Source organism: Abrus precatorius, unplaced genomic scaffold (genome assembly GCF_003935025.1).
Source record: "Abrus precatorius isolate BTA unplaced genomic scaffold, Abrus_2018 Scaffold9, whole genome shotgun sequence".
NCBI classification, from domain to species: Eukaryota; Viridiplantae; Streptophyta; class Magnoliopsida; order Fabales; family Fabaceae; genus Abrus; species Abrus precatorius.
The window spans coordinates 11,697,342-11,769,430 of record NW_020874439.1 but is presented as its reverse complement, the minus strand read 5'-3'; the positions used below and the strand labels follow the sequence as shown (position 1 = coordinate 11,769,430).

At 28.1% G+C, this 72,089-nt stretch overlaps 2 protein-coding genes and 3 pseudogenes across 2 annotated transcripts; 3 read left to right on the top strand and 2 right to left on the bottom strand.

Annotated features, from left to right (window-relative positions):
• Nucleotides 1-20,025: 20,025 nt before the first annotated feature.
• LOC113850813 lies at nucleotides 20,026-21,590 on the top strand (annotated as a pseudogene).
• Nucleotides 21,591-34,183: 12,593 nt separating this feature from the next.
• Nucleotides 34,184-37,571, bottom strand: LOC113850811 (patatin-like protein 2). The gene is made up of 7 exons (XM_027481342.1): nucleotides 37,482-37,571; nucleotides 37,079-37,263; nucleotides 36,291-36,452; nucleotides 35,944-36,088; nucleotides 34,949-35,197; nucleotides 34,423-34,580; nucleotides 34,184-34,304 (listed from the first exon to the last, which is right to left on the bottom strand). The coding sequence occupies exons 1-7, from the start codon at nucleotides 37,569-37,571 to the stop codon at nucleotides 34,184-34,186; spliced, it is 1,110 nt and encodes a 369-aa protein (XP_027337143.1).
• A 21,763-nt stretch (nucleotides 37,572-59,334) lies between these two features.
• Nucleotides 59,335-61,853, top strand: LOC113850382 (putative pentatricopeptide repeat-containing protein At1g12700, mitochondrial). The gene has a single exon (XM_027480911.1). The coding sequence runs from the start codon at nucleotides 59,367-59,369 to the stop codon at nucleotides 60,993-60,995; it is 1,629 nt and encodes a 542-aa protein (XP_027336712.1). The 5' UTR covers nucleotides 59,335-59,366; the 3' UTR covers nucleotides 60,996-61,853.
• Nucleotides 61,060-62,451, top strand: LOC113850810 (annotated as a pseudogene).
• A 659-nt stretch (nucleotides 62,452-63,110) lies between these two features.
• On the bottom strand, nucleotides 63,111-66,604 carry LOC113850809 (annotated as a pseudogene).
• Nucleotides 66,605-72,089: the final 5,485 nt, after the last annotated feature.

Below are 72,089 nucleotides of genomic sequence, written 5' to 3'. Positions count from 1 at the left end.
TTCTCTGCTCTTTATTTTCATAATATGTACTCTACTTTGTGATATTAGGAAAAACTCTGGTCTTTGAGTAGTGTCTCTTGTCAAAACATGGAGTTTTTCTCCAGAGCTCACAAAGAACTTGGTCTTAGAAACCCATTTTCAGGTAAGCGGAGTTGATCCCAAACCCTAACTCATATTTACAAGTTTCTAGCTTAGAAATTTAAATTCTCTTGCTTAGGATGGTAGATCTATAATGTTTTCTTGAAGTTTACATCGCAAACGTGGACTTATGGACATATAAAACCTATATGTATTTTATTGCTACTTGACCAAAGTTCCATAGTAAAATTTTTGGAGAAGACCAATTTTTGAGAAGTTCTACAACTTCATTAATAATTATTATGCATGAACAGTTTTGGGGCGTGAGTTATTATTGAGAATAATAAGTGTACAAGGAAAAGATCAAACCTCAAGATAGACAATTTTTATTAAGAACAAGAGAGCATCATCTCTGACAAATTATTTATGAAATGTGTGACTAGTCTGAGTATAGAGGTGATCGCGAGTGTCGCTCTCGGACAAATTAATAAAAATCGAATTGCATAAAAATTATGTAGCAAAAGGTACAATCCGATTCGTCTCCCCACGATGATAACGTTATATGATTATAAAATTTTTAGAGGGGGTTTGATTTATAGAATAACTAATTAGAATCAAAAGTAAAAAATAATTAAAAACTCTAATCCAAGAATTTAGAAGAACTACGACCACTCTATCACCGGATTCCAAGAAGATGCATCAACCAACAAATTAGTGATTAACATGAAATTCGAATGAAACCTCAATTCAAATTAAGCATTCACACGAAAACTCTCATGCATTCGATTAACACACAATTTGCTCAAAGTTTAGAAACCTCTAGAACCTAATCGATTTGTGTTAATTTAATTCACCAATGTCATTAATCTTAGATCTCAAACCTGAAAATCTAATTCACACTCCTTCAAGAATTAATTACATACATCAAACGAATAATATGTAATCAAACAACTACACAATTATCAATCCAAACGAAGAACTTCAATTAGAAATCATAATTAGCAAAAGCAGAAAGAAGGAAGAGATGAAACCGAACTTGTTGTTAAATAAATTGCGAAATCGATCCTCAAGAGTGTCTCAACCCTTTTTCAATCCTTGGACTAGATAAAAGTCTAAGCCTCCATTAATGGAGGAAAACGAAAGGTAAAAATAGAAGAGAAAAAGAAGAAGAAAACAAAAACCCTAAAACATAAAACCTAATCTCCTAACGTCTCAACCAACCCTTTTACAGCCTGCTGCCCTAAATTTAAATACAGGCTCTTAAGGATCAAAACGTAAAAAATAATTAATATTTATTCAATTACATTAATCCTCTACTCAATAGTTGTCTCTGGAATCCTTATTTGTTCAAGTTTGAATTTTGGAGGGAAAGTTATGCTTGTAATTGCTGCCCAGCATCCATGCTAAATCCATGAAGATATTGTGTTTTTTTTTTGGCCATGAAGATCTATTTGATTTGATTTTCGATATGAAGAGAAATTGTAGCCCTGGATGTTATCTTCAAAACGCAACTAGAATGGGCTTAAACGGACATCTGTGGACTGAAATATGGCCAAAATACTGCACCAAGGTCAGAAACTGCGAGTGCAGCATTTTGACTTTTTTTAGTCCCAATTTCAGCTTCTTATCATCAGAATTGGGTTCTAACCTCTCATAAGAATTGTGCGGCTTTCTCTTAGCTTTCCTATAAATCAAGAATCACAATGAAATGAGTTCTACAACTCAAGATATGGTCCAGAAACCAAAACAGTATCAGAATTTGCCAAATACTGAAAAAAATTAAATAAAGCCCAAATAAAATTCAAACATCATAAAATGATCCAATTCAAACGAATTAGGCACAAAAGTGGATTAATGAGCTAGGAATGAAGGGAAATAAGGTTATAAAAATCCAATTGAACAAGAGGTGTTCAATCTTCAGCGCATTGTATTGGGTTTGTGTTGATATGTTTCATGTTTTATAATTGTTATGTTGGATTGAGAAGTTTGATTGTCGTTGCGACTAATATAAATAGTTTGACTATCTTAAATAATAAAAGATATTATATTACATATGTGTGAATTGGGTTAAGTCTAAATGCGTGTACTTTTAAGGCATGTTTCATTTAATTGTATAATGATGCATGATTTATTGATCTGACATAATTGAAGAAAGTTGTTTAGCTATTTGAATGATGAAACGTTTTATCATGAATATGTGAATTAGACTAAGTCTAGGTGTATGAAGTATTACACATGTTTCATTTAATAGAATGATGAGAAAGAGACGAAGAAAAGAATGTTATAAGTTAAATGTAAATGAAAATGAAGGAAAATATGTTATTAGTGGAAAATGATGGATAAAGGAATGTTGATAAAAGGTGTGTTATTTGAAAAATGCTGAGAAAGTGTACGAACAAGAAAAAGGGAGTAACTAATATATGTGTCACAAAAACATCGATCAGTGCAATTATAATGTGTATTATAATACATCGACGAGTGAGATTATAACACATATGTTATAGTACATTGATTAGTGTGATTGTAACACATATATTAGAATAATATTGTACATATAATATATAATTTCTGTTACGTATTTAATCAATTGTCAATTATAAAATGTTAATGTATTTGATATTAAAATTTTTATTATTTGTTGTTATAAATTAAATAATTATAGTTTTAGGCAAGTAAACATTTAGATTATAACTTGGTGAATTAGAATAAATTTTAATATAATGAGTGTTAAATATATTTATAGAATTTGAACTATTGATTTGTATTGTAATAATTTTTTATTTATTTTAATAGACTTGATACATTAAGATAATCTTAGTTAAATTATACTATTTGTTAAATTTATATTGTGAGGTAGTTAATTTAAGTATAATTTTGTTGTAATGTGTTTGTATTGGATATCTTAACATATATGAAGTAAATATTGCTTATTATTTTGGTGTTTCCTTCTAGTTTTGGTGAACAATACCTAACATATATATATATATATATATATATATGTATATATATTTTAATCTTACAGGAAGTTCAAATTTTAAAATGTAGATGTTATAATATGATGGTTGCTCCAGATTCAAGAATAAAATCATTTCATAGGCAGACTGGTTTTTGGCATATTGCACAGGTGGTGCCAATATTTGATTATGATAGGGCACTCATTAGTGCACTTGTGGAGCATTGAAGGCGTGAGTCGTACACATTCCACCTTTCATACGGAGAATGTATGATAACTTTGGAGGATGTTGTATTTTAGCTAGGTTTACGTGTAGATGGGCTCTTGTGAGTGGGTGCATTGGAGCGTAAGAGAAATTTTATGATCGAAATATATGGGCATTGTGTGGAGATTTAATTGGAGCAATTCCAGATAAGGCAAACATAAAAAGATTCTGCGTAAATATACATTGGTTCACAGATACATTTTTAGCATTACCCCACAATGTTGATGAGCAGACTATTATCTATTATCCTATAATGCAATTTTTGAAATTCCACATAGTCATATCATCACTCTGTTAAATGTACCTTGAATTCCTACTAACCACGACTTCCTATTTTCTCTCTTTCAAACACCAAGTATTCTAAAGCATCGCGGGTCACTCGAGTACTACTCATGTTACCAAAGTGTTGCCTATGCTCCTTAATTGCATTTAACAGGGTCTGTGAAATTTTTTGCCACTTGCAAGTTGCGTCTTTGCTTATGTGCCCTTTTGTACAAACAACTCAATAAGACGATAATATGTTAACTTAACTATGGTTGTAGTGGAAAAATTGTGAGTGCCTTTCATGACAACATTCATACACTTAGATAAATTAGTATTTATGTGTAACACCCTCTTTTTCATTATTTAAAAAATTATGTTTTGTTTGATATTAAATAGCATTAGGATGTGTTAGGAGTAAATTGAGAAGAGTTTTAGAAGAGTTTGATGCAGGGAATCTCGCTCAAGCGAGAGAAATCTTCCTCAAGCGAGACTGAGCACCAAGAAATATCTTGTTTCAGAGCAATCTCGCTCAAGCGAGATAGAATAGAATTAGCTTAATCGTCACCTCGCCCAAGCGAGAGTGATCTTGCTCAGGCAAGATGAAGATCTCGCCCAGGCGAGCTGTGTTGTTCAAGCGAGGACTCATAGGAGAAATATCGCCCTCTCTATTTGTATTTATGAAAATGTTTGATTTGAGTACGTGCTAAATGATAGTATGTTTTTACTATATTTGGAATATGTTTTGTTATGTTTGAAGCATGTTTTGTGGTGATGGATGATGGGTGTGATTTTTATTTTGAATATATGCATGTATATGATGGACTGAGTTCGAGGGAACTAACTCTCGGCAGTGATTGAGTAATATATGATATAATAATAAACTAAGAAAAAATATAGAAAGATGAGATAGAAACATTGAAAGGAAAAGGAAATGAGAAAGGAATATGATAAGGACGGGTATAGATAGTTCATAGGTACACTAGAGTATAGAAGATAGAGAAGACTGAGAAGTCTTGGGGACATATGGGTGGTGGATACTCTTCTTGAATTGCGTAAGACAAATGAGAGTAGGAACACCACAGGCCTCACACTTGTTTCCTGACTAATACTCTTGACCATACTTTTGCTAAAAGAGATCGGGTCAGCACACGTTGTATCTGTGTAGCTGCGGCTATCCAGTAACTATCTATGCTAAGCAAGACCTCGAGGGATCCCAAGGGCAGTGAAATGAAAAAAATGAAAGTGTTAGAGGTAATGAATCTAAATTAGATGATTAATGCTCATGTTATATGATGCTTGCATGATTTCTTTATCTGTATTATTGAATATTATGAATGTATACTTAGTAATAAAAATAGAGACTCATCCTTACGTAAACATTTCAAGGAATCAAGATGATAGCACCCACTGAGAGGATTAAATTAGTAGATAGTTCTGTAAATAATAAACTGAATTATATATTTAATGAGTATCAGAGACTTTATTTCTTTAGGATTGCTGTATATGTAAATGATGTACCTAGTGACATTATTATGATAGAAATGGAATTAGCTTATAACATTCCTTTTGATTTTCCTGTAAGTAGAATCCATCATACTCTTTGTGTATATATCTTTCCTGGCACTGTGAGGACACCAGCTGCCTTGACCTATCTGTTTACGTACCATGACCATGATTATCTCGGGAGACCATCTCATTGGACGTTTGAACAGATTACGGGTACTCAGATTACTGCAGACCCTGGTAATTTGTATCTCAGATTAGATGATGACCTCGACTCCGATAATAGAAGGATGACACAACGATGACTAGTGTCTCTTTGGTCACCTGATGGATAGGCTGCTCATTAGGACTTATTATGTTTTGTATTTTACAAATATTGGAAAAGAAGTCCTAATGTATTTTATTGTACTTTAATGAATATTTTGTAAATATTAACATCTTGTATATTGTGAGCTCAATGTATGTTCATGACATTTTAATGTTTCCTCTTAAAAATTCGTTTAATTATTATTGTTTTGATTATTCAAAGCTCTTATATATTTGAGCAAAAATCATGGAATATGTTGTGATTTTACTGTTATATTCGCCCGATAAATAAATTTTACTAGTTTTCATTGTATTCTGGAAATTATATTCTTATTATGTTAAATAAAAATTAAGGATGTTACATCATGTACCCAAGGCGGCGACCTTCATTAGTATATTGAGCCCACTTTACACACAGTATGTTATTAGCCTATGCACAAATCACAAGATCCAAATCCCCAACGCTCTAACCAGTACTAAAAATAATGTTTAGTCTTTGCATATGCTGCATTCATTAGCAATCGCTTTGCACCTTTATTCTTGAACTTCACAGCAAAATTTAACGCAATTTGTCGCAAATAGTATGCATGATGAGCTGAAGGAGGATACCACCCACTCCCTGTAACTTCTAAAGCTACTTTAATAGCATGATGCCTATCAGATATGACAATAGTGTCCTCTTATGGTGTCACATGCTGACAAACATTTCTAAAAAAATGACCATGCTTCTTTTTTCTCTCCCTTCACCACTGCAAATGCAAGTGGCAAGATATTTGAGTTGTCATTTTGGGAAATTGTCATCAACAATGTTCTAGTATAGTTGCTATATAAGTGTGTTTCATCAATCAAAATCAATTTTTTGCAATATTTGAATGCCTTTATGCATGGTGGATAGGTCCAAAAAAGACGATGAAATATAAAATAACCATAATCTACAACATTACCAACATAGTATGGTCTAGTTTACATTTGGACAATAGTACCTGCCATATAAGATTGCAAGCCACCCAACCATCTTGGAAGTTCATTATACAATTCTTCTCAATCTTCATATATCATAGCAATAGCTTTCTGTTTGGCGAGCCACACCTTTCTATATGTTATCTTGAACCTCAACTCTGACTCTATTGATGCTTGTAGATATTTGATTTTGGTCATCAGATCTACTTGCATCATGGGATATAAATGGGCACATATAATATTATAATCCATCTTAGCATGTCGATTCATAGACTCTACAAAGACATGTGTGTGGTCCCATCAATTTTTGCATGTCCCATAATTGCAATTTTTGGCAGAAAGTGACATGTATACTTCAATTATAGTTAATGTCAAACTTCACACACTTGCAATGAAATTTTATGTGGTCAGATTCATAAATTTTATACCAAACATCTTTTTGAATGCTATAATATTTAACAGCAAACGTCACTTCACCTTTGATACGAAATACTTGACTAAGTGACAAATCATTCTCTTCTTCTATGCTCGAACTTGAACCAATCTCACTCACATTACAATGCATTGCTTATAAATCAATTGTTGAGTAGTGACTAGGACACTGTCGAGATTGAGATTGAGATTGGGATTGAGACTGCGACATCAAATGTTCATCCATATTCTGCACATTCAATAATTGTTCATCTTCATCATCATCAAGGTCCTTCTCTTCATCATTTTCATGATCTTGTAGTGCCACAATAAAATCAAATCTCCAACCACGCTATCTTGTCTCATTTCCTATGGATTTAGTGATGATGGCTTTTTGTAACATCCTCATTTTTGCTAAACGATTAATTTATTAATATAGTTCTAAGTTGATGTATAGTACTTGATTTTTTAGAAAAAAAATTGAGATAGAATTAGCATAAGATGCTTTAGACAAAATTGTTAGGTATATTTTTAAGAAATTTTTGGTATTTTTTAATTTTAAAATTTTTAAGTTTCAAAAAGTGTCAATTTGTGTTGGTTAAAATTATTGTATAAAGTTAAAAAAAATATTTTATTTAAAAAATAATAATAATAATAGTAAAAATTATAAAAATTTATATTTTATTTATAAATATTATTTGGAATATAAAAATAATTTTTTTTGTAATTAATGAGCATTTTTGGATTTTCTGGTTAATTTTAAGTAAATTAGTTATATGCTCAAGCAGAAATTGCGTGTAAAAATTTTGGACACCAACTAAAGGATCAATAGTGTCAAAAATTATTTTATAGTTATGTTTAATATATTTTATGATTATTTTTAGATTTTGAGATTTTTATCTAATTATTTCAATTAATTAAAAAAATTAGTGAAAATTCTAATATTATATTATTATTTTCCCTATTTAAGATAAGGATTAGTCTCTAAAGCTTCCCACTTCTTTCTTTCACTTCCGTAAGCCCCATTTTCTTTCTTCCAAGAAGCTTTGATCATCTTTGGTCTTAATCTCTTAAATTTCCAAGTAAGTTCATTAAATTTTTTTAATATTCCACCTATTTTCATCATTTTGAACACTTTGAACCGATTAATTTTTTTATTTTCTCCCTCTTTTTGGGTGCTGGAACAGTGGCATAAGGGTGAGATTTTGTCCAAAAATTTTATTTCTAAATTATGTTTTTATTTGCTTAATCCTTCTATGTTTTATAATAAATAATTTTGGTGCTTTTTGTTTTGTTAAAAATGCATTTGAGGGTTCAAAATCCTTGGTCTAGAGGTGCTGTCCCAAGAGTGTTATGAGGATAAATAATTGTTTTTAATCATCTTTAGGCTTATAGTATTCCATTTACATCATAGAAAACAATTGTAAGACCCGTAAGCCATTTTTGCGAAGATTAGAAAATGATAGTTTCAACTCACTAGTAGAGGGTTGGGTGATTAATGCCTCTTAACATTGATCATGATTATATGTGATTATTTAGTTAGGATGGTGATTTGAGAAGTGGTGGAAAGAGGACGTTGGTGAGAAAAATCGGTATATACTTCAAGGTAAGGGGGGACATATCTATTTTCACGGGTATAATAGAAAAACGTTGGGAGATGGGTGTTTTATTCTTTGCTATGTATATATGAATTATTTGAAGAAATTTATAATTATTTCCATACTTAGTGTACAATTGTTTGATATTCCTTTTTGAAATTGATTTTATGTGTGATGATGTTTTTATGATAATTGTTTGTTGAATTCAGTATAAATAATTGATTACCTAAAATACTTGAGGAATGAACTATCATTCATGTGGAGTGAGCATATAAAAGGTCTGTTAAAAGTTGAAAAGAATTAGAGAATTGCGAAATAAAAATATTTTAAAAAAAAACTCTTCTTTAATTTCAAGTGGTTTGATCAAAATTTATTTAATAGTTTTTATATATTTAAAATATACCTATATACATATTTAAATAATTTAAAGGATTTTAATTCATTTTAAAGTATTATTTTAAATGGGTATTTTGAAATGTGGTGATAATTGAAAAAAAGGTATTTGAGAGCCATTGAAATGAAAGGAAAGTTGTGAAATGTGGTGGTAGTGAGACTCTATTTAAAATTAGAAGTGTATTAAAATTTTCTGACTGTTTTGTAGAGAAGACAATTTAGAATTATCTAAATTATAGAGGAAACTCTACTGGATTATCGGTGAAATTTTGAAACATATGTTGTTATTTATTGAAAAGAAATGTTTAATATCTAATTAAAAGACTGAAATTAGGTTCATGCATCATAAGCATGTAATGATGATGGCGTTGGATGGGAAGTATATGAAATCTAGGGGAGACTCCAGGTTAGTCTTGGGGATAGTCGGGTGTGATTAAGCTGGGCAAAGGCCAGGGCTCGCAACCCTGTGCTATCGGTTCTCACTGCAAAATTGGACTATCCTAACAGAACCTGATGGATTCTCAGAATCAGTTGATCTATACATTTGAAACTATCTAATGAGATGGTTATGACCAAGAATGGTTAGTGACAGTGAACTCCTAATCCTTCCCAGAAAGAAAGAAAGAGAAAAAGAAAAAGAAAATGGTTTGGGCCCACATGCATGTGTCAGTATAGCAATTAACTAGGTGATGCACAGAATCATACATGGCATGTACATTGTGTGTTGAGTTGTTGCTATTTGCTATAATGATTGTAAATATCTTGACGTGTTTTCTATTGTACTTTGGTTGAAATGGGTTTGTCTCACCATTTTAGTTGCTATGTGTGTTGTATGTGAATATGTTTAGTAGGTGAGGATACAAATGGCCCGACCACCGTACCAATTCAGCATCACGGTCAGATATGATCCTGAAGGAAGATAGGCACACGATTGGGAGCAACAACAGTTCACCCATACTAGCACTATTACCTTTTTGTTAGATAGAAATGGGTCAGGCCCACAGGCATACCCCATCCCCATCAGGGTACCCATAAGACTCACTTTTCCATTTCCTCCTGGAGTACAGTTTAGGAGACCCTATGTCCCACCTCCTGTCCCTGTATTATCGCCCCCAATATTACCCCCGAATTTCCTTAGATCTTTAGGGCCTTATGTACCACCTGTTGTACGACCCAATATAGCAAACATACCTCTACCCAGACACATATCTATCTCATTTCTTCTGACTCTCCGGATTTCTCTCACTGTTCAAACACCCCTACTACTACTGGAAAGAAGAGAACTTCTTCTCAAGCCGGACTTCCTCCTGGTTTTGACTCCTCTGAGCAGGAACCTAGTAGGAAAGGAGAATAGGCTAGGGCCGAGTAAAGTATAACTTGTACATATATGTAGGTATAATTACTAGTGGCTGAGGGAATGTATAAATAGAAATCCTTAACCGTTGTTAACTTTTGGAGATAATGGTATTTTTGATAATCATGGGTCTAGGGGGGAAGCTTGTGAGGTCATTTTTGTTGTTGTTGTCTCTGATATCGTAATCCCACTTTATTTTGTATGTAAATTAGCTATGTGTATATGTTTATATGACTGGATGACTGTATATTTTGACAGATCATATGTATATATGTATTTGGATAACTGATATAGATGGTGTATTTAGTTTCTATTAATGTGAACAGATGTAAACTCATACATGTGGCTTTCTTACTGCTTGGATTATTTTAATATTATATTTATATTAATGGCATAATAAGTAGTAAGGGTGTCACACTTTTCAATATGTCTACCAAAGTGTTTGAAATTTGGAGAACCTATCTCATCATGTGAATTATACACATCATGACAGAACATATTAACTAATTGGTTTGGATTTGGTGGTGAACGAGATGGATTTGGGGCTGAACCTCCAGAGCTAAAATGCTCACCTTGTAGTTCGACAAAAAACTCTATTGTACAAACTTCAGTGAATGAGTTAAAATAACTAAACATGTGATTAACGTGCTCATCTTTCTAAATTCGTCATCTTTTATATTAAATACCATTTGACCCAATATTAATTGACATCATGTAGAATATTTTTGAAACTTATATATTGTTTCCATTATACTCCTCTAATATTCGACTCTCCAACTGTAGCAAAGCAATTGGTGGATGAACAACCAACCAGGCCTGATTGTCACTACAAAATGTTTCTCCTTCTACTGTGTTTACAATCTCACTATTATAATACATAAACACATGTGTCTTTGTCATTTCACAAGGATTTTCACACTCAACCTCACAAATTTGTGAAACAAAATAATGCAAATGAGAATGTTGTATATCTCTATTTATCGCAGACAAGCAAAAAAATTCTAGAAATCTACTTTAATCGACTTCTATGTTAAACTAAAATCTATTTAAATTATCTTCAATTTTAAACATAAATATATTGAATTGACTTCAGTGCTACAAATCATATATATGAAAATCGATTTAAATCGACTTCAATGTAAAGAAAATAAAAAAACTTCTACAGAAATTGACTATAATTGGCTTCAATGTAAAAAAAAAAAAAATTAGTGTAAGAAAATTGATTTACATGGACTTATAAGTAAACAAAAAATATTCAACAAGGAAAAGTCGATTCAAAGCTACTTATGTTTTATTTACATGCAAATTTGTAACTAAAGTTGATTTAAGTCAACTTTCATTATCAGAATTCTGAACACAATGATAAAGTTGTTCAAAATAGGAGATTTAGGCAATAAATAATTTAATTTAATTTAATTTATTTATGTGAAAAAAATCAGTTTAATCTATTCTTATTTGATACTATTAATTTTACCATAAAATTTATCATCACAAACATAAAAATTTAATTTTAATAAATTAAAAAAACTCATATAAAGTCAAACTATTTTTATAAATTTTTTTATATTTTTTCTAAATATATTCTTAATCTATAATTATAATCTAATAGTATTGAATAATTTTTGTTGCTTTATATTTTAAAATAATAAATAATTTTTAACCATTTTTGTAATTTTATTTTTATAATGTAAAACAAAACATGACGTCTTTATTATTCCTTTAACCTTTGTTTTAAAGTTGAGATATTTAGTTATAATTATAATAATAAAGATTAGTTATTTAAAAAATTTAAATAGATATAAATATCTAACATGAGGAAACAAATTTAATATAAACAAAATACATGAAAATAATTTACTTGTCCAGAGATTATATATATCATCTTTCTTTTTTAACTTGGAAGTTTCAAAAATCAAATTTGATAACTTTAGCTATTTAAATATGAAGATCGAACACTTTGAATTATATTGTAAAGATAAATTGAATTTTATTTTATGACGAAATGTTTAAATTAAATTATTTTATAAAAAAAATATAGTTTTATTTCATTGGACTAATATGTGGTACAATTTAGTGTATTTTAGGATATTTTTATATTTACCACCCAAAGTAGTAAATTATAAAATTATATTTTATAAAATCAATAAAAATTTTATTTAAAAAATAATTTTCAAAAAATATTTAATAAAAATTGTTCATATAATATATGTTTTATATAAAAAGTATTGAAATTCTATATCTTTAAATAATTAATTTTTATAAAATATTAGTAAGAATGTAATAGGAAAAAATGTTATTTTATCTGGATGTTTCTTAACTCATCGCCCTTTTAGGATAAGAATTTGAATTATATAAATATGATAGGACAACTCAACAAGATAAATTATCTACCTATTGCTAAACAAATATTGAAAATAAAATAAGTTATTAAGATAAATTTGAAATATGAAATAATTTTAAAGTTTCATAATGTTCTTAACAAAATTAACAAATAAACAAGTTAGAAAGTGAAAAACTAACTAAAAGTTAAAATTTTAAAAGTTATCTAATTATATTAAAAGTATTTGGTAAAAATAGTTGTTAGGCTAGCTTATAAATGTAAAATAATAAAGAATGATATCATAAATAAATAAATAAGTAGACCAGATATTTTTATTATATTTTTTTACTACTTTATTTTTTATCTTCTATTCAAAAATGTTAAGACACTACAATCATAAACAATTTTCCTCATTTTAAAATGCTAAAAAAAATTTAAAATTTATTGGTCAGTTTAACGCATGACACAAAAAGATGATAAATATTTTACAAAAACTACTTAATTGACCTGTCAATTTGTGAATATTTTTGTAAAATATTTTTTAGTAAAAAGGATTATATTATTTGCAAAAAAAATTATAAAAATAATGATAAGATTATATTTTCTTCAAATATTTAAGTTAAGCTAATTAATCACAGAAAGAAGAGTAAGATGAAATTAAAAGAAATAAAATAAAATTATCTCTAGTTAAATCTTTTAAAATACAAGTAAACTCACAATTGTGTCTGTGAGATAGTAAGTATCAAGCATATTAGTCTTCGACATTTTAAAATTGTATTGTTAGTCTCTAATATGGTTGTTTATTAGACAATTAAGTCTCTAACATTAGGTGACATGTGTCGTAATCACGCCCTTGTTATAGAGCTGCCACAATGGCTAGCATGGCAAATCTACTACTCAAATTTGCATCCCCTTACTCCTTACATCATTGTCCTTATCGTTGCAAACCCAAGTTTGAACTACTTAATCTCTTCCTTCCCATTGATACATCTCTCTCTCTCTCTCTCTCTCTCTCTCTCTGAATTCTCATTGCAACCTCAATTCACTACTTAGATTAGAATCTTGCAAACCAAACTTGTATTTTTCTTTTTTACAACAATTAAGACTTGTTCTTGAATCATAGTCTTGTTGCATCCATTTTGGTCAATATCATATCTTTGTTGTCCTTAGACAGAAAAAAAAGTATGACAAATTAGTTCTATTTCCATGTTCTTTTGAAAGCGACATTATTTTGGTGTCGTGTTGGCATTATACACGTGACATGTAAACAAAAATTAATGTTTCTCATATATCACTTAATGTCAGGGACCAAACTGCTAGATGAACTATCCTTCTAGAGACTAACAGGTTGACCGGAAAAGAAAGGAACAAGTACTTTTTAACATTACTATTTCATAGACTAATTTATAAGAGCTCATTTTGTTGAAAGTTTGATGATGTGTCGTGACCTCGTAAAAAGCTTTAATTGTACTTTTCTTTATACCTTCCATTACTATTAATTAAATACATTTTTTACTTTTTTCAATGCCAATAAATTTGAATTGCTTCAAATTTCTTATGATTATTTATTATTACTAAAACTATTAATTACATTAAAATCTAATAAAATATTTTAGCAATACGCCATCAACTATAATATTTATTATACAATTAATATAAACAATATAGTTTGTAGTAAGTGCATAATAGCAATATGACACAATAACATAAATATATTAAACATATAACAAACATGAAAAATAAGAAGAAAAAAAGAAGACATAAATTAAAAATAGGAAACAAATGTAAAAAAAAGAGAAAGAAAGAATAAGACTTAAAAGAAAAATAAGAAGAATAAGAGAAAGATGAATAGAGAAAAAGTCTATTTTTATTAATAATCAATGTAAGACGAGAAAGAAGAGAATAGAGAAAAATAAGATAATATAGAAAAAAAAAGTAGTATTAATAATCAACGTTAAAGTGAAGTTAAAAGGAGAAGATAATATAAAAAATTAAAAAAATATAAGAAGAGGAAGAAAGATATATAGGAAAAAGAGAGAACAAAGAAGAGAGAAGAAGAAAATATTGAAAAGAAAGTATTTAGGAAGAACAAGAACTATGAAGATGAGAAACTATAGAGATGAGGAAGAAACCAGAAAAAGACATGATATGTGAGTGTATCTGTGAATTATGTTATTAGAAATTGAAAGTTTTAGTGTACATGTTAAGAATTGAAATGGGGCAAATTTAGTTGTCAAAGAATTCCATGAAATTAATTTATAGAATTATAATATCAATTCTAAATGGACATCCAAATATGATAATTAGAATTCTTAAGCCCAATTCTATACTCAATTTCGATGTCAAATGGACACTAAGTTATATTTGACATTTACAAATAATAATAATAATTGTAATTAAAATATAATTATTATTTAACAATTTGTATTTAATAAATATTTGTCATTTAATTAATTATATTTGTATTATTTTAAATGAATGTAAAAGTTTATCTATAAGTACTACAACAAGGTTTAAACAAAATGAAAACTATTTGTCATTAAATTTGAAATGGTTTAGATTTTTATATGATTATTTATTGTTATTAAAACCATTAATGATATCAAAATCTAATAAAATATTTCAATTTGTTTTTTTTTTAATTGAAACTTCCATTTTCTCTAATAAAAGGTATTTTATTTAACAACACTAAAAAATATACCATAGATTTTATATGACTACAACATACATTTTACTTTTTTTAAATTTTCTTCTTCAAATTTTATTTGTTTTTATTCAAGCCATCTTTGCTTCTTTTTCAGAAGCACTTTTGTTGTAAGTTAGTTAAAATAATAACAAGTTTTACAATTTGCATAAGTCAAGAGAACAAAAATAAAATATAATAATATATAAATTATTTACATTATAAAGACAAACATTTATATCAAACAAATATTAAAGTATTATAATTTTTTAGATAATAATTTTTATTTATATATTTATTTATGTAATAGATATAACTACAATTCATTGAATCAACTTTTAATTTACAAAATTTAAACAACTTATGAAGTGCTTCTGATTCAATTTAAATCAATTTTAAGTTAAAAAGTCATCATTAATTATAAAATAAATTTATTACTTTATTTGAATATATTTAAAAATTGAATTAAATTAAATAAATTTTTTTGTTGCTTGAATTGGATAGATTGTTTAAATATTTTTCTCATTTTTAAGTGATACTATTTATATCTTTTGGTTAGTAAATATATAAAATTTAATTAATAAAATTATAAATTGAGCCTTTTATCAATATATAATTTTTTATTTAAGATATTATACATATGAAATAAAAAGTTAAATATTTGATAAATATAAATAATGTTAAAATTATTAAATCTTACTAACAATCCTAATTTAGACTAAATTATAATTAAAAATAAACTCAATTTCAAAAAATAAATATATTCAGTATAATATATTATAAGATAATGTTTATATAATAATAGTATATAAAAAATAATATGATTTTTTTTTCAGTTTGTTTATCTTCATAATTTAAAATTTTTATGTTAAGTATTTATAATTCTAAATTTTTATGATTAAATCGTTAATAATTAACATTATTATATATTTGTTAAATATCCATTATGTGATATAATTTAGTGACCTATCCTTTTATTCTTCATGATTGTTTTATAAGTATTTTATAAGTATTTTTTTTTAATTCTTTAGTCAGATTATTGTTAGCATATTTGAATTTTGCATGTTAATAAAGATAAGTTAAAGTAAAAATATATTACTTTTTATTAGTTCGTTGTACTAAATCAATTAAAAAAGTTTAAAAATTTGAAGTTTAAAGTGAAAGAAGTTGATTTCCAAACTTAAAATTTTATGAAAATAATTTTAAAGTTTATTTTTTGAGAATATAAAATTAAAGAAAAATAAGAAAAAAAGAGGATTAACAAAATTTTGATTATCAATAAATTTTTAAGATTTTGTTTCATTTAAATATTTTTATTTTAATAATTAAATGATAACATAAATATTAAGTAATAAAATTTTTAAAATATTTTATAAATATTATGACCAATTATCTAATTATATTCTTATTATTTATTAATAATATCTAAATTTATTGATAAGATTTGCATATAGTTTTTAACAACTAACAACTTAAGTACAATAATTAATAAAGGGTTGCAATTATGTAAAGAAAAAGAAGAATGTAAAAAATGAGTTGCGATTAGTTAAAAAAAATTGATGATAGAGAGTTGCCACCAAAATTTATTAAAGAAAACATTGAAAAAAATTTAATTAAAAAATCTTCAAAAACATATTCAGATTTAAGAGTCGTTACGTATAAGGAAGGTATAACATCTTATGACATTTGTTACATAAAATATACAAAAAATATTTTAACTATAAAAATATTTATTTTACTATAAAAGAAAAAATTTAATATTTTTTACTTTTTTAAAAAAATTATTATTTTTTAGATTTATTTCTAGTTTTTTTTACAATTTTTTTAGATATTTTAATTTTATTTTTAAAAAAAATAAAGAAACACAACAAAACAATTTATTTGAATTTAAGGAATGGATTATTTATACAAATAATTTTTTTTTTGTATTAAGAAATGTATTTTAAAAATTTATCTTGATATTTTATTTTATTTTATTTTTTAAAATAAAAACATACAATTTTTTTTACAAAAGAGAATTGTTTGAAATTACTCTTAGTTTTAAAAATTTTAAAATTATTTAGGCCTAAAAAAAAATAAAAAGTGATTTTGAACTTGACGGGTCAATTTTTCACTCTTACGTGTATCTTCCGTGTGCAATAGAGGAATCAAAGCTACAACTAGTTCTATTTTTAAAAATCAGATTTTAGATAAGTTTCAAAGATTTTCTTCTTCTTTTTTTTTTTTGAAAAATTAAGATTTTTCTGTATTATTTTGTTAAGTAAATCTACTTTTACATAGGGTTCAAGTCATCACACAAGTACTCAATAAACTCGTACGATCCAAAATATTTTTAATATTAATTTTTCTTATTTTAGAAAACTCACTTTTTTTGTTTAGTGAACAAAAAATATGTATATGTCTTTACGAAGATGAATAGAAAGAAATAATTTTAAGGTTAGGAAAGAATTTGATTTTTTTTTTTTTTAGATCTAAAAAGGTTTAATTTTTAGGTTGAGAAAAAGTTTGATGTTTAGGATTTAAGGACAAAAAAAAAAAAATAGGACTTCCATGTTAAAAAGAAAATTATGGTTTTTAAGTTTGTAAAAAAGAAAGATTTTTAGGGTTTATCATTGCAAAAAAAAAAAAAGATTTTTGGAGTAAAACAATTAGTTAATATTTTAGGAATTGTAAAAAGGAATGCTTTTTTGGTTTAGAAAGAAAAATAGGATTTTTGGGATTTGAAAAAAAGCAGGAAATTTTTTTAAAAGATTAGGGTTTTTTTTATAGGTTTAAAAAATTATAACTTTTTTAGGGTTAGAGAAAATTTAGGATATTTAGGTTTTTAAAAAATATTTTTAATTAATTAGGTTTTTTAGGGATTAAAATAAAAGGAAAAGTTTTAGTGATAGAAAAAATTAAAACTTCAAAGGGTTTAAAAAAAGAAAGATAATTTTTAGGGTTTGAAAAAAGATAACTTTTTGGGGTTGGAAAAAACATTAGAATTTTCTAGAGTTTGCAAAAAGGAAGGTTTTATTTTTTGGAAAAAATATTTGCACTTTCAAAAGCATAGTTTTAGGGTTAAGAAATGTTAGGCTTTTATAAAAAGAGATGATTTTTGTTTAGAAAAAAAATTGAGAATTTAGAATAAACAAATAAGGAACAAGGAGAAGCGAAAGCAAAATACACATAATAGATAAAGAATAAAATAAACAAAATAAAAAAATAAAGTAAAGAGATCTTACTTGATCTAGTAAATAAAAGTTTTTGTTGGCTTTATATTTTTTAACTCTCTATATTTGTTTTCTCGAGTTGACCATCGAATGTACTTAAATTTGTTCTCTCTCAGAATATTGACTCTTTCCTCTTCTTTCTCTTTATTTTTTGGGTTCTTTGTTTTTTTCATACTCTCTAAGAGAGTTAAGTTCTCTCTCTTTTTGTTTCACTATTAAAATAAAAGTCATCTTCCTCTAAAGACTTAAACTTTCTATTTATAAGTATTTTCTGAAACCCTAGATTCTAAATATTTATTTATTTTAACAAAGGCTCCAAAATTTCATGACCTTTTATTTCTCGATGACTAGTAATCAAATTTTTTTTCTCTCATTCACTCTCCTAAAAATCTACAAACTACTTTAATCATTTCTAAATTTGATTTTAAATTTAAAAATTTAAATTTTGAATTTAATTTTTAAATTAATTTTTATCTATTTTCTTAACCTCTTATAAATTTGAATCATTATATTAATTTTTTTATTTTTAAAAAGAACTCAGATAAAATTGAGTATTCACATTATTTAACTATACTCATTAAATAAAAAATTAAATATATAAATTTTTTTAATTATATTAATTTTAATTATAAAGTATAATTTATATTAATTATAAATAAAATAAAATTAATTTTAAAATATATATTCTAAAATAATATATAAAAATAAAATAAAATAATTAATATATTTATATTTGTACTTTTATTTATTTTATTTTTGAATATAAAAATTAAAAATCAAACTGAGTAATATAAAAAATATAACTAATAACTTCAAGTTAATATATCAAAATAATTTGTATCAATTATTTAATTTAACTAATAAGATGACTTTGAATCAATTATTTATAGGATAGATAATCAGTTGTATTTTAAGTGATATTATTATATTTTTTATAATTATTTATTTGTATAATTATTCTTTTATGTAAAATAAAATATTAAAAAATTTAATATAAATATTTACATTATTCAAATAAATAAATACATATATATAAGGATATAAAAAATTTTATTACAAGAAATAGATATTATTTTTTTTCTATTCAAGAAATAGATATTTATCTCACATATAAATAGTTATTTTCTAAAATTAATATAAAATATATTTATTAATAAAGTAAACCATAAAATTGTTATTTTTTTATATTTTTAGAAAAAAATTTATTTACCATTTTTTATGTCATTGAGGTAAGTTAATATAGTTTAATTATTACTTAATTCTGATGAAAATATTTATTTCACACAAAAAAATTAATATCTAAATCATAATATATATAACTTTTTAATTTTTCATTTTTAACTTTGTTTTATTTATCTGTTTTGTCATGCTTTAAATATAGTTACAGTCGTAAATATTAATTTTACAATAAAAAGAAAAAAATTAATATAAATTTTTTATCAATATAAAAGAGACATGTAATTTTAAAAATTATTTTTATTAAAAATATTTTATACTTTTATAATATTTATGCTTTATTAATTTATAAAAATATATATTTTAATTAATAAATTGTATAACTATTATAGATATAAGTTATACAAATTTAAATATCTAGCATATGCATAAATAAAAAAATACATAAAAATATAAAAATAAGTGCAATTTAATTAAAAAAATCGACAAAAGCCTATAAAAAAATATAAAACCCTAAAGAAGAGAAGGCCTCGGACTTTGATATTCCAAATGTCATTCTCAAGGTTAAGCTCTTCTCTCCGTCTGTGTGTTCCCAAGTTTCCACTTTTTCTTCTCTACTTTCCTTCTTCTTCACTCCAAACCCGATTCATTCACAATGTTGATGTGGATGATGCTGTTGCCTCGTTCAGTCTCATGCTCAATACACGTCCTTCTCCATCGATCCTTCAATTTAACAAGATTTTGGGTCCCTCGTTAAGAACAAGCATTTCCACACACCATTTCCCTTTTTCAACGACTGGGATTCAAGGGAATTGAGCCAAGCATTGTTATACCTTAGATTGGGTTATCAGCCAAATACGATAACCTTGACCACACTCATGAATGTTCTGTGTTTTGATGGCAACCTTGCATTTTCATGACAAGGTGGTTGCACGAGGATTTCAGATGGACCAAGTTAGTTACGGGACGCTGATCAATGATCAATGGATTATGTAAAATGGGAGAAACGAGAGCTGCCATTCAGTTGCTTAGAAAGATTGAGGGACAATTGATTCAGCTTGATGCGGTAATGTACAATATAATCATTGATAGCTTGTGTAAAGATCAACTTTTGACTGAGACATGTGATTTTTTATCAGAAATGGTTGTCAAGAATATTTATCCTAACGTTGTCACTTACAGTAGTCTGATTTATGGTTTTTGCCTATTGGGTCAAGCGAAGAAAGCAATTTTTTTGTTCAATGAAATGGTATTGAAAAGACTCAACCCAGATGTGTATACCTACAGCATATTGGTTGATGCACTGTGTAAACAAGGAAATGTGAGTGAAGCTAAAATTTTGTTAGCTGTTATGATGAAAGATGGTGTGAAACCTGATGTTGTTACTTACCATACTTTAATGAATGGCTATTGCTTAGTTAATGAAGTAAAGAATGCCAGATGTGTATTCAATAACATGATCCGAACTGGAGTAACCCCTAATCTACATTGCTACAGCATAATGATTAATGAATGGATTATGCAAGATTAAAATGGTGGATGAAGCCATGGTTCTCTTTGAAGACATGCATTGCCACGGTATAGCTCAAGATACAGTAATTTACAATTATCTTATTGATGGTTTTTGCAAATTAGGAAGAATTTCTTATGTTTGGGAGCTTATTGATGAGATGGAGGATAGGGGTCAATGTGCTAATATAATTACCTACAATTCCTTGATAGACGCATTATTCAAAAACCATCATTTAGACAGGGCAATTGCATTATTCAATAAAGTTATAGACAAGGGCATTCATCCAACTGCATATACATTCACAATGCTTATTGATGGACTATGCAAAGGCGGAAGACATAAGGATGCACAAGAGATTTTCCAGGCCATTTTGATTAATGGCTATCATCTTGATTTGGTAGCATATATTGCTATGATCAATGGGCTTTGCAAGGAGGGCTTGTTTGATGAAGCATTAGCCTTGTTGTCAAAAATGGAAGACAATGGTTGCAGCCCTGATGCTATAACTTTTGACATAATTATCCGTGCTCTCTTTGAAAGAGAAGAGAATGATACAGCCGAGAAACTTCTTCATGAAATGGTTGCTAGAGGCTTATTGTGAGATTAAAACTAATGCTTTCCACTTACACTTGTTATGGAACATTTTCTCAAGAATCATAGCTGGCATGTGGCTCAAAACCATGAGAAATCATAGCTATGATGATAAAACAACGCCTAATGAAACATGTGATGTGTATTGTTTTTGTGGCATTAGGCTCCACCCCTTGAACTGCCCTGATGCATTTTCTCAGAGCCAAAGTGAAGAACTTGTTGTGGATGCAAGTGTGAGAGGGTTGGAGAAGAATTGCTTCAGTAGCACCACAAATGTCAATGGTTTTCCTGGTCGGTGTTCCAAGTGCTTAAATAGCCTCTATTTGGTGAGTTTTCCTTATTAAAAAAAAAGTTTTTTTTTTCTATAGGATATCTTTTCGTGATTTTGCTTTGTTCATTGTGAGTTGGAGTTTGATGGATCTTGTTGAAAATTGAACATCAAGATGGTTTGTTTTTCATCTTCATTCATTCTTGGTATTTAGTAAAATTGTCTTTTTTCTTGTTTCTTTATTGGATGTTGGTTGCTTTCTAAGTTTTTACACAATTCTTCACGCGCTATTGGAGCTTGTATGGCCCAAGAGTGTGAAAAGAGCCAACAGTGGAGTAGTGGAACACTTTGTAAACAGTAAACATGTTGTCACGTTTAGGGAAAATAAAATACTCCACTCTAATGTCTTAAAATAAAATTCTTAAACGAAAACCTTAGCATAGCTAGAAACTACTAAGCACTTGCAACGTGATCTTGATACTTGAAAATAAGTTGTAGTTTTGGATTCTTAGTATTAAGATCAAAGTTGAGTTAGCTGTTAGCAAATGTGTCTCTTTTTCTCATAGCTTTGCTTGCAAAATAATTGGTTGGGGACATAGTTGTTAATAACGTGCTATAGTGGTGCTGTCGCACTTATTCTTTGCCTTTTTCTGCAACTTTCTTTTATGATTTAACTTATTTTTACCAAGTTACATTGTCACCACTTTTAATAAAATCAAGAAAAACTTAATAAGTTCATGGAATAATATAACAATTTCTAATAACAATGGGTTAAAATTTCACAAATAAAGTGGTAAAATGAAAGTTTCTCAATTATTTACTATTCTAATTCAAAATCTCTCAAATGTTAAAATATGATATGTATATATGTTACATTGCTTTATTCCATTTTCAAATTGTTGCTAAATATATTTTTAAACATTTTTATTATGTATTTTGAATGTTGATAATATTTAACTAATACTTATTTATCATTTCTCAAATATTATTTATAATTTAGATACAAAATATGCATTATATTTTTGTTATAACATATTTATATCATATAAAACTCTCAAGCATAAACAAGTCCCTAGGTACCAACAGGACTGGAATGCAGGTTACCAATGCATTTCTGTACATAACGGAACACTATCAAAACTCAATTGTGAACTTATCTGAAGATGGTAACATACTAGATGTTCATATCTTGCTTTGTCTTTTATCTTTTTGATTTGTTGACGCAGTATTCTATTATTGTTGCAACATTATTTGACGCTATGACTTTTAGGCATGGATGATCTAGGTAATGTGACTCTTCCTAAGGGTTTGTATAACATCACAAGGATAAACTATTACAAAGGCTATTTGACTCAACTAAATAAAGCAGTTGATGATGGAGCAAATGTAGAAGGATACTTTGCATGGTCATTGCTTGATAACTTTCAAAGGAGGTTGTGTTACACATCAAGGTTTGGCATTATTTACGTTGATTTCAAAATACTTAAGAGATACCCCTAGATGTCAGCATACTTCAAGTAGCTGTTTGCCAAAAAGATGTAAATAACTAGCAGAGAATCTATTTTCTACTTCTAGTTGATTCAAAGAGAATAATGTTTTTGGTGGTTTTGGTTAAGTTAAAGTGTCTCTGCAGTTGCAATCATATGACTTGTTTAATGCAAATCTTATAATAAATTGATATTTTATCAGATTACATTAACTTTCTTTTAGTTCAACTATTGTCTCGTATTGATAAATATTTTGCTGACTATCATAAATTTTTCAAGAAAATATGATTCAAAATATGATTTCATGTGCTGCCGCTTTTAAAAAAAGTTGTTTGATCATTGTGAAATACTGGAGCAACATATTTTGCAATAATTAAAATAAAAAATTAAAACAAATCTAAACAAAAAATATGTTCAAAATAGATTTACAAGGAATAATCACATTATATTTATATTCTTGGGTAAAGAAAATAATTGAAAATTAAATACTATAAATTAGTCAAGTTTTCTTCTTATAATATCAATAATAACTATTTGGAAAAATAAAAGATGTTTAAAACTATTCAACCTATTTTCTTATAACAATGTTATCTCTTGTAACAATGTTATCAGTACGGTGGTAATGCTTAATTCATGTAATCAATTGATGGTTGTAGCATGATCAATTGATTGATACTACCATGAGTGGTGACCACCACTCTCAATTACCACCGTAGTTTTTAAAAAGGTTTTTTAAAATATATAGAGGTATCTAATATTTTTAAAATTATATGATTCTATTAAAAAGTTGTGTGCAATTAAGTTGATTTTTTTTCTCAAGATTTTTAAACCAAATAAAGTGAAGATCGTGTTAATTAATTCAAATGTGCATATCTATTTTTGTAAGATTTTCAATATGCAATAAGATTGTATACGATGTTTACCTTTTTTTAAAAAAAATATATCGTAATTTTGATTGCTAAAAAATTTAAATAATATACAAACTTAGAAATTAAATTCTTCATTGATTAATCTAAATGCGTAGTTTCATCACAATAAGGTACAATGATTAATTACGATGTTCAACTGTGAGTTTCTAAGCATACGTGAAACTAGTTTGAACAAAATTTAAAAAATAAAAAGTATAAATAAAAATAGCATTAGTCTTACTTGGTGTAAAAAAAAAAAAAAACTCTATAGAAGTTGCAAAAAAAATATGGATGATTACACTTGAGAAAAACAAATTTAAAATAGTTTTATTTATATTTTTTTTAATTTTTCTCTTTAGCATGAGTAACTAAGTCTACAACGAAGTTTATGTAAACTATTGTTTATGAATTTATAGGATTTTAAAATTTGAATCTATATTTGATTTTTGTTTGTGATTAATTTTTATCTTATTGTGCATAATAATATAATCCTAATTGATTATATCATCAAGTTATCATATCTCGATTAGTTAATAGATTTATAAGATAAAATAAGATAAAAGATTAGGTGGACTAAACTAATCTTTTTCTTCTAATTATTATTAAATTAACAAGTTTATAGGTACTTTATTTTTTCTTGAATTAATATTTTGCATGACCATTGAAGATATTAATTTAGAAAAAAAATATTAATATTACATGAGTATTAGATATTAATAGTAATTATATGAATAATATAAGACATTGTTTTACAAGTTATAATTTATTATTTCGTTGACCGTTAGATATAAATTAAATAAAAAGTTTAGATAGAATTTAAAATTTTTTAGACTTTATACCGATACGAGAAAATTCTTTTCATATATTTATCTATAATTGATATTATGATGAAGGAAATAACTATAAATAATTGGAAGATATTAAAACACAACCAAAAAGTAACAATCTAACTAGGGATCAATTATATAATATTTAATACATATGATTCATAGTCCTCACGAAAACGGCAGCACTGAACCTTGTTATATCAAACACTACACACATTATCTTGGATTGCAGTACAAGTTAAGGAAAGTAGAGGAGAGTTCGGAGAGAAATCAAAGAAAAAAGTAACTTAGATTGAGTACAGGTTTTCTGCCTCAAAATATCTCAAATACTCTTCAAACTTATGTATTTTTGCGTGAGGCATCCATCATTTTGTCTAGGCAAAAAATAAGACAGTGATTTCCTAAGTTTTTTTTTTTTTTATATATATATATTCTTGCTTGAGCGAGGATCATTCTCGCTTGAGCAAGAAGGGTTCTAAAGCGTTAGTTTTTTTTTTTTTTTTTTTTGTAAGTTTTCGACTTAGTAAGCTCATCTTGCCTAAGTGATATTACTTCTCGTTTGGGTAAGAGAACAATTGGAATGACTCTATTTTATCTCACCTAGGCAAGACTCATTTTCACCTTATTAAGAATGCTCTAGAATCTCCTAATCTAGAATGCTTAGTCTCACTTGAGCGAAACACTCTTCAACATGTTATTATCAAAGACTTATCAAATTAAAATACCAATCACACATCATTAATAACAAACAATCAATCAAGAAAAAGAGAATAATACAATTTTTACATCTATTATTTTTGAAATTAATGTAGAAAGCACTAGGGCACGCTAATAAAATATTTTTATTTTGAATTTAATTATATATTGGTTCAAATAAGTAATATAAAAAAATTTTCAATTTTAATCGTAAACTTTAAATGTGCATAACTTTTAGTATAAGATTTTGATTTAAACACATTTTTTTTTTAAATTCTAACAGTTTTTCTATTTTTAAAATTTTTCCACTTTCTATGTCAATTTAAAAAATAACTGACGTTAAATTTTTTTTTTATTTTAAAAAATATTATCATATTTTTTATTAAAGCAAATACTTATTAATCGATATAAAAATTTATTATAAAAATTTTTATTTGTACTAGTAATTTTTTCACTTTCTCCCATTTTATGATTATTCTAACATGTATATAATAATGTACTAAATAAAAAACTATATATGATAATTTTTTATTAAAAATTACATAATACTATAATGCAATTCAATAGATTTATACTATTAAATATTATATAATACTATAAACCCTAAATTACATAATACTATAACGCATTTGAATAGTGTGTCATTCAACAACTCACAGATTTCTGATTTGTGAATACTTGCCATCGTACTTGGGACCGGGTACAAAATATCCTGTGCATATATAAAGCTCAAACAAGGTAGAAAAAAAAATTATTTAATTCAAAGCTAAAACACAATTTGCATAAAATACACACACATATTGATCAATTTAATCTTTAAACTTTTAAAATTATTTTTTTAGTCTAAAAATTATACATATCTATCAATATAATCCCTAAAATAAAAAAAAACTATAAAATTATTAAAATAAAACCAATCATTATAGTTCCTAAAATTATAAGCATAATTTAATTTAGTCCTTGAAATTATAAATACCACTAAATTTATTCAAAAATAATACTTATTTTAATTTCTAAAATTATAAAAACCTATCAATTTAGTTCTTGAAATTATAATAAAAGAATTTTATTTTGTGGTAAAATAATACAATTTTATTGATAAGAAAACAAAATTTAAAATCAATAAGAAAGGGTATATTTCTGACCTTGAGAGATTAAAAAAAGTTATTAATTGATCATAAATATTTAAGGTTTATTTTGATTACACAAAATTATTCAATGCTTAAAATTGTTGTTTTTTTATTATTTTAAAGACTAAATTAATAGGTGCCTATGTTTTCGGGGATTAAAATGATCAATTTCACAAATTTGGAGCTAAATTACAGATTTTAATAATTTTAAAAACTAAAATTACAATATATTTATAATTTCAAGACTAAAATTATTTATTTTATAATTTTAAAAACTAAAAAATTAATTGTTAATCATTTTATGAACCGTGTAAAATTAAATTGACACTTGTCTAATTTTATAAACTAAAATAACGTTTGACTCGAAACTGAACAATGGTACCTCATAAGTTGCAGGTTTAACATAAAGTAAAGGAAAATTCAACTCTTTTGAAGTATTAGAATGAACCTTTTGACCAAAAAATATAAAAAAAATATTATTTTTCTAGAATTTAATTTACTCACTAAGAACTTTATTTTATTTTTCTTTTAAAATTAGCCAAATACAAAGTTTACCGTGCAAATAAATTTTTGGAACTATACAACAAAAAGTTTACACCGACCAATTCACTTTTCAATGGACACATGTTATCATAATTATTTTTGGGTATTTACTGTGTTGCTTCTCACATTTAAAAGAAAGATATCAAATCCTTCATATGTGATGTAATATTGTTAGTCCAACCCGTATGAATACATGTATCTCCAAATTAAGTATGATATGAATTATTATATGAGTAAATGTCTATATTCATAACTCCTCTTTATTCTTTGTAACTTACGATTTTGTAATTGTTTTGTTTAAAGATATATGATTCTCCAGTTATAGTTTTAAGTCTATAAATATGTATCTTATTTGTATTGAGGATATGTGAAATGAAATTAAAATTCTCTCTTCTTCTCTATACTCTTCTCTCTATTCTTCCTTGTAATTTTACGTTCATTTTATAACACGTTATCAGCACGAGACTCTAGTACACAGTTTTCAAAAAAGGAACATTGTTGAATAAAGGTACGATATTATTTTATTTTTATTTTTCTTATAGAAATATATCAGTATTTATTTATTGTAATCTCAATTAAAATTGCGTGGAGAAAATATTTTTGATGAGAATATGTTAGAAGAAAAAACATTCTCAACTTTTCACGCACGTACTCCTGCAACAACAATATCATGAAAAATGATTCAAAAATATTCTAAATTTATTCTTGTTTCCTTGTGGTTGAATAAAAAGGTTTTGATAAAAATCATGAATCTCGTCTAATTGGCATTGTTCCATTCCCAAAAGTGAATGTAATAACTTGTGACTATTGTAACTATGCACAAACTTATTATCGTGATAATGGTTATAGACATGGTCATTGCGATAATTAGAAATATACATTTTTCACACCATAAGTGAGAAAATTGAAAAGGATAAAGGTATCCAAAGTGGTAAAAATACGAAAAACATATGCGTTGTGAAAGCAAAGGTCACTGATCATGTATTTGTCGTACACCAAAGCATTTTATTGATCTTTTTCAAGAATCACTTAAAAATAAGGGAAAAAGATAGAGATAAATTTTATTTGTGAAAATGATAATAATTTTATGATTATATGGACGTTACTCACTTAGATGCTGCTAATCATTTTACTGATCAAGATAAAAATAAAAAATAAAAAATGACCATCTCATTAGTGATCTATTATTATTTTTGTTAATGATTTTATTTATAATCATATGGCAGTGTTTAAAATAAGTTTATTATTATTTTTATTATTATTGCGTTATTATATTTTTTTTCTATATGTTAATTTATGTTTAATGTATTCTCTTTCTCTAAAAAAATAAAAATAAAAATAGTAATGATTAAATAAATTGTCATGTATTATAGTTATTTTTTTTTATTGATATAGTTGTTATTTAAATTAAATTTTAATATAGTCATTGTAAATAAATAATAATAAAATAATAAATTTTCACCAATTCTTTTAGTATTTAATTTATTTTTTTATTATTTATTTTTGCAATGAAGAATGAATGTTAATATGGACGACACCAACAATGAAGACATATGTCTTGTTAATAGTACAATAACTCACACAATTCTTAAAAATAAAAAATATTTTTCTTATTTAGTGATGCAACAAGCTAATGTGAGTACTATATTTGGTAGTACAAAAATTATTGAAGGCTCCGGTAGAGCTAATATATTATTGCCTGGTAGAACAAAATTACACATTATTAGTGCATTATACTCCACTAAGTCTCACAGAAACTTATTAAGTTTCAAAGATATTTGCAAAAATGGATACCATGTTGAAACAACAAATGAAGGAAGAGAAGAATACATGTATATCACAAAAATTATCTCAAATAAAAAATGTGTGTTAGAAAAATTACTTTCTTTTTCTTATGGCTTATATTACACACATATAAATATAATTGAAACACACATTATTGTAAACCAGAAGTTTACAAATCATGATAATTTTTTTATTTGGCATGAACGATTAGGCCATCCTGGATCAATCATGATGTGAAAAATAATTGAAAATTCATGTGGACATTCGTTGAAGAACCAACAGATTCTTCAATCAAATAATTTCTCATGTGTTGCTTGGTCTCAAGGAAAACTAATTAGTCAACCATCACCAGCTAAGATTGGAAATAAATCGATCATATTTTTAGAACGTATACAAGGTGATATTTGTGGACCAATACACCCATCATGTGGACCATTTAGATATTTTATGGTTTTGATTGATGCATCAACGAGATGGTCACATGTTTGTTTGTTGTTAACTAGCAACCAAGCGTTTGCGAGATTACTTGCACAAATAATTTGTTTAAGAGCTCATTTTCCTAATTATCCAATTAAGAAATATGCCTTGACAATGCTGGTGAATTTACATCTCGAGCTTTTAATGATTATTGTATGTCTATTGAGATTGATATTGAGCATCTTGTAGCACACGTATATACTCAAAATGGACTTGCTGAATCATTGATCAAGCGTCTAAAATTAATTGCAAGACCATTACTAATGAGATCAAAACTTCCAATTTCTACTTGAGGACATGCAATTTTGCATGTTACAACACTTATTCGCATCAGACTAACAAGTTATCATATGTTATCCCCTTTGCAATTAGTTTCTGGTCAACAACCAAATATTTCTCATCTTAGAATTTATGGATGTGTAGTGTATGTTCCTATTGCTCCACCATAACGCACTAAGATGGGTCCTCAAAGAAGGTTAGGAATATATGCTGGCTATGAATCTTTATCTATAATAAAGTATCTTGAGCCAATGACAGGAGATTTATTCACTACTCGATTTACTTATTGTCATTTTGATGAATCATTTTTTCTTACTTTAGGAGGAGAAAATAAACATTTGGAAAAAGAGATAAGTTGGAATGCATTATCTTTATCTCATCTTGATCCTCGAACAAAATAGTGTGAACTGAAAGTTCAAAAGATAATTTATTTGCAAGATTTAGCTAACCAACTACCAAATGTGTTTACGAATCCAAAAACAGTGACTAAATCATATCTTTCGGTTGCTAATGTTCCAATCAAAATCAATATTCCGATTGGATAATCTAGTGTTGCAAATCAATTTGAATCATGTATGAAGCGTGGTAGACCTTTTGGTTCCAAAGATAAAAATCCTCGAAAAAGAAAAGGAACAAAAAATCAAGGTGACCAAAATGAGGATGTAAAGACTCCAGAAGAGTCATAAGGCATAATTAATATTTTAGTTCCAGAAGAAACACAGGTACCTGAAAATGATGAAAATAAAGAAATCTCAATAAATTATGTCATGAATAGAATACAATGGAACCAAAATGAAGTCAATATTGATGATATTTTTTTCATTTAATGTAGCATTGGATGTGATAACTGATATAGAGGATTATGAACCAAAATAAGTCAACGAGTGTAGACAAAGAAGTGACTGGAAAAAATGAAAAGTTGCAATTAAGGAAGAATTAAAGTCGCTTACAAAGCGTCAAGTTTTTGGACTCTATAGTTCGTACACCTGAAGATGTAAAGCCAGTTGGATATAAATGGGTTTTTGTGCGAAAACAAAATGAAAAGGGTGAAATTGTGATATAAATTATGACTTGTTGCCCAAGGTTTTTCGCAAAGACCTGGTATTGATTTTGAACAAACATATTCACCTGTAGTGGATGCAAATACTTTTCGATACTTGGTCAGTTTAGCAACAAATGAAGGACTCAATTTGTGATTAATGGATGTTGTTACAGCCTATTTGTATGGCTCACTTGCTAATGACATTTACATGAAACTCCCTGAAGGTTTTAATTTATCAGATGCATAAATTCAAATTCTAGAGAAGGTTATTCAATCAAGTTGAATAAATCACTTTATGGATTGAAACAATCTGGACACATGTGGTATAATCGCCTTAGCGAATATTTGTTGACGGAAGGATATAAAAATGACCTTATTTGTCCATGCATTTTTATAAAAAGATCTTATAATGAATTTATAATAATTGTTGTTTATGTTGATGATTTAAATGTCATTAGAACTCCTGAAGAGATTTCAAAAACAGTAAATTGTTTAAAGAAAGAATTTGAAATGAAGGATCTTGGAAGGACAAAGTTTTGTCTTCGATTACAACTTGAATATGTAAAGAATGGAATTTTTATGCATCAAGAAACTTATACTTCAAAAGTGTTAAAACGATTTTATATGGATAAATCACATCCTTTGTGTACTCCAATGGTTGTAAGGTCACTAGATGTAAACAAAGATCCTTTTAAACCTCGAGAGCAGGATGAAGAACTACTAAGTCCTGAAGTACCTTATCTTAGTGAAATTGGAGCACTAATGTATCTTACTTGTCATACACGACCTGATATATCATTTGCTGTTAACTTATTAGCAAGGTATAGTTCTTCACCTACAAGAAGACATTGGAATAAAGTTAAACATATATTTTGTTACCTTAAAGGTACAATGGATATGGGTTTATTTTACCCAAACAAATCTAAATCTGAGTTGATTGGTTATGCAGACGCGGGTTTTTTGTTTGACCCACATAATGGTAGATCACAAACAGGTTATTTGTTTACATGTGGTGGTATAGCCATTTCATGGCGATCTATGAAACAAACCATAATAGCTATATCATCCAATCATGCAGAAATTTTAGCATTACATGAAGCAAGTCGAGAATGTGTCTGGTTAATATCTATGATTCAACATGTGCAAAAAACTTGTGGTTTATCTTCAGGAAAAATGACTCCAACAATTATATGCGAAGATAATGTTGCATGTATTAAAGGAGATAGAACAAAGCATATTTTTCCAAAATTCTTTTTTACCCATGATCTTCAAAAGAATGGTGATATAAATATTCAACAAGTTCGTTCATGTGAGAATCTAGCAGATATTTTCACAAAGTCACTTTCAAATAAAACTTTTGAACAACTAGTTCACAAGATCGGATTTTGTCGTCTTCGAAATAGTTGTCCACATGAGGGGAGAATTAATACGCTCTACACTCTTTTCCCCTTAGCTATGATTTTTTTCCATTGGGTTTTCCTGGCAAGGTTTTTAATGAGGCAGCATATAATAGCGTAAATAACAATGTATTTTTCTTAGACTTTTATCCCATTGAGTTTTTCCTAGTTAGATGTTATGAAACATATTCTCAAATAATGGACATTCAAGGGGAAGTGTTATGAATTATTATATGAGTGAATGTTCATATTCATAACTCCTTCTTATTCTTTGTAACTTACGATTTTGTAACTGTTTTGTTTAATTTTCATTCAAAGAGATACGATTCTTCAGTTATAGTTTTAGACCTATAAATGTGTGTCTCATTTGTATTGAAGATATGTGAAATGAAATTGAGATTCTCTCTTCCTTTCTATATTCTTCCTTGTAATTTTACGTTCATTTTATAACATGATATTGTTTATTTTGAGATTAAATTTTTATGTTTTTGTTTTCTGACATCAATTAAAAGTTTTTATACTAATAAAAATATTTTTTATACTTATATTTATATGCCATTAATTCTTTTCGATTAATTTAGATAAATGTGGACTTTATGCGCATATTTCAATAATTTAATTAACTTATAATTTATTTTTTATTATAATTTTTTTTTACCTTACATATCACCTAATTTCCAAAGCATGTCGATTGGCATAAACTTTTGAGCTACGTATCAGCCAAAATCTTGTAATAGAATATTAACTAAAACAACAAATGGAAATGCGACAAAAATGGAATAGGATGATGAGTTTCGAGGCATGGGACGAAATAGAATAAGCAAAGTTCACAGCAGAATCTGCATATTTCAATTCAAACAATAAAAGAACAAATGGTTAAGGATAATCATTTTAGAAATGGTGATTTTGAGTTAAGAATATTGATGTAAGAGTTGGAGGAGCACTGAACCTTGTTATATCACATTACATACACACAATGTCCAATTTTAACAAAAGTACAAATACTATTTATATTAACAATTCTTTTAGATAACTACTGACATAGGATCACTAACAATAATTAAGTCCGAGCAAATTTGGATCTTGTTCTTATTGATTCAATATTTATTAAAGTGATTCACTTCCTTTTTTATATTAATGGATTTTAATTTATTGAAACTTATATCATTAGAACAAATTATTGGATCTGTACTTCCTGATCAATTTTTTAATCGTTTATTCATATATAGATTTTGTACTAACTAAAGTTATAATATTATTAGATTTTTTTTCCTTACATTTCAATGCCTCTATTTTAATATCTACCTCGTTCTTTTATATGCATACATATTATACAATTGTAAACATTAATCAATTTAGTACTTAATTTAATTTAATTATTATTTAATCTTTAACTATACAAAAAATCTTTTATTTAATCTTTAACTATACAAAAGATATTTATCTATAATTGAAATTCCATCTAATTGATATTATGATAAAGGAAAGAACTATAAATAATTGAAAGATATTAAAACACAACCAAAAAGTAACAATCCAACTAGGGATCAATTATATAATATTTAGTACATATGATTCATAGTCCTCACGAAAAGGAGCAGCACTGAACCTTGTTATATCAAACACTACACACATTACATACACACACATCAACAAACACAGATTCTTACATATTACAACATATGAAGATCAAACACACAAACACACAAGACAAGGCCATTGGTTTGGCATTTATTCTAATACATTCTTTAGTAATTGCCTGAGTTAAGCTGCTTGAGCTTGGCCAAAAGGAACCCCCATATTTTGAATAAATGGTCGTCCCCTTTTCTCCATCGACATTGTTTTCAAACGATGCTGCCTTTCGTTGTACAAAATCTCAGCAAACCTTCACAAAATAAAAACAGACCCCTCAAAAAAATGATTGATTACAAACTTAACAAATATTTCGTTCAGAATATGATCACTTCCATCAACCATATATATATATATATATCGATACAAACCTGTCAAGAGCCTCGGCATAGGTACCATCACCAGTTTCTTCGATATCAAAAGAATCAACATTTTTTTTCAACAGGTCTTTTCCCACCTGTTCGAGATTGTCCATGTTTTCTTTTTTAGCATTAACCGTTTTATCCAGGAAATCAGGCAGGTCATATTCCTGCAATTACAATATTCATTAATTATTCTAAAATAAATAATCCATAAATATTATTAAATCGTGCTTATGATAAAACATTAAAAAAATTGTCAAAATTCGACTTAATTTCTTCACACAACACTTATTAACGTGATTAGTCTATTTTCTAAAATAATTTGTAGTAACCATATTATAAAATATGACTTGTCTCATTTTTAAAAAAGTTAAATTAAGAAAGAAAAACTATCAAACTTTATTAAAAAAATAGTGATCATATTCTTAATTAATGTTAATATCTAATGAAATAAATTAATTATAAGAGGTGTATGGAAATTTAACATTCCCTTCTCAAAACTTGAAATTAGAGTTACGACTTTGAAGAAGTATACCTCAACTCGAAGGTAGGTTTTGGTAGGTTGGGGGCTTGGGAACACTGTGGCAAGGTAATTTTCAGTCATGTCTGTAGAAGCACGAACAAGAAATTCTGGTCCTTTATATAGCCAGTCCAACTGTGACCATCTACCAACGATTTCAGCATCGTATTGTTCGATAACTGTTGTTACTCCTGTTCCTAACGATAGTACGTGAATTTCGCCGAAACTGTTGTATCGTATACCTTCACTCACGGCACTCTGCGTCTGATGAACCATATATGTAGATAATTAATTATCTCTTTCATGTTTTATCATAAGAAAATTGCACTATTTATTTATAATATTTTTGTTTGAATGAGCTGAAAAAATATGTTGTCTTTTCCTTTAATTAATTTTATATAATTGATTCAAATGCTAACTATATTATTGTATCAAATATAACTTTAAAAGCAAGATTAATAATTCAGCAATTATTAAATATGAGTTTCACACTATGTTTATATTTTTAAATGAGTTTAAAAACTTTTAATACTAGTCGTAACATGTACTTAATGTAACCCTTTTATTAAATAAAATTCACTTTGAATATCAATTAATTATATTTTTTTTTCGTTTGTAAATGTCAAGGGGCCAAAGACGAAAAATAATTAAAAAAAAGTGAAAAAATCTAGCTAACTATTGAGGTTATGGACGCCCCAAAAATCATCATGGAGAATAAAATTTACTAGAGAACATATACCGTGATGATTCTTGTTGAGATTTTTGTTAGCAAGTCAATTTCCTTTTCATATCCCAAGTTAACCACTTTAACATGATTCAATTATATTTAAAACTTCTATCTACTTTTATATATTTTAGATTAAATAAGTAAAAGCTATTCAATTTTTATTAGAAGAGATAAACATAAAATATTAATAAGAGTACCTATGATTTATATGAGATTAGCCTTATGGTTTAATAATGGGCTTCATTAATAACAATAGCATCAAACTTGTAATTAACTTATTTACCGGATTACCAGCAGCAACACCACCATCAATCAAATTGAACTCAGTACCATCATTCTCAAATTGATAGGGAGGTAGAGTTTGGGGTGCAGCTGAAGTCCCTATGCATATATCTGACATCTTCGCATTTAAGGAGGGATAATTCGTGCTGCAAGACCAAAGTTGCAAAACAATATTCAGCAATTGTATCCAATTAATAGCTAGATCAAAGTTCTATCCATTTATTTTACTTATAGGAGAACATTAGATAATTATTCAAGTATTTTTAATATTTCTCTAATTAAAGTTTGTTTTAAGAATTATATATAATGACAACTTTAAATATTGATTATAATTTTATATTTGTATACATACTAACCTTATAATTTGAGAATATAACTGGTTTCTTTGTCTTCACGTCAAAGGTTGGGATTACAACATGTGTCAATGTATCACTCAGTCGAGTGTCTTGCAATATCTCACGAGTTATATTATGTAAGAACTCCCCATCAAATGTGGCACCATGCCCAGGTCTGGATGTTTTTCCATTATGACAATCCAAAAATTAATTATATATATATATATATATAAGAGAGAGAGAGTTAGTTGTTTAATAAAATATATTAAATGAAAATATTATAATTTATACTTACGTGTAATTTGCTTAAAAAGATAAAGGTAATAGTAAGTTATAACTATTATTAGTCATAATTTTAATACTACTTCATCGATTTTTTTTCAAATGTTATAAAACGCTTCTATTTAGTAATTATCAAACTATGCTATTAACTTATTAAAACTAGTTATAAAATTTTAAATAAATTATATATTTATGTTACCAAACACAATTAATATGATATAATCATATTGAAAAACAATTTATTATGACTTATTATTATTATTGAAAAATTTATTAATTAAATTTAATAAAAAGTATATACTTTTTCTCTAAATATGATCATACTATGTTCAGCTATATTATAACATGTGGAATTCAACCATTTCAATAGAAATTCCACCAACTATAATTTAAAATTTTGAAACATACCATGACGATCTAAGTAAGTTTCAAAACAGCATTTTGTCAATCAAACTTTTGGCAGGGGTGACTCAAATTAACATATACATGTCTACTTATTCATGTTCTCAACATATATACCTAGAATAATTGAATATTTGAGGGCCATTATCCATGTAAAACTTTACGATTTCCGCTGGAGTAAACCCATGATGATTAGGGTCTTTTGGGTCTTGGCTGGCTAACAAAGCAGTTATAAGTCCACCAGTACTAGTTCCTGCTATCATATCAAAATAATATGCTAAAGCTGTATTTGGGTCTTTAGCCTGCAACTCAGCCAAATGAAAATGTTTGATTTTTTTACAAAAGAAGAAGGGGTAAGATTATACTACTTAATCTTAGCATAATTCCTAATTAAGAAACCAACAATTTCAAGAAAAAAATAGAATATATATTACACCAAAATCCACCTTATTTTCTATCCATCATTCTAATTGTCATTTTTTTAAATTGAGTAGTTATAATATATATATATATGATCAACCTTAAGTGCCTCGTCTAAGTGTTCAAGAACTGTTGCTGGAATAATCCCCTTGATACCACCACCGTCAATGCTGAAAAGTATGGTTCTCATATTCTTTTATCAGCACTATATATATGTGGAATTGAAATTAAAACTTCTTTTCCTAAGATCATTTCCTTTTTGTCATGCCTAATAATATGGTCACGGACTGGTTTTGCATCGTATTTAATTTTAAAATAAATGAACTTTATTATATAATAATATTTCTGATTTAATAGTATTTTACTTAATTAAACTACATATAAAGGAGATTGATAAGAAAACTTAAATACATGATGGGGTACAGAGAAAAAAAGATCAAAATCCTCATTACTCACGTTTGTATGCAAACGAATATGAATATTTAAAAGAAAAAGAAAAGGCATGCATGAACGTGAAAAAACCATTACTTTATATAGACATTAGTTAAATCTTACCCACTAGCCCACCTAACCAAAGGTAACCCACTTTGCTACATAGGATTGGGACTGGAAAGAACCAAAAAGAAACCTTTAATTGCATAACAACAAAAGAAAGCCTATGATTACACAGTTTAGTACATTGCTAAATTTCTCATGGGTCCCCATACTTTTCTTGTCCATATATTACAAGTTAATTTGTCATGTTACCAAGACATTTGTTATATTTATATTTAGATCTTTGGTTTTAAAATATGTATTAGAAAATATAGTATAATTTTAACTTTATATTTTATTATTTCTTTAATTTAATTATATATAATGCTAAGATTAATATATTCTGCCAATAAATTGAATTAACTTGATCTTATCCTCTATATTATTATATTTTAATCAAGTCAAATATAAGTTTAAAAATAAAATTCTTCCAAAATTTTAAATCAGATCAAGATAAAAATAAATTCATCGCTGTCCATTTCATGTATAGGGGGGCCATGTATATGCCTAGGCAACTAACGTAACGAGGTACATACGTACGGCAATTAAATATAATCATGGAATTATATATTTATTATATTTTATAATTATAAATGAAAAGAAGTTTAGATTTTTTTTTAAATTGAAAAATGTTATATATGTAGTTAATGCTTTTTTATTAGTTTTATAATTAAAATAATTAATTTATCTTTTTTTTTTAAATAAGAAATTCTTGTATCACATTTTCTTTGTTTTTAAATTATTATTATTATTTGAGACCTTTTCGGGTTCTTTTAGATGTTTTCTTTTTCAAGCATATCCTTACTTACTAATTATGAGTCTCTTGTCTCATGGCTACATTAACTTTAAATAATAGTTTTCAAATTAAGAAAGTACACATCATCATCCCCATTTGAATGTTGAAAAATTTGGTCCATCTTTACTTGAAATATCAATAATAAATTCTAAATTATTATCCCTTTTTAGTACACGTTAATAAACAATCAATATGAATTTTTAAATCATTTTAAATTCGACCCTAAATGCTTTTTAAACAATTTTTCATCAAATTTAAACGAATATAGAAATAAAATATTTTATTGAATCAATTTATTTTACATGAATTTCAAACAAAATTGATATCTTTTAACAAATTTCAGATAGAATAAAAATTATGTAATTTGCAAGATGACAATTAAACCTTGAATCAACAGTTATCTTAAAGAAATAATAATAGAGAGGTATATTATCTATTAAATATGCTGAGTCAAAATATGGATATTTATGTACACAAATTTATTAAAAAAATAACTAAAAATAAAATAAACTAATACTGTACAAATTAATAAGTTAATATTTTTCAGTTTAATTTATGATTTTAGTTTTAACAAATATTTAGACAAATATGTGTATTACCTATTCTTTTATTCAACACAAATAAAAATGTTTTTTTTTTCTTAATGAAAGGTACAGGTAGTTTATATGATAAAAATAATTGTAGATATAAATTTTAAATTAATTATCATAAAGTTGAAGATTTTAAATTATCAATTTATTTCAATTAAATTTTATTTTAAATAATATTGCACAAGTCATTGTTTAAATATATAATATTACCTAAATCACTGTATAAAAAAACTCATTTTATTTTAATTTTTTTCTTGCTATAATTTTATTTTAATATTTTAATCACTATATCGCTATTTTTAGATATAATGAGACATGCCATCACATAATTTTTTAATTTATAAACAAATTATTTCATAAAACTCAAAATTAAGTAATATATAAAATTATAAATCACGATGTAGATATAACAGAGCGAAACATATCGGAATTTTATATTAAATAGAGGTAAATACAGTAATTTATGATTTATTCATTTCTTTATGGTTTAATTGAAGTTTTATTTTATTGAATATATTTTTAATATTATATTACATATTACTATAAATTATAAATAAAAAATGTATTTAATTTAAATAAACTAAAAAATAAAAAAAAATTACACAATCAAATTATGAACTGTTATATCAGCCAAAATCGTTGAACTTTATAATAATTAATATAAAAAATATATTTATGATATATTTTAATTGATTAACCGTGACGAATTTTTTGTACTGATATTATACTACAATTAAAATTTAAAAAATATTAATATCAAATAATTTTTTTATTTTTCTCAAAATATATTTTTATAGAAAAAATAAATTAAAAGGTTAGCAACATATGATTCAAACCAAATTTTATCACTAATTTTCATCAAGTTTCAACTGATTCAATGTTCGATTCATAAACAAATACAAAAACTTATTTCATTGTAGCATGTATTATTTAAATGTAAAACTATATATTAAATTTATTTTGTACACGTATCTTAATTAATAATAATTGAACACTCAATCATTTTAATTTTAAATTGTTTGATTGGATCGAACCGACCAATTAACTGATTTTTGGATTGAATCATGAGTCTAAATTAATTAATTTTTGAATCTATCATCACTCAAAGTGAAATTAAATAGGGCATGGACGGTTAACTAAACCAATTGTACTTAATTGTGCTAATACTATGTTTTAACATCTCAAACCACATGCGATAATTTGAATTTAATTAAAACAATTATTATTATTATTATGAAATTGTAAACTATGTAATATGATTGATGAAGTTGTCATCTATGATGAAGTGCTTTAAAATAAAAAAGTTTCCACATACATGTATGTCATCATCTCATATAGAACCATTAAAACAGGTAATAGGAACAATAACAAGTCACTTAAATTAGTATTTGAGATTGTATAAGTGGTCTATTTTAAATATTTTTAATTTCTCTAACTTTTTGAAAAAATCATTCATTTTATTCTTTCTTATTTAAATAAATTTACTGTTATTTAATGTTCAAAAAATACTTTTATATATATTATATAAAATTAAAATTAAAATTTATATAATTTTAGAGATTGATTTCAATATTTATTAGAAGAAATTAAAATAAAAAATGTATATAATTTGTGCTTTTATATATATTATTGGAAGAAAATACATTTGAGTAGGCTGTCACTGCACTACCTTGTAGGAATTTTAAATATAAAATTAAAGATAACACAATTATATATAATACACATCATAACAACTCAATACAATTTCAACTATATATAATTGAATAATTGCGTTAAACGCGTACCTGATGAGAACCCACGAGTCATAAGCAATTCCGATGAGAACTATGAGTCATAAGCAATCCTTGTTTTGAGTGAGCGTGTACTACTCTCTTATCTAATTGCTATTATCCCACATTGGTAACTGTTTAATGGGGTAACAGTTATATAAGCCTAATCAGATGAGAACAGAAACCTCTCACTGGGCACATAGAATAGTCCAACCCATCACGTACTATTCACACTAAGAGCCCAATTACAAAATCTATATAATAATAATTATTATTATTATACACATTTATTTTACGTCATAATTAATAACAATATAACCATAATAATTTAATAATGTTAATCCATAAATTAATATAAATATTAATATTAATGTTAAAAAATCTAACATACCTGACATTAGATCTTTAAATTAGCACTCTACCTTCCCCCACTTGCTCCACAAGAGTTAGCACAAATTATATCAATACTATTTTTTTTATAAATGCATGTGGTGCTATATATATATATATATATATATATATATATATATATATATATATCAATTATTTTTCTAATTTTATTGGGTGAAACGATAAATGTTTTGATAAAATAAATATAAAATAATAAAATTTGACTATTAGAAATTTAAATTAAAAATAGATTACTCGTCAGGGAGGTGCTATGCGTAAAATTCAATAATTTAATTTCATGGAAGCTACACTTGAGCAAATAAAAATGCATTGCTCTAATTCATATAATAGCTACTATATTTTATTTTAAAATAATTATTTTAAAAAAAGAAATTAAACATGTTATTATTATTATTTTGATAGGCAAAACAAATCTTATTAAAAAGAGTTCAAGGGGAACTCAAAACCCATATACACAAAAAAATTACTTACTCAGAGAAATAAAAAGCAAAAATATACTTATGCAAAATTAAGACAGATGCAATTTCGTGGGTTCAAATACCAATCAGCTAACATAATAGCTTCTCTCTTACTAACAAGTGATAACCATTTCCAGGATCTCAAAATAATAGAATCTAGGATTTCCCTCTCATCCAAAACACCATTAGAAAATATAATTCTATTTCTATGCAACCACAAAGACCACAGTGTACTTACCCAAATAATTAATAAGCATATTCCTTCTCTTTTACTACAGTCAACACCAACCCAAGAAAGCAAGTGAGTCGATAAATCTGAAGGCAAAACTAGTAAGAATCCAAGCCAACGCGCAATAAAGTACCAGATTTGAGATGAAACTGAGCACGTTAAAAATAAATGAGTTGGAAGTTCCTCCAAACCATGACAGAAACAACAAGTTATATCATCAATTTGAACACCACGATCAATCAGTAAACCTTTACAAGGAAGTGCATTCAACAACAATTGCCAAGAAAAAACCAGACACTTAAGAGGGACCTTAACATGTTATTATTATTATTTTCTTATTTCTTTTATAATGAACTTTTATGAACCTATATTAATTTGTTTATAAATGTTTACTTGTTGGATCTTCACTATATTGAAAATTGGATTATTGTGTTGAGTTGCTTGATTTAATTTTTATATTCTTTGAATGTATCTTGGATAAAATTCAATCAAAATGTGTCATCAAACAACCTTATTGTCATGTAATTTAAATCAAGAAATCATCAAATGGTGTGAATTTAAGAAGGTTCGTGCACTGAAGAATCAAGTGTGAATTATTTTTATAGTTGAGATTAATAATTGTTTCAATTGCAATTTCTTGATTTATTTATTTTATTATTTATTCTAAACTAATAAAATCACATATACTTATCACCCACCAATCAAATTTTAAATAAACTGCACCGATTCAAAAGACTATAAGACAAAAAAGAAATTGCCAAAATGCAGTGTCACTATCTTATATGATATAAGACCCTATGAACGCAAAATATCATTGAGCAAAATTCACGAGAGTTTTACTAAATATTAAATGTTTTACTTCCTATTTAAAGTTTCATGTTTCATTTGTTGGTGCATAATGTTTTATTTTAATACTCCCTACGTTGTTTTAAAAGAAAAAAGAAGTTTGTCTGTTACTAAAAAAATAAAATTTTTATAATAATAATAGGAAAAAAATGTGATAGCAAGATACTAAGATTACTCATTTACATATATTAGGATGGGTTTAGGTATGCTAACCATCTCCTTCGATTAAAAACGCATTAAATTAATAAGTGAATATATATATATATATATATATATATATATATTTAAATCTAACGAGTTATAATTTATTACTTCATTAGCTGTTAGATTTTTAACATAAAATTTATGTTTCACAATACGATTAAAATATAATAAAATAATTAATATTATTAGACACAATGAAAATTAATATAATCTGTATCTAAAAAAGAACATGATATTCATTGTAAAATTATATTAATATTTTATGAATTTGATTTATTAAAAAAAATACTATTATTAGTATCATTATTTTATTTAATTTTTATAAATATAATTATATTTATTAATTTTAATTCTTTAAAAAATTAAATTTGATTAATTTGAACTTTTTAAAAATAGTTTTTTTTATCATCATTTAGTAATAGCGTAGTATATATATGATTAAGTGTGTCACATTATTAATCATCTTAAGATAATATGTAATGTGACAAATTTAAATTTAAATTTAATCACACCAATAAATAATAATAAGAATAAAATTTTAAAAATAAAACATATGATGGTTAAAATTAATATTTTGAAAAATTATAATTATATATAATTATATTTATAAAGAGTAAACACATTTTATCGTATACTATGTATGAATAAATTAAATTAATCTTCTAAACTATATAAGATAGCAGAACTGATTCCTTACTGATAATAAATTCTTCAAAAAAAGTACCAATTTACAATGAAATTTGATATTATATACAACATGGGATCACAATGATATGCCTCAGTAGTTAAGCCTAGAATGAGAATGTGTTGTCATGAAACATTTCATCTTTCTAACTAAAGGTTGTTTTTGACTTATAGATAAGAAATATATGCAGCCAAAACTTTTTAACGTTTCATTTATGGGTTGCTTGTTATGAGTTTCTTCTACATTTTTTTTTAAAGGAAAGAATTCAATTATGCAATGAAAACAATTTGAGAACATCCACTCAAATAGAATGACAAAGAGGTATACTATTACATACGATGTGTGAATTCTAATTAATTATGCGTTGAAGACTCAACACAAGTTAAAGATGTGATGTTGCTGAGAAGTTTCAAAAAGAGTAATTTAAAAGAAAGATTGTTAAACCTAAATTTTGAGATGATTATATTTATTATTAATTTCATCTATATTAAATATTCAATATAATTTATTAGAAAATATTATTGGATATTGTTCCTGGTAGGGAAACACTAGTCTTCAAGTCTCTGCTCAAATAAGGTGACGTCCTTCCATATCTTGCTGATGTTGCCTGACGTGGGAAGGGTAGTCTGTAATGGCCAAATCACTAGAGTAGGAGGACTCTGATGTGGGAAGGGTACCTGCAAAAAGCACTCTGATGCTGAAGTCAGGATTTGGTTCTGAGCAATAAATACTATTTAATATTCAAAAGTCAACCCTTTACCTGTACCTCATACTTTCCTTTTATAGGCGGTGTTTTAGGCTAATGGGCTTACTGAATCAGCCCTGGTTTTGGCCCTTTAATTAGAGTAGATAATAGTTTGATTATTACCCTTAATTGGGTTAATTACCTTTAATCCTGGCTGAGAGGGTATTCGACTTATCTTGACCGAGGGAGTACTCGGTTCCTTTCTTCTGTAGGTAAGACCGAGTAGTGTCTTATCCGGTACACTAGCCCCCCAAGCCTGAAGAGGTACGATGCAAGGGCTTAATAATATACTTACCTATGGTATGTAGACAAAAGGATATTCTGTTTCAGTCAAGAGATAAGAGTACCGAGGGGGTATTCAGTTTAATGAAGAGATAAATAGGACGAGGAGACACAAACCGAATCCGTATTTAGTTTTAGATGTAAATAAAATAAAATAATTAAAAAATAAAAATAAAAATAATATAAATAATGATTTTGGCCACTTTAGAGTGTACGAGATATTTTTTTTTGTTAGGGTTTCCTCGTTTTGTATGCCTCTAAAATGAAAGGGTGCCTGATCACATCTGTAGATCTGGGAAAGATCCGACGGTTAGGAAGGGATGTGACCCTTCGTATGCTTGACACCTCTGGTTTTATAAATACATGGTGGTCCAGGCCTCTATTTACGCTTTTTTTGCTCTAAACCGAAGGGTGCATACTATTGCTCTAGACCTAGTGGTATACATTACTTTTAGAAGTTTTTCTTCCTCTTTTCGACTACTACAGCAAGGTACGCTTAATCATTCATTAATTTTTCCTTAGTCTGTAATGGCCAAATCACTAGAGTAGGAGGACTCATTGTCTGATTCGTCAGGGCCGACTACTGTTGAAGTTCATAGTGTCAGAGGAACTGAAGAGGGTGAGGTTTCTTCAAGGCCGAGTGGGGCAGAGGATGAAGTAGAACAAATAGTTAGGGAATTCAGTGATGGTGTCAAACCGTCGGATGTTGCCGATGATTCTGAATCTACCCAATCGATACCGAATGCCAGCCTCCCTAGAGAAATACCGGTATTGCCTCCTTGTATAGTTCCTAACTATGAATGGGTCCATGGTGAAGTGGCCGCCTACTTCTCCCGCTTTCAAAGGAATAAGGATCTCTAATCTTTTGTAGATCATTGCGATATTTCCTTATAGGAGTCTTCGACTCCATACCCAATAGTGATCAACACTTGCCGAAGAGATGGTTCTAGCAATCCCGACCTAGTGTTCTTAGGAGGTGTTGGAATGGCCGACACCTTCTTTGTGTATAACAGTATGAGTACATGTTTAGGGAGTTAGGTATTAAGCTTCCTTTTGATGACTTCCAAATGGGAGTATTAAGAGTTTTGAATGTAGTGTTGACACAACTCCATCCGAATGGGTGGACGGCGCTGCAAGCCTTTAGAGTTCTTTGTAAGTTTCATTACATAGAATCAAGTGTAGGATTGTTTCTTCATTTTTTCTGTACTCGTCCTTCAGACCTAGCAAGATGGGTGCCATTAATTAGGCAACCTGAACTGCTGTTATTCAAACCCTATGCCTTCTCCTTCAAGGGTTTCAAGACCGATTACTTCAAAGTAACTGTGCACCTCGTAGGTAGGAAATACTTTTTTGATAACGAAGACAGCCCGCTCTTCCCCTTCCATTGGACTCAGATACCTCGTCGTTATGACTTTTTTTCGAGGACATGTCGGATGAGGAGTTGTCGGCCTTGGAGTACTTGAAGTCTCTTCCCCGAGAGCTTCCTACCCAAGCCCTCATCCTTTTACAGAAGTCCTCTCGTCCACGTTCGAATATGGATGGTATGCTTCATTTTATAGTTTAGTTTTTGAATCAAGTTGTATTAATTTGACTTTTTGTTTTTATTGTTGCTATAATGGCTCAAAAAGGGGTTAACATGCCGACATATCGTCATGGATTAAGAAGATGGACTCCTGGTGACGTCTCAGTTAAAGAGTATCGTCATCCCCAACTTGACCATGTTCCAGAAATTACTGAATCTCGCCCTTCTCCCCAAAACTTCGTTCTTGCTGAAGGTCAGCCAAAGAAGCGCAAGGACAGGGGCAAGGAGAAAGAGTCCGAGAAGGAGCGGAAGCATTCTCGGTCAGCTGGGCCGGCTGGTGCCGAGGGGCCAAGCAAAAATGCCCGAGTAGCTAGGTCAGTAGGTGCCAGTAGCTCCTCTGCCAACTCTTTGATTCCTCCAGCGTTGTTGGCTGATTCTTTCTTTGCCGAAGGGGTCCGAGCCAGACGGGTTGTCGCCCCCGATTTACTTTCTAAGTCGAGGTGTAATATAGTCAACCATCTAAACCATAAGGCCTTATGGCAGTGGTACTCTGAGCTACAAGCCTGAGCCATGGTGATGGTCCGAAGACTAGCTTTGGAGCCTTTGCAAGAACTGGAAAGGGTCCAAGGTCAGTTTTCTTCTTTTCAGAGGGCTTTAGCTGAGAGTGAAGAGGTCTGATCCAACCTATTTGAGGCCAATAAAGGTCTAGAAACTGAGGTTGCTCAGATAAAGGAGCATTATAACACAATGGAAAATCAGCTTCAAACCACCGAGCAGGCACTGAGGGCTAAGCATGAAGAAATGGAAGAGGATTTAAGGACAAAGTCTCTGGAGATAGAAGAAGCTTTAAGAGCCAAATCTCTTGAAATGGAAGAGGCCTTGGCTCATGAAAGGCAAAAGGCTGAGGCTGAAATGAAGGCATTTTCTGACAAATGTTCCGACAAGATGGTTGTCGAACATGAAGCAGGCTTTCAGCATGTTATACGCCAATGCTATAAATTTTGTCCAGTGCCAGCCGACTTCCATTTTGATTTAACCAGAGACTTCTTTGGCAAAAGGTTCTTACCATATGATGAAGTGGACGATGATGTAGAACCTAATATCAAGGCCCCTAGCCGAATCCCAACTATTGAGAATGCCCTTGGTCTTGATGTTAGGGAGGGGAAATTAGAAACAATCTTTCTTTTTTGTAGTCTCTTTATATTCTTGGGCCGATAGTGCCCAAATTTTGTAATCCATTCAGGAGATGAATACCAATTTTATTTATCTCCTCTTTTTGTTAGTCGACTACTACTTATGAAGAATAATAACTTAAACCGATTAGTTGATTAAAATATCTAACAGCGTGTAGAGAGTTTTCAATAAGGTATTAAATATTTACTTCAACCTTAACTGACTAATGTGAATAATTTTTAATCAAATAGGTATACCTGGAAGGATATTTTATCTTTAACTGATTAGGGGGTGCTCGGGTAAATACGTCGTTATTAATTCATCCTTAACTGAGTAGGAAAACTCGAGAGGGCATAATAAATTCATCCTTGGCCAAGTACAAATACTTGGGATGAAATTCGAATGATTGATTCATCCTTAACCGAGTAGGGGTACTCGGAAGGGAATAATTAATTCATCTTTGGCCAAGTGGAGGTACTCTAGAGGGAATAATTAATTCGTCCTTGGCCGAGTAAGGGTACTCGGGAGGGAATAATTAATTCGTCCTTGGCCAAGTAGTTATACTTGGGAGAGAATTTTAATGATGGATTCGTCATTGGCCGAGTAGAGGTACTCGGGAGGGAATAATTAATTCGTTCTTGGCCAAGTAGGTATACTTGAGAGGGAATTTTAATATTTGATTCATCCTTAACCGAGTAGGGGTACTCGGGAGGAAATTTTAAAAGATTGATTTATCCTTGGCCGAGTAGAGGTACTCGGGTGGGAAATTAAGTGATAATCCAGAAAAACTAAATAGCTGTAGAAGATGTATTTTATTGATAATGTGCCTCGTTAAAAACCTTCTCAAGAAAACTTCTTTTCACGTTCTTTTACGATGACAAAATTTGGGTGAGGAAAAGAGTGCACCGATTACATATTACAAGTGTCTAACTGAAATAATGCTTTAAATGTGTGTTGTTCCAAGTTCTCGGTATTGTCTTTCCTTCAAGTGTCTCCAACTTGTATGACTCATTGTCTAGTCGTGCCATTACCTGAAAGGGTCCTTCCCAATTAGCAGCCATGTTCCCTTCTCGTCGGTCCCGGCATGCTTCTCCTATTACTCGCTACACCAAGTCATTAACATAGAATTGTCTTGGATTAATTTTTGAATTGAACTTCCTTGCTATTATCCTTTTGCTGGGCTCAGCCACTATCGCTGCTTGACCGCGTACTTTATCCAATAATTCTTGGTTGATGGCTAGGGATTCGTCGTTAGCTGATTCGTCAAAGTGTTGTCTTCAAAATGATGGCTCTCCAATCTCGACTGGCACCATGGCATCAGTACCATAGGTTAACTGAAAAGGTGTCTCCTTTGTGGTTATTTATGGTGTACATCAATAAGCCCATAAGATATCGGACAATTTTTCTGCCTATTCTCCTTTTGCTGAATCCAATCTTCTTTTAAGTTCATATAAAATGACCTTATTTGCAACCTCGGCCTGTCCATTAGTCTGAGGATGTTCAACAGATGTGACTCTGTGTTTGATTTGAAGCCCTTCCAAAAATTCATTGAATCGTCGATCTGTGAATTGCAGCCCGTTATCTGTTATCAGAGCATGAGGTCCAAACCGTGTGATTATATTTTTTCACGTGAACTTCTGCACGTTGTTGGCTGTGATGGTGGCCAATGGCTCTGCTTCAATCCATTTAGTAAAGTAGTCTACAGCGACAATCAGGAATTTACACTGTCCTTTTGCTAGGGGAAAAGGACCAAGAAGGTCCAATCCCCAAATGGCAAAGGGCCAAGGAGAACTGATGGGGTGAAGGGTGTCGGCATGTTGGTGTATGTGAGGACCGTGTTGCTGACAGGGGATGTACTTCTTTACAAAGAAGTATCAGGCTCTCAGAATCTTAGCTGCCATGGTTCCTCCGCCCGAATGGATACCACAAATTCCTTCATGAATTTCTGTCATCACATAACCGGCCTAATCCTCATCAAGACATTTCAACCTGGGTGTTGAAATTTCTCTTTTGTACAATTCTTTATCAAGATGTACTTGGCAGCCTGTGTAATGCCCCAAATTTTTGTTAGTTGGCTATTAGCTCTTGAATTTTAATTATTTGCTGATTCTGACTTGCTAGTGTCAGAATAATTAGATAGATGCTGAATTTTCTATTTTTATTCACTGAGGAGAATAGTGACTTGATCTCTAAGTTTTGCATTTTAGAGTAACTGCATGCAATACACTTGGCTTCGATATCATCCAAAATTTCTCTGATTATTTTTAACTTAATTACCCAAAAATACCCCTGAGAATCTTGCTCAAAAAACTATATTTTGTCTTATTTAAATTATTGAAAAATCATAATTATCATTCTCGAAAAATGTAAGATTTTGTAATCATTACTAAATATTCTATATTTATTTCAAAAGATTTTGTAATCATTACATAGATTTTGTAATCATTTCAAAATATTCTATAATCATTTCAAAATATTTTATATTTATTTCAAAAGATTTTATAATCATTTCAAAAGATTTTGTAATCATTACTTAGTCCTGTAATCATTACTCCAAATCTTTACAAATCTAGTATCAGCCACTAGATTTTCATGCAAAATATTCTTGTCCCCTAAAGTGAAAACACCATGATTACCCGAATCTTCCAAAATCTAGTACTGACCACTAGAATTACATGCAAGAGATTCTTGTCTCCCGATTCGCCGACAAAGTCATTTTAGAACTTTCTTTTCATGTCTTCCAAATTGCCAACATCATAATTTATTCTAACCAATCACATTCTCTTGAATTTAGCATCATATCAAAAGTCTCGTCCACATGTCAACCTAGTCATGTCGCATTCTTTCCGGCCAATTAAATTACATTCATTTGCTGCCTAAAATCTTAACCTTGGAGTTTTGTGCCGATTTTTGGAAATTGCTCCACCCAAAACCCTTTGCATGCAGCCCTAAATTATTTCATGCATTTGACTTGCCAAAATATACTAACTTTGCTTGCAAGTTTCCCTAAAAATATCCATTCCTACACTAAAAACCGTAACACCTTTTTCTTGCACCATTCTCACCAATTTCACTTCAATTCTACTTCTTTTGGACCGTGAGCAAATTTTGGGACTTCCAAGGCTTATCCAATAAGCTAACCATGAGTTCCTAATTACCTTGGACCATTAAGACCTTAACCTTCTTATAAATTATTCATTTTTTTCCATTTGCCCATTTTGGAAACAAGAAACTGAGACCTCAATTCTCATTCTCTCCACTTGATTTCTCATTTCTCTCGCTCACTTTGCTTCATCATTTTCATTCTCTCAAAGTCTCTCATTCTCTCAACTTCTCTCAAGAAAACCGAGAGCTTCCAGCCCCTCAAACACCACAATTTCTTCATCCAAATCACTCAAACACGTCACCCTTCCATCACTAACTTCTTCCTCCATCTTCTCTCCAATTTTTGTGTGGAAGGAACCAACCTTGGAGGAGAACTTTGAAGAACTTGGTTGCTGGTTTTCGTCCAGCAAGCTCTCTTTGAAGATCCACAAAAATCCATCCCTTTCTCTCACCATTTCACGCCCAAAACTCAAAGGCAAGGGGGAGTTCTCACCTTTTATTTTGATTCTTGCTTTCCCTTGGTTAAATTGTGAAAAATTCTTAGAAAGTTTTCATTTTTATCTTCAATGATCTTGGACAAAATGATTGAACCCTTTGCATATTAAATTTGCATCTTGCTCTCCATTTTTATCACTTCTATATTCTTGGTTTTATGCTTGGATGAGTGGACCCTTTGAAAGTTTGAATTTTTATTCTTTGCATGTTGAATATTTTGGTGTATATCTCAGTTTTGCACTTGTTTTGGCTGAATCTTTGGTTCAAATAATGGTTTACCCTTGGAGTCTTGGAACCGTGAAATGATTTGTTAAAATCCCCTTTTTGCATGTTGATTTTGAACCTTGAAGGTTTCGGTTTTCCACTTTCTAAACTCAATATTAGTTTTTAACCAATGATCTTGCACTTGACTACTCAAATCATGCCTTGCATGTCTTGAACCCCTTGTTCTTTTGAGATCTATCTCTCTTTAAATAAGTGTACTCTTTGGATCACTAAAATGAAAGATCTAAGTGTCGAAAGCCCCTTTGTATTGCCTCGGTTTACACTTTTTAAACATAGTCCTTTGCTGAAAATTAAAATACTGTACTTGGATGATGGAAATTGGTGTTTGCATGTTGATTTTCCTTAATTTGCGTGTTAGTGACTTGACAAATGATGAGATTTTGGAGGTTGGACAGTTCTGAATATTGTGAGGAAAAAGGTGGAAAGTAATGGATTTAGAACCTTGAAATAATTTGAAAAGTTTATTAAGAGTAATGAGAGAAAGGGTTATGAAAGAAAAAGTGGAAATGAACTTGGATGGTCTCGGTTTTGACATCCAAAAGTGTTGCAAAATTTCAGAAAAATATCTTGTATGTACCTTGCATTTTAAGGAAACTAAAATTGAATTTGAAAGTGTGTTGCATTGATTTGAATGCCTTGAACCGTGTGGGACTTGGTTGAGTGTGTGATTGAATGATTGATTGTAAAATTGATTGTGATTGACCTTGATGTTGCTTGGTATTGGTACTTGAAATTGGTGATGTTTGCTTGAATGGGTTGCTGAAAAAATTAGAAGTGATGTGAAATAGTGTACTATTCATGAATTGTGTTATTCCTTGAAAAACCGTGAAAATGTTGAATTGACACTTAGTTGGAAAATTTGGATGACTTACTATTTATTATGATTATGCCAAGAAATGGCCATGTTGATAATACTACATGCATCATTTGCATCTTACTACAAAAGACTTGATGAACCAAGAGATTGTGCAGCGCATTGTTGAGGTATGCCTTGTTGAGGTATGTGAAGTCAGTGCACATTCACCATTTGCCATTGTCCTTTTTGACCATGACTACATTGGCCAACTAGGTAGAGTATCTTATTTCTCGGATAAAGCCAGTATGTAGCAGTTTACTAGTTTCCTCCTTCACAGCTTTCGCTCTATCACCTCCTATCTTTCTCTTTTTCTGCACTATTGGTTTGGCCCCCTTATAAACCGACAAGTGATGACAGAGAAATTATGGGTCTATGCCTGGCATGTCAGAAGCCTACCAGGCAAATAAATCAGCATTCCGTATAAAGACTTTCTGCAGGTTCTGCTTTTCTTGTGTGGTCAAGCCAACACCCAAGTAAGTGATCTGTTCAGGCTTTGGTCCAAGCTGGAAAAGTTACTTATTTTCACTGGATTCGACCTGACATCCCTCATCAATTATGGGATCCAGCTCAATATCCAAGTCCTCTCTTGACCGAGGGGATACAATATTGACATCTCGTTTAGATCCATGAAATGGCTTTAGACGCAGGCTTGCGAAGTAGCATTCTCTAGCTGTCTTCTGGTTGGCATGAATAGTAATGATTCAGCCTTTCTCAGATGGAAACTTCATAGTCAAGTGAGAAGTGGACACTATGGCTTTCAATTTATTAAGGGATGGTCGGCCGAGTAGTATGTTGTATGAGGTATTCGCGTGTACCACTAGGTAGGTCACCTTAATGTGTTTACCTTCGTGTTCTGACCCGAATGAGGTGTATAGGTCGATACACCTGCGTGTCTCTACTCGTTCCCCAGAAAAATTGACCAGTGGCTCGTGATATTCTCTGAGTTCCTCTTCTGGTATCCCCAATTGCTTGAATGTATTTCAGTAGAGGATATCAACTGAACTCCCTTGGTCAATTAGTGTTTTTCGGACGGTGTAATTAAGGATGTCCACACTTATGACCATGGGATCATCCTGTACTGGATCTACTCTTTGAAATTCCTCGTTAGTGAATGTAATGTGTGAAATCTGGATTCTACTATCGAGTGATATATTGTTGATAGAGCGAACTTGTCTCAGATGCCTCTTTCTGGATGAATAGGTAGGTCCTCCACCTGTAAACCTATCGGCTATAGTATTAATAACCCTTTTAGGATATTTCTCGCGTTCATCATATCATTTGACAAAGGGCTCTCTTGACTGACTCCGTTGTCGTTCAGGCTTCTTATCATCGTATCTTCTTGATGATTTGGGGTAACGGTCTCTACCCCTATCGGCATGACCGGTGGGGTTTGCTAGCACAAATCCTTTCAGATGTCCTTCCTTAATCATATCTTCGATTTTATCTTTCAGGGTTGTGCACTTTTATGTGGTATGGCCCCTATTTTGATGGTATCAGCAAGATTTGGTTTTGTCCGCCTGAGGGGGTGTTGGCACGTCTAGGCATGCTCAATATTTTTGTTGCTAAAGCTTGATCGAGTACCCTAGACCGATTAGTGTTAAGGGTTGTATATGAAGGATATTTGGGTCCTCTAGGCAACCTCTCAACATCATTCCTTCTATCTTTGTTCTCTTGCCGAGACTTGAAAGTGCCTCTCTTGTCAACATCTCTTGAGTTGGACCCCTGGTCCATCCTAACTTGACTTCAGTATTTGGCTAGCTCCTCCATCTACATATACTTGGCAGCCCAACTCCTTAATTCATCTATATCCATGAGTTATTTTTTACATATTTTGTTGATGAAAGGTCTAGGTTTGAGAGCTGTTGTAAGATGATGCATGGCCACGACTGGTTCCAAATTATGGATTGAGAGGGTTACTTTGCCAAAGTGTTCCATGAACGCTTTAAGTGTCTCTTTTTTCTCTTGTCGAATGTTGACGAGTGCCAAAGATGTCAGAGGGTGAGGCTGACTTGTTGCAAACTGAAAAGTGAATCGTATGGTGAGGGTTGCAAACGAATCAATGGACAAAAGGGGTAGCCTGGTGAACCAACTGAGGGCCCGTCCTCAGAGTGAAGTGGGGAATATCCTGCACCATAAGGCATCATTCTCCGTGTACAAACCGACCTGGGTTGTAAAGATATCTAAATGCTCCCCAGGGTCGGATGTGCCATCATACTTTTCTATTGTCAAACCTCTCCAGCTATCAGGTAGCTTGGCCTCTAAGATATGATGAGCAAATGGGCTTCGGCTTACTACATCTTCTCGGTCAGTCTGGGTTCCAGGTTGCTGCGCCACCCTTGGTTTTTCTTGTAACGCCGAGGACTCTCCTTGTTCTTGAGCGAGGGGTGTAGTTTGAGAGGGTATGTGCGTTCTTATTTCTTCCCTTAGGTTGGCATTTTCCGTTCTCAAATCCGAAAGTTCAAGAGCATCTTTCTGCCTCTCCTTCTTCATTTCCATCATTTCTGCTTTAAGTTGCCTCAATACTGCAAAGAGGCTTTCATCACCACCTCCCTCCATTAGAACTTCAGGGATCAGCTAATTAGGTGTGGTATCCTCCTACTACCGAGAGGTTCTCCCTTGCTGAGTTTGTCCGTCTTGTTAGCTTCTTGTAAGTATCATGATTACTCTAAAAACGAGGCAAATCAGAGCCACAGTGGGCGCCAAAATGTTCCTAGTGGGGAAACACTAGTGTTTGGGTCTCTGCTCAAATGAGGTGATGTCCTTCCGTATCTTACTGATGTTGCTTGACGTGGGGAGGGTACCTGCAAAAAACACTCTGATGCTGAAATCAAGATTCGGTTCTGAGCAATAAATGTTATTTAATATTCAAAAGTCAACTATTTACCTGTACCTTCTACTTTTCTTTTATAGGCAGTATTTTGGGCTAATGAGCTTGCTGAGTCAGCCCTGGTTTTGGCCCTTTAATTAGAGTAGATAATAGTTTGATTATTACCCTTAATTGGGTTAATTACCTTTAATCCTGGTCGAGAGGGTATTCGACTTATCTTGACCGAGGTAGTACTCAATTCCCTTCTTTTGTAGGTAAGACAGAGTAGTGTCTAATCCGGCACAGATATTATCTATGGTGACTTGTAGTTTCTGAAAGGAGGCAAGTTATTGCATAGAAGTGGTTATGCAAGTTGGTTATATAGGAATTGTTATTACATTTTTCTAATTATTATATTAGGATCGTTCAGGGAAACAAATAAAATTTATTTTTCTAGATTGAAGAAAGGATATAAATAATGAAATAACATGAAAAATATGATAAAAATAAATATAATATGATTGAAAGAATACAAATTTATATTATATTTAAATCAATTTTAATCATCTCTTATTATTATTATTTAAAAAAATTAATAAATAGAATTAAAAGAACTAAATTTTAAAAATAAAACTAAAGAGTAAAATATTTTATTTAAAATAGACTAACATAAATAAAATAAAATATGAGATAAAAATAATATAAATAAAAAAATAGAAACCTTTCTTTTTTTAAGACAAAAAATATTAGGAAAAAATAAAAATAAAAGATTGGACTGAAACAAGAAAAAAATTAGGCTGAAAAAGAAAAAATCAGACAAAAAAATTATTAAAAAAATACAATTGATGGAGTTGATTTAACTTGGAATAATGATGTGTTTTTCTTTTTCCCTTTTGATTTGTAATTGTTTCTTCTTCTTTTTTTTGTTTTTCTATCGTCGTATTGTACTTTCTCTTGGTCACCTTATAAATTTTTGAGTTTTTCCCTTTTTCCTTGTCTCTAGTTTTTCAAAGCTCTCTTTTTTTTGTTGAACAAAAAATTCTCATCTTAAAATTTTGTTGTCGCTCTTACAAATTTTGTTACTCTCCCTTCTCGAATCTCTCATTTCTCTATTTATATTTATCACATTTTCAAATTTAGAGTTTTATAAGAGGTTAAATTTGAGTTTTTTTCCCTTCTCTTGTACAAAACAAGCATTGATTTTTGGGTTTACATAGTGTTCATTTTCCATTTCTTGAAGTTAAACCTAAGTTTTTCTTGTTTATTTAGATTGGTTCTTATTTTTCTTAACGTAAAATTGTTTATTTTTCCTTTTGGTAAAATGGAATCACAAAATACAACTTAGGAAGTTTAAGATTTCTTTTATAGGAAGAGAAAAACTTGTTATTCATATCCATATTGTTATTTTAGCTATTATCAATCGCTTTTCTCAAGGTGTCCATATTTGGAGACTTTTCTGACTCATTTCACTACATATAATGTTGCTATTATTTATGTCCTAGTTTGCAGGCATCATAGGTTATCCAAAAGTATTATTTCAGGCTATAATCTTATTTTAGTGGGGCGAGAGATACTCACTCTTACTAATATTTTTAGGTGATAAAAATGAAGGAAAAAAATGATGTTGGATCCGTCCTAGAATAATAATTCAAGGGTGTTAAAAGGAAGACTGCTCTGTAGGAATTATGACCATTTGAGAAATTTTATTACTTTGTTCAAGTTGTAATTTATGATGACTAAATTTTGTAAACGAATTAAATGTCAAAAGTAAATTTAAGTTTTATTTGATTATTTCAAAGTTTCATGGTTTTACACTTGGAAACTTGACTTTTTGGAATCTTATGAAGCTTTTATAAGAAAGAAAATAAAAAATTTTGTCTTTATTTTATTATTAAATCCATTAATAGAAGAAAAATTTATTTTCTATTCGCTATAAAAATTTGTTATTTTAAATAAAATATTAATATGTTACAAAACGACATATATTTATAAGAATTAATAACATATTTAAGCCTATATTATAAGATAATATTTATATAATAATAATATATAAAAAATAATATAATTTTTTTGTTACAGTTTGTTTCTTGAATATAAAAACTAAAAATTGAACTAAAATGCATGAAAATGTATTTTTTTAATTGTTGATTTATTTAACTTTTTAAAATCAATTTAGCATATTTAAGTAATTTAAATTAATCATATAATATCACTGATTATATAGTTATAAGTTATGGAAAATTTTGGTAAACACTTAGCCTTATTTTTGGACTGGATAATTTTTTTTACTTTTAAGTTTAATTATTATTTCTTTCAAATTATAATTATCCTTTTTAAAAAATTTCTTATATGAAAATAAAAAGTTCAAAAATTTAATATAAATATTTAGATTATTCATACAAAAGAATGCATATAAAAAAATATAAATATAAAATAAATATTTACATAATATATAAATAGTTAATTTATAGAATTAGCATAAAAATTAATTATTGATAAAATAAATCACCAAAATTATTAATATATTTTTATGTTTTAATATAAAATTTTTATTTTTTTTTATATTCTTAAATTATACTAATAAAATTTAATTATTACATAATTGACATAAGAATAAATTTTTTTAAAATGTATTAACATTTAGGTTAAATTTATCTATTAATTTTTATAATTCTTTGAAAATATAATTTGGTCTTCATAATTCAAACATTTTTTAATTAGGTATTTATAATTCTAAATTTTTATGATTAAATCCTTAATAATTAACATTATTATATATTTGTTAAATATTATGTGTAGATATAACAGAATGAAAACATCAGAATTTTATATTTGGTGAACGAATGTTTTAAAAAATAGAGTTAAACAAGCAATTTATATTTATTCATTTTTTTATGGTTAATTGAATTTTATTTTCTTAAATATATTTTTAATATTATATTACATATCACTATAAATTATAAATAAATAAATTAGATAAAGTTTTAAATTAATTTAAAAAATCATAAATTATTTGTCTTATATGATAAAAAAAATTAATTTAAATACACTAAAAAAGTAAAAAAAAAATTGCACAATCAAATTATGAACTGTTATCTAGCGAAAATCATTGAACTTTATATATCCACATAAAAAAAATTTATTTATGATATATTTTAATTGATTAATGGTGACAAATTTTTTATACTGATATTGTACTACAATTAAAATTTAAAAAACATTAATATCAAATAAAAAAATTTATTTTTCTTAAAATATATTTTTAAATAGAAAAATTAAATCAAAAGTTTGAACATATGATTCAAACAAAATTTTATCACTAATTTTCATCAAGTTTCAACTGATTCAATGTTCGATTCATAAACAAATATAGAAACTTCTTTCATTATAGCATGTATTATTTAAATGTAAAACTATATATTAAAGAGTCTAAATTAATGAATTTCTGAATCTATCATCACTCAAAGTCGAATTAAATACTAAATGGGGTATAGACGGCTAACTAAACTAACTGTACTTAATTGTGCTAATACTATGTTTTAACAACTCAAACACATGAGATAATTTGAGTTTAATTAAAACAATTATTATTATTATGAAATTGTAAACTAATAATATGATTAATAAAATAAACCATAAAAATTATTATTTTTATATTTTGTAAAAAAAATATTTATAATTTTTGATATCACTGAAGTAAGTTAATATAATTTAATTATTATATAATTTTGATAAAAATATTTATTTCACACAAAAAAATTAATATCTAAATAATAATATATATAATTCTTAATTTTTTATTTAAAATTTTATTTTATTATTTATCTGTTTTGTCATTCTTTAAATATAATTACAGTCGTAGATAGTAATTTTTACAATAAAAACAAAAAAATAATATAAAATTTTTGTCAATATAAAAGATACATATTTTAAAAATTATTTTTATTAAAATTATTTTATAATACTATAATATTTATGCTTTATTAATTTATAAAAATATATATTTTAATTAATAAATTGTATAACTATTATAGATATAAGTTATACAAATTTAAATATCTAACATGTGCATAAATAAAAAAATACAAAAAATAAAAATAAGTTCAATTTAATTAAAAAAACCGACAAAACCCTAAACACAACACGATTAACATTCGGAACCCTGAAGAAGAGACGACGACTTTGATATTCCTAATGTCATTCTCAAGGTTAAGCTCTTCTCTCCGTCTCGCTGTTATCAAGTTTCCTCCTTTTCTTCTCTATTTTCCTTCATCCTCACTCCAAATCCGATTCATTCACAATATTGATGTTGATGATGCTGTTGCCTCGTTCAATCGCATGCTCAATACGCGTCCTTCCCCACCCATTATTCAATTTAACAAGATTTTGGGGTCACTCGTTAAGAACAAGCAATTCCACACTGCCATTTCCCTTCTTCAAGAATTGGGATTCAAGGGAATGGAGCCAGACATTTTTACTTTTAACATTCACATCAATTGTTTATGCCAACTGCGTCATATGACCTTAGCTTTCTCGGTATTGGCCAAGATCTTCAGATTGGGTCATCAGCCTAACATCGTAACCTTCTCTACACTCATGAATGGTATGTGTCTTGATGGCAACGTTAGAAGAGCACTGCATTTTCACGACAAGATGGTAGCTCGAGGATTTCAGATGAACCAATTTAGTTACGGGATTCTGATCAATGGATTATGTAAAATGGGAGAAACAAAAGCTGCCATTCAATTGCTTAGAATGATTGAAGCGCGATCGATTCAGTCTAATGTGGTAATTTACAGTACAATCATTGATAGCTTATGTAAAGATAAACTTTTGACCGAGGCATGTGATCTTTTTTCAGAAATGATTGTCAAGAAAATTTATCCCAACTTTGTCACTTACAGTAGTCTAATGTATGGCTTTTGCCTTTTGGGTCAAGTGAAGAAAGCAGTTGGTTTGTTCAATGAAATGGTATTGAAAAGAATCAACCCAAATGTTTATATCTACAACATATTGGTTGATGCACTGTATAAGCAAGGAAAGGTGAGAGAAGCTAAAAATGTGTTAGCTGTGATGATAAAAGATGGTGTGAAACCTAATGTTGTTACGTATAATACTTTGATGGATGGCTATTGCTTAGTTAACGAAGTAAAGAATGCCAAATGTGTATTCAACAACATGATCCGAAATGGAGTAATCCCTGATTTGCATAGCTACAGCATAATGATTAGTGGATTATGCAAGATTAACATGGTGGATGAAGCCATGGATCTCTTTGAAGACATGCATTGCAACGGTATGGTTCCAAATACAGTAACTTACACTTCTGTTATTGATGGTTTGTGCAAATCAGGAAGAGTTTCTTATGTTTGGAAGCTTATTGATGAGATGAATGACAGAGGTCAACATGCTGATATAATTACCTACAGTTCCCTACTAGACGCATTATTCAAAAACCATCATTTAGAGCAGGCAATAGCATTATTCAATAAAGTAATAGACAAGGGCATTCATCCAGATGCATATACATACACAATACTTATTGATGGACTATGCAAAGGCGGAAGACTCAAGGATGCACAAGAGATTTTCCAGGCCATTTTGATTAATGACCATGTGGAAGCATATAATGCTATGATCAATGGGCTTTGTAAGGAGGGCTTGTTTGATGAAGCATTAGCCTTGTTGTCAAAGATGGAAGACAATGGTTGCAGCCCTAATGCTATAACTTTTGACATAATGATCTGTGCTCTCTTTGAAAGAGGTGAGAATGATACAGCTGAGAAACTTCTTCATGAAATGGTTGCTAGAGGCTTATTCTGAGATTAAAACTAATGCTTTCCACTTACACTTGTTATGGAACATTTTCTCAAGAATCATAGCTGGCATGTGGCTCAAAACCATGAGAAATCCAGATGTCAAACTTGTGAAGGAATAAGCATATCCAGTTTCCTTTTCTTCTGCTGCATTCTCTACTTCCCTTCCTTGATGGACCTTCCTGATCTAGCAGCAACCACCCTTAAGCCCATCTAAGCCATCAACAACAATCCCAGCATTCCCACAACAATCTGATGTTGCAGTGTGCCCTCTTACACTCTCAGATGAGTTCTTTGATGGGATAAAAGTGCATGTGGTGTCACCAAAGATGATGGTGACAAGGAACTGCACCACAGTTGGTACTGCCCAGTGCTTGCAGCATTGCTGTATTCTGCGTACTCTTACATTGCACTTGGCATGACCATGGCCATGCCACATCATTATATGACATGATGCCTATGCTGTCAGATGACTCAGAAACCTGGGTGAATGAGTTGGGAAAGGTTTTGAAAGTAAGAGGCTTTTAACTGACAAGGCCTAATGAAACATGTTATGTGTATTGTTTTTGTGGCATTAGGCTCCACCCCTTGAACTGCCCTGATGCATTTTCTCTGAGCCAAAGTGAAGAACTTGTTGTGGATGCAAGTGTGAGAGGGTTGGAGAAGAATTGCTTCAGTAGCACCACAAATGTTAATGGTTTTCCTGGTCGGTGTTCCAAGTGCTTAAATAGCCTTTATTTGGTGAGTTTTCCTTATTAAAAAAAAAAGTTTTTTTTTTATATAGGATATCTTTTCGTGATTTTGCTTTGTTCATTGTGAGTTGGAGTTTGATGGATCTTGTTGAAAATTGAAGATCAAGATGGTTTGTTTTTCATCTTCATTCATTCTTGGTATTTAGTAAAATTGTCTCTTTTCTTGTTTCTTTATTGGATGTTGGTTGCTTTCTAAGTTTTTACACAATTCTTCACGCGCTATTGGAGCTTGTATGGCCCAAGAAAGTGAAAAGAGCCAACAGTGGAGTAGTGGAACACTTTGTAAACAGTAAACATGTTGTCACGTTAGGGAAAATAAAATACTCCACTCTAATGTCTTAAAATAAAATTCTTAAACGAAAACCTTAGCATAGCTAGAAACTACTAAGCACTTGCAACGTGATCTTGATACTTGAAAATAAGTTGTAGTTTTGGATTCTTAGTATTAAGATCAAAGTTGAGTTAGCTGTTAGCAAATGTGTCTCTTTTTCTCATAGCTTTGCTTGCAAAATAATTGGTTGGGGACATAGTTGTTAATAGCGTGCTATAGTGGTGCTGTCGCACTAGCGCGGTGTGGCTGTCAGCCGCCACTGCTGCCACACTGCGGGGCGTTTGTCATGTTCATTGATTGCATGGGGTCCGTGGACAGAAAAGGGAGAAGTTCGCATGTTCAATCGTACAAAATTGGGGAAGCAAGAAACCCTATTCTGATTTTTGCTAAAACGCAGCATTTTAATTATTTCTAAGGGTAAAAAAGTCATTTACCCTTTATAAAACATAAAACATGTATATCGATTCCATCTTCCTCACACCTTGCCTCTCTGCACGAAAAGTTGGGGCCTCAACATAGCGGTTTCTCTCCTCTTCACTGGGTAACCCATTCCATTTCGACGGAGAAATCAGCTTTTTCGACGTCTCCTCTGTTTTGTTTGTTGAAAGAGATAAAGCTCTGTTTTTCTGCTGTTTTTTGTTCACTTTATCACTCTTGCTTCAAACTCTGCTTTTTTGCTGTTTTTTTTGTTCATTGATACTTTTATATATGTATATTATAAATTTTTAAATAGTAATTATCCTGTCACACGCTATTTTGCTATTGTGTTTTACGGATCAATCACTATTTGCCATTCGAGATTAACAATTATGATTGGGGATTGATCAGAACAAGTAACAATCCAACTAAGGATCAATTATATAATATTTAACGAAAAGGATGAGCACTGAACCTTGTTATATCAAACACTACACACATTACATACACACATCAATAAACACAGATTCTTACATATTACAACATATGAAGATCAAACACACAAACACACAAGCCATTGGTTTGGCATTTATTCTAATACATTCTTCAGTAATTGCCTGCGTTAAGTTGCTTGAGCTTGGCCAAAAGGAACCCACATAGTTTGAATAAATGGTCGTCCCCTTTTCTCCATCGAAATTGTTTTCAAACGATGCTGCCTTTCGCTGTACAAAATCTCAGCAAACCTTCACAAAATAAAAACAGACCCCTCAAAAAAATGGATTGATTATAAACTTAACAAATATTTCGTTCAGAATATGATCACTTCCATCAACCATATATATATAGATACACACCTGTCAAGAGCCTCGGCATAGGTACCCTCACCAGTTTCTTCGATATCAAAAGAATCAACATTAATCTTCCTGACATTTTTTTTCAACAGGTCTTTTCCCACCTGTTCGAGATTGTCCATGTTTTCTTTTGTAGCATTAACCATGTTATCCAGGAAATAAGGCAGGTCATATTCCTGCAATTACTTTATTCATTAATTATTCTAAAATAAATAATCCATAAATATTACCAAATCATGCGTATGATAAAATATTAAAAAAAAATGTCAAAATTTGACTTAATTTCTTCACAACAACACGTATTAACGTGATTAGTCTATTTTCTAAAAAAATTTGCAGATGGTCTAACAAAATTTGTAGTAACCACATTATAAAATATGAGTTGACTCATTTTTAAAAAGCTAAATTAAGAAAGAAAAGTTCATCAAACTTTATGAAAAAAAATAGTGATCGTATTCTTAATTAATGTTAATATCTATTGAAATAAATTATTTATAAGAGGTGTATCGACATTCAACATTCCTTTCTCAAAACTTGAAATTGGAGTTACGACTTTGAAGAAGTATACCTCAACTCGAAGGTAGGTTTTGGCAGGTTGGGGGCTTGGGAACACTGTGGCAAGGTGATTTTCAGTCATGTCTGTAGAAGCACGAGCAAGAAATTCTGGTCCTTTATATAGCCAGTCCAACTGTGACCATCTACCAACGATTTCAGCATCGTATTGTTCGATAACTGTTGTTACTCCTGTTCCTAACGATAGTACGTGAATTTCGCTGAAACTGTTGTATCGTATACCTTCACTCACGGCACTCTTCGTCTGATGAACCATATATGTAGATAATTAATTATCTCTTTCATGTTTTATCATAAGAAAATTGCACTATTTATTTATAATATTTTTGTTTGAATGAGCTGAAAAAATATATTGATCTATCTAGTGACACATGTTGTCTTTGAATGAGCTGAAAAAAAAAATATATTGATCTATCTAGAGACATGTTGCCTTTTCCTTCAATTAATGTTATATAATTGATTCAAATGCTAACTATATTATTGTATCAAATATAAATTTAAAAATAAGATCAATAATTTAGGAATTATTAAATATGATTTCAAATTATGTTTATATTTTTAAATGAGTTTAAAAACTTTTAATACTAGTCGTAACATGTACTTAATGTAACCCTTTTATTAAATAAAATTCACTTTGAATGTCAATTAATTATATATTTTTTTTCGTTTGTAAATTTCAAGGGGCCAAAAACGAACAAAATAATTTTAAAAAATGAAAAATCTAGCTAACTATTGAGGTTATGGATGGCTCAAAAACACATCATGGAAAATAAAATCTACTAGAGAAGAACATATACCGTGATCATTCTCGTTGAGATTTTTGTTGGCAAGTCAATTTTGCACAATAATTTTCTTTTCATGTCCCAAGTTAACCACTTTAATATGATTAAATTATATTTAAAACTTGTATCTACTTTTATATATTTTAGATTAAATAAGTAAAACCTATTCAATTTTTATTAGAAGAGATAAACACAAAATATTAATAAGAGTACCTATGATTTATATGAGATTAGCCTTATGGTTGAATAGTGGGCTTCATTAATAATAATAGCATCAAACTTGTAATTAACTTGTTTACCGGATTACCAGCAGCAACACCACCATCAATCAAATTGAACTCAGTACCATCATTCTCAAATTGATAGGGAGGTAGAGTTTGGGGTGCAGCTGAAGTCCCTATGCATATATCTGACATCTTCGCATTTAAGAAGGGATAATTCGTCAGCTGCAAGACCAAAGTTGCAAAACAATATTCAGCAATTGTATCCAATTAATAGCTAGATCAAAGTCCTATCCATTTATTTTACTTATAGGAGAACATTAGATAATTATTCAAGTATTTTTAATATTTCTCTAATTAAAGTTTGTTTTAAGAATTATATATAATGACAACTTTAAATATTGATTATAATTTTATATTTGTATACATACTAACCTTATAATTTGAGAATATAACTGGTTTCTTTATCTTCACGTCAAAGGTTGGGATTACAACATGTGTCAATGTATCACTCAGTCGAGTGTCTTGCAATATCTCACGAGTTATATTATGTAAGAACTCCCCATCGTACCCTGCCCAGGTCTGGATGTTTTTCCATTATGACAATCCAAAAATTAATATATATATATATATAGAGAGAGAGAGAGAGAGAGATGTTTAATAAAATATATTAAATGAAAAAATTATAATTTATACTTACGTGTAATTTGCTTAAAAAGAAAAAGTTTATAGTAAGTTGTAACTATTATTAGTCATAATTTTAATACTACTTTATCGATTTTTTTTCAAATGTTATAAAACGCTTCTATTTAGTAATTATCAAACTATTCTATTAACTTATTAAAACTAGTTATAAAATTTTAAATAAATTATGACTTATTATTATTATTGAAAAACTTATTAATTAAATTTAATAAAAAGTATATACTTTTTCTCTAATATGATGATACTATGTTAAGCTATATTATAACATACCGTGACGATCTAAGTAAGTTTCAAAACAGCATTTTGTCAATCAAACTTTTGGCAGGGGTGACTCAAATTAACATATACATGTCTACTTATTCATGTTCTCAACATATATACCTAGAATAATTGAATATTTGAGGGCCATTATCCATGTAAAACTTTACGATTTCCGCTGGAGTAAACCCATGATGATTAGGGTCTTTTGGGTCTTGGCTGGCTAACAAAGCAGTTATAAGTCCACCAGTACTAGTTCCTGCTATCATATCAAAATAATATGCTAAAGCTGTATTTGGGTCTTTAGCCTGCAACTCAGCCAAATGAAAATGTTAGATCTTTTTACAAAAGAAGAAGGGGTAAGATTATACTACTTAATCTTAGCATAATTCCTAATTAAGAAACCAACAATTTCAAGAAAAAAATAGAATATCTATTACACCAAAATCCACGTTATTTTCTATCCATCATTCTAATTGTCATATTTTTTGATTGAGTAGGTATTTTATATATATATATATATATATATATATATATATGATCAACCTTAAGAGCCTCGTCTAAGTGTTCAAGAACTGTTGCTGGAATAATCCCCTTGATACCACCACCGTCAATGCTGAGAATGGTTAACTTGTTTCCATGGACAGGTGGAGGTAGTTTCTGGGTACTAAATCCAGCAATGAGTTGACAGGCAAACACGAAAACAAACAACAGGAAATGAGCCATGATTAATTGATCTAAATTCTTCGGTAGAGAATGTAGAAAGTTGAGAGAGAATTAAGCGTTGGGTGCATTATGTTCATAAATGTGAAGCTATTTATACACATTTTGTCGAGGATACCGAGATTAATTAAATAATGACTATTTGCTTACATAATGTGACGTTTCTACATACTTAGAACCGATAAAAAAAAAAAAGAAGGTTAAATATGATAAAATTCAGTTCATATTGTATCTTCACAGTGGAATGAATAAAACATGCGATCTCTACATTTCTTAAAACATAAATTGCTTTGGAAAAGACTTGATCAATCCACGTACAAAAACTTTTGATGATTGGAGGTGTTTCTTGGGCTAGAACCACACCTACTCCAATCATATAAAACTATTATTAGTGAAAAAAAATTAAAATATTTTATGTAATTATACATTCAAGACTCAAATTTTAAGTTATTTATTAAATTGAAATAATATCATGCTAGTTAATTCACATGTTCAATAATTAAATTTGATATTTTAAAAAATTAAGAATAAAAAAAATTCTTGCAAAATTTAACTTTCCGATCTTCAAGGTGTTTTAGCCATTGTGCGACTTATTATGGATAGCGTTGTTTGTCATTTTTATAAGGAATGTAGAGTATAAATTTATAAGGTGTTATTTTCTCTCTTTTTTTTTAAGATAAAGTTTTATATATTAAAGTGAGTATAAGCATAGAAACGATAACAATTCTCGTATTTGTCAGATAGTTTAAAAAATACTTGCGATAAATTGAATAAATATTCATTACGAGTTTAGATATGAAAATGGGTAAAGAGATATAAAACTGACATAGGTATGAAAAGTATGGTTCTCATATTCTTTTATCAGCACTATACATATGTGGAATTAAAATTAAAACTTCTTTTTCTAATATCATTTCCTTTTTCTCATGCCTAATAATAATAGATATAATGTTGCTGACAAACATGGTCACGGACTGGTTTTGCATCGTATTTAATTTTAAAATAAATGAAATTTATTTTATAATAATATTTCTAATTTAATAGTATTTTACTTAATCAAATTACATATAAAGGAGATTGATATGAAAACTTAAATACATTATGCGGTTAGGGATGGAAACAGACTAGGTCACCTAACAGGAGTCTGTGGCCTGACCTGGTTTAGACCTAGTTTAGTCTGACTTTTTTAATAAACAAATTAGGTTTGGGCTTTTTTTAAGGCTTATTTAAGTAAACAAGTTAGGCTTGACTGCTTATAAAACCTATTAAGTCTGACAGGCCGACCTGTATATATATATATATATATATATATATATTATAATTTAAAAATAGAGCTGTCAAAATATATTTAAATAATAAAGTTATTTAATAATATATTTTTTATATTTTTAAATTCTGTTATTATTAAATTAAAAATATTTATACATGATTACACTTTTTAAATAATAAATTTATTTAATAATAAATTATTATTTTTGTTATATTAAAACAAGTTAAAGAATAGTTAAGTCTTTAAACAGAAACAAGACGCAATCAAAACTAAACGAAATAAAATTTAAAAATAAAATAATAAAATTATATTAATATATTTTTTATACTCTTAATTTTATTATTATTAATTTAATTATTTAATTACTATATTAATATATTATGTTTAATTCTTTTTCTTTATAATAAATATAAATTATTTAAATATGAATTATATTTTGTTCAAAACTAAAATTTTATAAAAAAATGATAGAAAAATAAAATAAAAAATTCAATATACAATAAAATATATATATATATAATAGGACCATATAGTAAATAATATAATTTTAAATAAATTATGTATAATAATATATATTTTTTATAACTTACTACGTGTTTTACCTTTGTTGATATAATTTTTTTGACTAAAGTATCTATAAAAAAAATATTTAAATACCAGAACTATAGCATACAGCTACAAACATAAATATAAATATGTCAAATTTAAAATAATTATTTTATACTATATTTGAAACAAAAAATATTTAAAAAATAAATTTATTTAATCGTAAATTATTATATTTGTTACATTTAAATAAGCTGAAGAACGTCTAAGTCTTTGAATAAAAATAGAATACAGTTAAAACTAAATGAATTAAAATTTAAAAATAAATATTAATATTCTATTAATATATTTTTATATTTTAATTTTATTATTATTAATATTTAATTATTGTATTAATATATTATGTTATAATTATTTTTATTTATAATAAATAAAAATTACTTAAATATAAATTATATTTTATTAAAAATAAAAATTTATAAAAAATAATAAGAAAATAAAATAAAAAATTTATTATATATATATATATATAATCAGACCATATAGCAAATAATATAAATAATATAATTATAAATAAATTATACACTGATATATATTTCTGTAACTTGCACGTGTTTTAATTAAAATATTAGTTAATTTATCAATTTATATATAATATATAAGTATGTATTTTAATTTATTGTATCAGTAATATTTTCTATATTAATTTAATATTATAGTATAATTAATATTACGTTTATTTGTTAATTTAAAATAAAAAATTAATGAAACAAATAAAATTAAATATTTTATAATTATTTTTTTAATTTAATAGTTATTCTTATTGTCATTATATATATATATATATATATATATATATATATATTGCATTAAGTTTAAATTTTTATATTAAATTTTATCACATAATTTTTTATTAAGATAAAAATTTAGAAATATAAGTTATTTTAATTTAAATATAAATTTTATTAATTCTTCTTATGCTCATATGTTATTTTTCTGTATCTATAAATTTTATAATATAAATATTTTTTATTTACAATTTTTATAATGACGATATTTATTTACGATTTTAAATATAATAATTTTTTTAGCTAATTCAATAAATTTTGTGAGTGTTAGTTTTTGTCATCAATTTTATGTGTTTATTGTAATTTTATTTATTAAATATAAGATGTCTTTATATAAATAAAATATAATTATCATAAAAAATAATTAAAATCTTTAATAATTTTATAAAATTAAATTAAGAAAAATAAAAATAAAAATATAAAAATTTTATAATATGAAAATATTTATCATTAATGCTCAAATAATATTTTAAAAATTATTTATAAAATTATATAAAAATTATTACAATCATTTAATAATTATCAATAATACAAATAAAAATTTGAATATATGTAAAGTAATTTGATAATAAAATAATTATATTTTTATTAATATTATTCAGTAACAATAATCATTATAAATTTTTAATATTATACTTATTTGAACAAGTCGAAGAGTAACAAAGTCTTCAAATAAGATTAGAATACAATTAAAACTAAAGAAACTATTATTTAAAAATAAAATAATAATATTATATTAATTTATTTTTATATTCTTAATTTTATCATTATTAATATTTAATTATTATATTAATATATTATGTTATAATTTTTATTTATAATAAATAAAAACTATATTGTATTTGAAAATAAAAAAATTTATACACGATTACACGTGTTTAAAAAATAAATTTATTTAATCATAAATTATTATATTTGTTACATTTAAACAAGTTAAAAAACTTCTAAGTCTTTGAACAAGAATAAAAAATAATTAAAACTAAACGAATTAAAATTTAAAAATAAAATATTAATATTTAATTATTATATTAATATATTATGTTATAATTATTTTTATTTATAATAAATAAAAATTACTTAAATATGAATTATATTTTATTCGAAAGTAAAAATTTATAAAAAATGATAAGGAAAGAAAATAAAAAATTTATTATAATATATATATATATATATATATATATATAATTAGACTATGTAACAAATAATATAAATAATACAATTATAAATAAATTATATAATAATATATATTTTTATAACTTGCACGTGTTTTAATTAAATTATTAGTTAATTTATCAATTTGTATGTAATATATAAGTATGCATTTTAATTTATTGTATCAGTAATAATTTATATATTACATTAATGTTATAGTGTAGTCAATTTTATATTTATTTGTTAATTTAGAATAACAATTAATGAAATAAATAAAATTAAATATTTTGTAATTTTTTTAATTTAATAGTTATTATTATTATTATTATCATCATTATATAGATTACATTAAATTTAAATTTATTTATTTTTTAAAACCTAATAATTTTCTTTTAATCAATTCAACAAATTGTGTAAATGTTATTTTTTGTGTTAAATTTTATGTATTTACTATAACTTTATTTGTTGAATATAAACTGTGTTTAAACAAAGAAAATATGTTTCTAAAATAAATTAAAATCTTTAATATTTAAATAGTTTTTAAAAAATAAATTAAGAAAAATATAAATATAAATTTTATTAATATAAATATTTATAATTAATGCTTAAATAATATTTTAAAAATTATTTATAAAATTATATAAATTTTATTATAATTATTTAATAATTATTAATAACATAAATAGAAATTAAAAATTATGTAAACTAATTTGATAATAAAATATTTATATTTTTATTAATATTAAATTTTTTTTTTGTAACAAACTTTGTTAACAGGCTTCATGTCAGGCCACTTAACTAAGTTAAGACAGATCTAAAATAAAGTCTTTAACAGATAACATGTCAGACTCAAATCTAATAATTATGTTACTTTTTTAAAATAAAGTCTGATCTGACCTGTTTTCATCCTTCCATCACGAGGTACAGATTAAAAGATATCAAAATCCTTATTACTCACGTTTGTATGCAAACGAATATGAATATTTAAAAGAAAAAGAAAAGGCATGCATGAACGTGAAAAAACCATTACTTTATATACATATTAGTTAAATCTTACCCACTAGCCCACCTAACCAAAGGTAACCCACTTTGCTACATAGGATTGGGACTGGGAAGAACCAAAAAGAAACCTTTAATTGCATAACAACAAAAGAAAGCCTATGATTACACAGTTTAGTACATTGCTAGATTTCTCGTATGGGTCCCCATACTTTTCTTGTCCATATATTACAAGTTAATTTGTCATGTTACCAAGACATTTGTTTTTAGGTTGATACAATTTAGGCCAATTATTAAAAGTGTTTTCTGTTTTTTTTTAAAATTTTATTTTAATAATTCATATTGATTTGTATTACTTAGATTATTAAGATAAAATTTGAAATTTAGTTTCACAATAATACTAAAAATAATTATAATATTGTATTTAAAAAGTAATTGTAGAAATAATTTTCAAAATTTATGTTTAAAAGTGATTAATACATTTTATTTTTAAAAAAGAGATTGTAAAAAAACTGTGTGAAAAATTTTTCTATCAATTGTTACTTATGACAACGTTTGGTTGCAGGACAGAGACGCTGAGACAGAGATAGAGAGGTACGCGTATCATATTTAGCTAGTGTCTCGCTAGAGAGATAGAGACACAAAGGACACATGAGACACAAATTTGAAAGAC

Bases quoted from the DNA above. Each gene is read 5' to 3' on its own strand.
- LOC113850811 (XM_027481342.1), bottom strand. From the start codon at position 37,571: ATGAGAACCATACTTTTCAGCATTGACGGTGGTGGTATCAAGGGGATT. The intron at 35,198-35,943 runs GTAAATAAGTTA...ATGGTTCATCAG, and splicing joins GTGTTGCTGCTGGTAATCCG to ACGCAGAGTGCCGTGAGTGA. The intron at 34,305-34,422 runs GTTTGTATCGAT...TATTTTGTGAAG, and splicing joins TATGCCGAGGCTCTTGACAG to GTTTGCTGAGATTTTGTACA.
- LOC113850382 (XM_027480911.1), top strand. From the start codon at position 59,367: ATGTCATTCTCAAGGTTAAGCTCTTCTCTCCGTCTCGCTGTTATCAAG.